The 72,089-nt window shown below is 35.6% G+C and overlaps 3 protein-coding genes across 3 annotated transcripts; all 3 read right to left on the bottom strand.

Annotated features, from left to right (window-relative positions):
• Positions 1 to 15,468: 15,468 nt before the first annotated feature.
• Positions 15,469 to 19,671, bottom strand: LOC136846096 (innexin inx2-like). Its single transcript, XM_067116816.1, has 5 exons — positions 19,150 to 19,671; positions 17,618 to 17,859; positions 17,115 to 17,336; positions 16,586 to 16,764; positions 15,469 to 16,075 (listed from the first exon to the last, which is right to left on the bottom strand). The coding sequence occupies exons 1-5, from the start codon at positions 19,519 to 19,521 to the stop codon at positions 15,996 to 15,998; spliced, it is 1,095 nt and encodes a 364-aa protein (XP_066972917.1). The 5' UTR covers positions 19,522 to 19,671; the 3' UTR covers positions 15,469 to 15,995.
• A 5,385-nt stretch (positions 19,672 to 25,056) lies between these two features.
• On the bottom strand, positions 25,057 to 33,915 carry LOC136846095 (innexin inx2-like). The gene is made up of 6 exons (XM_067116814.1): positions 32,911 to 33,915; positions 31,633 to 32,114; positions 27,227 to 27,468; positions 26,824 to 27,045; positions 26,471 to 26,646; positions 25,057 to 26,336 (listed from the first exon to the last, which is right to left on the bottom strand). The coding sequence occupies exons 2-6, from the start codon at positions 31,999 to 32,001 to the stop codon at positions 26,257 to 26,259; spliced, it is 1,089 nt and encodes a 362-aa protein (XP_066972915.1). The 5' UTR covers positions 32,002 to 32,114; positions 32,911 to 33,915; the 3' UTR covers positions 25,057 to 26,256.
• Positions 33,916 to 41,292: 7,377 nt separating this feature from the next.
• Positions 41,293 to 68,658, bottom strand: AP-2mu (adaptor protein complex 2, mu subunit). The gene is made up of 12 exons (XM_067116813.1): positions 68,335 to 68,658; positions 65,198 to 65,384; positions 64,334 to 64,417; positions 64,058 to 64,136; positions 63,587 to 63,702; positions 58,529 to 58,631; positions 57,906 to 58,019; positions 56,165 to 56,309; positions 51,620 to 51,755; positions 51,375 to 51,472; positions 50,679 to 50,790; positions 41,293 to 43,752 (listed from the first exon to the last, which is right to left on the bottom strand). Exons 2-12 carry the CDS (start codon positions 65,372 to 65,374, stop codon positions 43,618 to 43,620), a joined length of 1,299 nt encoding a protein of 432 aa, XP_066972914.1. The 5' UTR covers positions 65,375 to 65,384; positions 68,335 to 68,658; the 3' UTR covers positions 41,293 to 43,617.
• Between the last annotated feature and the right edge of the window lie 3,431 nt (positions 68,659 to 72,089).

The following is a 72,089-nucleotide window of genomic DNA, read 5'->3' as shown; positions in this document are numbered from 1 at the left end:
TAGAGCAGAGGTAATTGTTTATTAAAGAAACTTAATTGAGAAAGTAATTGCTAATCATAATTATTACCAAACTGCAAGTTTGTGTGTCCTTTTCCCCAACAAATTAATTGAGATTTAGACCATCGTTATAGGAGTTTCTGTTTGACCGTCTTCCCTGGGTTTTATAACAGTCAGACAAAAAGTACCTTAACAGTCAATCCTACAAAACAGTATCTCTGGAGTTAGTGGCCGCGACTCGTTTTGAACAACATCAGCATCCGCAAACAGCTGACAAATAAAAAAAAAGAGAAAAATCCTTGACAAACAATACAGGGAAAGGAATCATGACAACCGCTTTTGATAAACAAACAAGGTCTTCGGGCGCATCAGTTCCGCAACGGTGACAGGCACTATTTTGGGCGCAGCTGCCTGAAACGTACCCTTTTTCCTTCGATCCGTTGCTCAGACGCTGAATTTTCCCATGAGCGAAGTTGGTTTTGAAAATCAGCATTGTATGATTACTTTATAATGAGGTGGATGAGAATATGACCCCAAAATTGGAGTCTAGAATTCTGAAGGAAAGCGCCACTACTGTTACTGACAAATAAGTAATGTTATTTTTTTTTTCCTTTCAGTCGTTTTTCGAAACAAGGTTTATTTTAATCATTTATTTGGTAGATGTAGATTTTTGCAAAAAGAAAGCAGTTTTAGCTTGTTTTTGTATTGCTAAAGTTTCTAAAAGTTTTCACTCATACACACATTTTATATATAAAATGCATACATTTATACATATGTATATATATATATATATATATATATATATATATATATATATATATATATATATATATATATATATATATATATATATATATATTTCCACATCTCCTGGTTTCAGTTTAACCTTGTAGCTTTAGTCTTACCTCACACTTGCTCTCAACATACGTAACTCTTCTTTTAAGTACTTTCAATTCCTTTTACCTATATCTGCAATTTCTTTTAGCTTTCTCCCCTCAATATACTCTTCATGCAAGTACCTTTAAACCATTTAACTAGTTTATCCAGTTTCTATTCACCATCCCCATTCAGGACTGCATCACCTGTATACATGAGTCAGTGGGAACACTAATCACAATTCAGTTTATTATCCTTCAGTTGTTCACCACGTTTGGTTTCTTTTCTCTGACAATCACATCATTCCATCCGTAGATAGACAGCCATCCAGACATGACACAGCCTAGTGTCATCCCTAACCAGTCACTCTTCCATGTACATATTTTAGCACCCTCTTCTCTTCCACCATAATAACTTTTGACCACTCTCGTCAACTTGACTTTTATACCTTATATCCTTAATAATCTCTGTATTGCCTCTAACATTCCTGGCATAAGTCTTTCTAGGTCCATGTACTCAACATAGTTTACTCCCTTTACCATCAATTTTCCACATAACTCTTGCATAATAAATTCTTATCCTTTCTCAATGAAAATCTGAGCATATGCTGTACATTCCCTGATATAATAGGCAATGCTATATCCTTGGTCCTAAATTTTTTACCAAGGTCCTGTCCGCTGGAATCGTTCTTTGGCTTCATTTTGGTGATTATATATATATATATATATATATATATATATATATATATATATATATATATATATATATGTGTATATATATATATATGTATATAAACACATTTCCCGAGGTACAGTTCCTCCGTATACTATTCTATCATTAGCCATCTTTTGGTCGATGTTTTCCATTATCTGACCCATACAATCCCGATCCTGACTTTACGAATCCAGAAAAATCCAGTACAATCCGGTTATTTCGTAAAGTTCCCATACATTTGCTGTGTCCTTTTCTCCCACAAAGAAGTAAAGGACGGAAGCTCCCCGGTTATTACTTAACAATAGATACTGTATTATATTCCCATAGAATGCGGAATTATCCGGTGACTTGGCTTGCTTTTGCTGACTTGGGACGTTGTCATTATGAGTTATTTTCTCTTGCAACAGCTCGCTTGGCTTATTTACTTAACTTTCCTTTGTTATCCGGGACTGGAACCAGCGTGCGTGTACGAATCCTCGTAGCTGAGTTTTTTTGGTTGGTAGAGGAAGACTCAGATTGCCTGTTAATGCCAAAGGCTCTTGCATTTGAAAGCAGGGTTCTGATGTGATTTTTATGTACTAAAATGTCACTAGACCGTTATAAATGTAGCTGCGAGTAGCTATAGGTCTCGTCATTATTGATGATATTTTTGCATTACCAAGTTTGAGATATTTTTGCGTTACCAAGTTAGAGATGAATCTGGCATTTCTTGAGAAGGAGCTGTTGTTGGTTAAAGGGCGTACCTGTATGTATACCATGTGGACAAAGGAGGCCTAGGAGACTCAGTAATGGCTTGATGGCTGCACTTCCAGGGAAGAAGGGTACCATGGAAAGGTGTTAATGAGCTCGAGTTTAAAAGTAGTCTATTTTTCTGTTGCTTGAGAAGAAAAGTTATACATTAGTGCCCTGTTTATCTCATATTATCACTTCTTGCCTTTTAATTTCAAGGGCATTGCCATTCATTAGTGTTTTTCATGTGAGTCTTTTTTTTCTTCCACTCCATTGTTTTGCTTCTTTCATTCACGGTTGATGTTGCAGCAGTAGTCTCGAATGTTATATTTAGAGTTGGAGTCTTAGCTGTTATTAAATAGTATAACAATTGCTACCAAACAGTATAACAACTGGTCTTTGTTGTACATGCTGGGGTCAGGTTTATAAGTTTTGTTATGTCTATTTTCAAAAGCAATAGGTAGAAGCTGTTTGTACAGTGAGACTGTTTGTGTGAGGAAACTAAGGCACCCTAAGCTATTCAAGCCAGTTACCACTTTCTACATTTATTTCGAGGAGATAGGCAAAATTCCCTTTACTGCCAAGCTGAGGAATCTGTTTTATATCTCTTCTCTTTTCCCCTTTTCTTTTAGCTCTTGGGTTAATAAAGTTGTTAGAGTGAATATTTATTTCGTATGACTTAACATGACAACTGTCAAACCTTTGTTTCAAATCAACACTCTGCACTCCTTGTAAAAGGTGTTTCGCTTCTGGTGAAGTATTGAGAGAGTATGGTTTGCCCACGCCCAGGTTCTGCCCTTATATAATTAATTCACTTGGTCTGGAAGGATTCGCGTATTCCCTCTGAACATAATTTATAAGCCACAGTTGTTGGGTCTCTCCATCTGCAGGAGAGAATGCTAATCTCCGTCACCTTGCAAGGCGTCAACTCAGGTCGTCAGGAGTTTCTCAGATCGAAGCTTCACTTTCTCTTTAAGTCAGTGCTTTATGTTACCTTACGGTGTTGCAAGTCAGTTGGACATTAGTTCTTTCATCTTCCAACATCTGACATCAGATAATACACGTTGATGTTTAAGACTTACCAAATTCTGCCTTGTTCCCTAATTCAGTCCTCTTCCCTGCTGTCCATATCACTGGTTATTTATCCCAGCGAATAAATATTCTTTTCACGTAGGTGGTCATGGACAAGTGCCTCTTTGAATTCACAATTTTCTGCTCTGGCATTCAACCGTCTGTAGACGTCTGCGGTTACCAGTATTCCGTTCTATGAACTTGGTTCTCACATTGCACAAGAGCATTATGGAAATGGGCATAGTTCTTCAATTCCTTTTTTTTTTTTTTTTACATACCCCTGTTATTGAGCCTCCGGGTTTTTCCTTTAGTGAGAGTCCCTTATAGCAGAAATTTTGCAAAAAATTCAAGATTTGTTCGGAAATACTAGTTTTACCACGCTCAATTTCCGTAAATAAATCATTTTCGTTCATGCAGTCATAACGGTAGATGCAGCAGCATTTGGTTATTTTCAGTGTAATGTCATTGGTTATTTTCACTGTATTGTCATCGGCGATGCAGTAACTTAATGAGAAATAAAGTCCATTAGTTAAAGAATGCTATCAACCAAAAGGTCCATCCATTTTACCCCATACCAACTTGAGCAAAGACCAAAAATAAGGATTATTAATGAACACAAGTTTTAAACATAAACAAATCAGTCAGGTTTAAGATTTTACGCAGAGATCCATCTCAAGTTTGCTTTTTGTTCTGAAGACTTTACATTCATTCGTCATTATTACCACCTTATGAGAGGTTTTATCACCAGTATAATTTTTCCGAAATTTGGTGGCATCTGTACAGAAAAGTGGCTGGAATGATGTGCTCTGGTTTTCGATTTAATTACATTATCTTTGCTGAACATAATTGATAAATTCAGCCAGAAATCGTTTATAATGTGTGTGTGTATATATATATATATATATATATATATATATATATATATATATATATATATATATATATATATATATATATATATATATATATTATGTATGTATATATGTGTGTGTGTATGTATGTATGTATGTATGTATGTATGTATGTATGTATGTATATATATATATATATATATATATATATATATATATATATATATATATATATATATATATATATATATAATAAAAGAGTGAAGGAAGAACGTTCATGGGATGACGATTGCAAGTCAGATAGCAGTCAGGCTGGTGTGCTCCTTACAAGGAGAGAGAGAGAGAGAGAGAGAGAGCTGCTCATGAATGGGTCACTGTTCAATTTTTCCTCTTTGCTCATTCCTCTGAAAGGGTCAGCTGGAGAAAGGCGAGGGAAATCCTCAAGGCTTTTCCAATGTGCATGTTGTAATATGTCATTTTTACGATTTTGCTTTACATTCATGGTTTTTTTTTTATCATGAAGACCACTGTCATCGTTTCCAATCCATGCAGTGCAAAATGCCTCTGTAAAAGTCCGCCCCCTCATTTTTTCATGTGTTTTCACTTCCACAAATCTCCACTCATCTCCACCCTCCCATCTCATAGTTCTCATCCAAGTAGGTCTAGGTTTTCCCACTCTTCTGGTGCACCCGGCAGCCCAGCATCGCTCGTAATCAGGCACATTACACATAATCACGTAATGGAACTTCTGTGATTTCCTACAGTATATGGTAGCATTTCTTAATCTGCCCTACCACTTGACTCCTAATATTTGTAAATCTTTATAGTCAAATAGACAAAACCCTTTGTATAGTTTCACAGTTATCCCGCAATTCACATCCGACTTGTATTACAGAAACTAGCCAAACTATACCACATTTTAGTTATAGCCCAAATAAAACTTATAGCAAACTGAATATTATTAAACTTGATGCCAGAAAACGACACGCTATTTGCAGTAGCATCCTACTTATAGTTTTCGCTATTATAATGATAATAACAGTCAGCACTGACGTCAAAGGGTTCCCAGTAAGCCTATTGTAATCGTGAGAATTAAATTTTGGAAAGTCAAATAGTCATGGTAGTCAAAATATCGATACTAAATGGTAGGGTACTGACGTCATTGGCGCCTCAATTATGGTCTTTGATAAGCCTACCATAATCACGGGATTTTTCAGTTGGACACTAATATATATATGTATATATATATATATATATATATATATATATATATATATATATATATATATATATATATATAAATCTATATATGTATATATATATATATATATATATATATATATATATATATATATATATATATAAATAAATAAATCTATATATGTATATATATATATATATACATATATAGATTTATATATATATTTTTTTTTTTTTCTTTACACTTCCATCAGTGTGGCCTAGATCTTGAGTGTGACCTTTTTCACCATTTTAATGACTCACGTGATGAGGAGATTTTCATAAACATTATTATTATAAGCACTGAAATGAACGATAATAGTGATAGTGTTAATAACAGTAATGTTAATAATGATAACAGATAATTAACTAATAATAGTGAGGTTTTCGTTGTATATGTATATTTATATATTTAATATATATTTACACTTACGTCAGTGTGGATTTTATCCACCATTTTATTACTCACGTGATTATGAGATTTTTATAAATATTATTATTACAAGCACTGAAATGAACATAAAATGCACAGCATTTGTGTTATTATAATGACAATGTTAATGATAGTGATGTTAATAACAGTGACTCTTATAATTAAGGGATTTTCATAAATAATGTTATCATTATAAACACGGAAATGAACAATAAAATACACAGTAATTATGTTATTATAATGACAATGTTAATGACATTAATGTTAATAACAGCGACTCTTGTGATCATGATATTTTTCTAAATATTGCTATCATTGTAAGCACTGAAATGAACAATGAAACGCACAGTAATTATGTTATTATAATGACAATTTAATAACAGTAACGTTAACAACAACAACAGACACTCGACACTGACGTCACTCACTTCTCTATAACCCTACTCTAATCATGGGAATTTTCTCGTAGCCAGCGACGTGATTCCGTAATTACGATAATTGTCCGGCTTGGAATTCCTTGCAAAGCATTACAGTAACGGAATTCGGTCTGGAATCAACTGGATAAAGATGGACTGCAGCAGTTTGTTTGTTTATGGACTTTTATTGACATGACTGTTCCACCTGTTCCACAGTTCTTTATTATTATTATTATTATTATTATTATTATACGAGAAATTTAGAAGACTCAGTTTCATCTAGAATGATCTAGCCATCCTATTTAACAGGGCATATTATTATTATTATTATTATTATTATTATTATTATTATTATTATTATTATTATTATTATTATTATTATTATTATTCGAGAAATTTAGAAGACTCAATATCATTTAGAATGATCCAACCTTCCTATTTAACAGGACATATTATTATTATTATTATTATTATTATTATTATTATTATTATTATTATTATTATTATTATTATTATACGAGAAATTTAGAAGACTCAGTTTCATCTAGAATGATCTAGCCATCCTATTTAACAGGGCATATTATTATTATTATTATTATTATTATTATTATTATTATTATTATTATTATTATTATTATACGAGAAATTGAGAAGACTCAGTTTCATCTAGAATGATCCAGCCATCCTATTTAACAGGACGTATTATTATTATTATGATTATTATTATTATTATTATTATTATTATTATTATTATTATTATTATTATTATTATTATACGAGAAATTTAGAAGACTCAATTTTATCTAGCATGATCCAGCCTTCCTATTTAACAGGACATATTATTATTATTATTATTATTATTATTATTATTATTATTATTATTGATAGTAGCAGTAACAGGAGAAGTAATTACTATGTATCAATTACCTCTTTCTATGAGGGCTGAGAGGACCTCTGTGGAGAAGCCCAAGTCTGATTTCCGCCTGGTTGATAATGAGAGTTACTAGACAGTAGAGTTCCTTTGCAGTTAACTAATTTAGTATATATATATATATATATATATATATATATGTGTGTGTGTGTGTGTGTGTGTGTGTTGTGTGTATGTATATATATATATATATATATATATATATATATATATATATATATATATATATATATATATATATATATATATATATTTTTCTCTTCCTTATGACCTGATGTAACTCAAACCAAACTGTGACATTTTAACTAACAGTTTCAAAGTTTCAGTAATATTTGGCTTTGAACGAGACGGGACACTAACCCTGCGGTCAGCTCATTTTTTTTTTTTTTTTATCTAGGTTTGGACCTACTTGAGTGTTTGTTACGTATATGAGTCGATCGATAATGATAAAATGTATCATGATTTTCCTTTCCAGGGAGAATTTCATTTTTATTCGCTTCATATTTTTTATTACCAAAATATATCTTCCTCGTCTGACTGCGGCTTCCTTTTATCTTATTTATTTACTTGTCAGTTCTTGACATATTTCTCTCTGTTACTTAAATTTTTGTCGTCTTTCTCATACGCCTTGCAATCAGCGTCACTACGCTGTCTGATTAGTGTTCAGTTGATCTTTTCTGACAGCAATCAACTCAGCAGTCAGTGAGAGTCCTCACGCCATCAATTTGAAGTTCAGTTTTGATGGCTTGCCATGTTCTGTAATTTGTATCCGTTCCGGTATTTGCTTGTTGAATTGAAATGAATATAGAATTTAGGCCAAAGGCCAAGCACTTGGGCCAATGAGGTCATTCAGCGCTGAAACGGAAATTGACAGCAAGAGGTTTGAAAGGTGTAACAGGAGGAAAACCTCGCAGTTGCACTATGAATCAGCTGTTAGGAGAGGGTGGAAAGTAAGATGGAAGAAAGAGAATGTGAAGACAGGTACAGTGAAAGGAACGAAAGGGGTTGCAGCTAGGGGCCGAAGGCACGCTGCAGAACCTTAAGTAATGCCTACAGTGCACCGCACGAGGTGCACTGAAGGCACTACCCTCCTACGGGGGCTATTTGCTTGTTACCCTGTTTCTTTCCATTACCTTGTTGTAAGAAGAACGTCTCCTCTCTGGAATTTTGTGACATCTCCAACAGTCCATCAATCCCCCTTCTTTTTTGCTCCAAATTCTTACTTCTACCTCATGCGGTTATTTACCTCAGTTTCTCCTCTTTTATCAGTCATCAGCCACGTCTTTCCATTGGATTATCATCCCTCTTTACCTTCGTCATTTTGCAATTAAATCTTCTTGCTAACTCTCCGTGTGGAGGCTATCAACTGTTTTCAATTGAAACCGAGCAAACTCCTTGCAGAGAATACATTTTTGTATTCTTCTCGCAAACTTTCGTTCTTTCACCCTCATGGAAGAAGCTTTTTTACTTTCATTTTGCTCTTAAGCCAATAAATACATCGTGATCTTTACTTTCTCTTAAGTTACTTTAAATTTCAAGGCAAAAAAAAAAAAAAAACAAAAAATCACACTACCCATGTATCTCCTTCTTTTCAATATACTTCGCTATTACATCAGATGCATTAATTCTCTGTCATTCCTGCTTTGCTCTGATATACGTTTTATTTGCGTTATTCAACAGTATGGCTCCTCCCTCTTCTGTTTATTTATAAACCTTATCATCATCGTTTTCGCTGATGCTTATCAACGTCGTAATACCTGTCTTGCCAAAAATAAATTGTCATGTACTGCATGTTGCGCGCCTTGTAGAGCTGCATTACATCGTAGATGTGACGTATTGCTGTCCTCTTGTATTGCGTCATTTGTTATGAGGCGAGAGGGCTAGTGTTATAATCGACAAGAGAAGTTTTGTATTACCCTTACCACCAGGTGCAAGAAATGATGACTGACCAAACAACGGAATGGCCAGATCACTTCGTGTGTACGTTCTCGTCTTAGATGTGTGATTGAGTAAGGAATCCACATTATTAAAACGTTTTTGAGAATGTACTTACTCAAGGAAAGATCCCAGGCGGGAGACCCCACGATACGATGACTAATATACAAGCAACTAATGAAGGCAGGAAAAAACCGGATACCCGCAACTGATTTCCTTCTCAGCGAGAGAAGAAATGACGTCATCAAGAGATTCCGGACGTTCGGAAAGATTCCCCAAAAAATGATGATCAAGGAACTTGACGCGTTGAACGTTGTAGACACTGAAGGGGTAGCGTCTCTTTGGGAATCAAAGGCATAATGGCATTCAATGGTGCTGAATCAGCATCCGCTCGTCTTCTCCCAGAAGTCGAAAATAGATCCTTTCGCTTCGCAAGCGAAAATTACACCAGTCAGACTACCAGGATGCAAAGTATATGTATGTGTATATATTACCGTACAGAGTAATTCTACCAATCGAGTCACCAGGATCTATATGTGTATAAATTATTGTTCTTTTTTTGTCACTATGGAGAGGGCCTCTAGGAGGGTAGAGCACCCTGATTTTTCGGCAAGATTTTAGGGATGTGGTGCTCATTTATAGATCGGTGGTCTTGTAGACCCTACAGTAGGCTGGGAGAGAACTACCTTCTTGGTAAACGTGAATTGAGGGCTATATTACTAAGTCACAGCTCCCATTGTGTATATATATATATATATATATATATATATATATATATATATATATATATATACACTAAGTCACAGCATATATTGTATATATATATATATATATATATATATATATATATATATATATATATATATATATATATATATATATATATATACATACATATATATATATATATATATATATATATATATATATATATATATATATATATATATATATATATATATATATATAGGTGTGTGGTTAGCAACCACATCCCAAAATACTTGCTTGAAACCAGATATGTGTGTGTATGTGTGTGTGTGTGGCTGGACGTTCACAAATAACGCTTATTACGTATTTCTTCATGTGCATTTTCAGTATATACATACTAAAAGATAAGAGTAACAAATTTCGCAAACAACGCTACTCAGTTCTTCAATTCGATGAATTTTCATTATTTGCTATTTTTACATTTTTTTATATTTGCTGCGCATTCAACGTACATGCTGATGAACAGATTAGAAAGTGTTCATTCTCAATCAAATATCTGCCATGAACCTGTATGAATTCACGCAAACACTTTCAAAAAAAGAAAGTTTGGACGAAAAGGCAGTGGATAAAAGAAAGGAAATTCGGGAAATGCTTTCGTCGTGGCTTCCCAATATGGAACCGTTACCCCCGTGACGTCAGCGAGCGTAATTTTGACGGAAATTACATCGTAAGCAATTGTTACCGGCTGTGACTATTTCATTTTCCAGTTTGTACCGGTTTTTCTCTCTGTGCGATACGTCATCGTCTCATTGCCCCGTTTCGTAGGTGAGCTTTTCAAGTTGAATTGTGGTGCCTGTGATGTTATATTTTTTTTAGCTAAAATATCCTCATTATCGTTATAATTCATGGCCAAGTTAATATCCCAATGATATTATTAGCTAGAATAACATTATTATCGTTACGATATGCAGCCAAGTTAATATCCTAATAATATTATTAACTAGAATTTCTCCTTTATCGGTACAATGTATAGCCAAGTTAATATCCTAATAATATTATTAGCTAGAATATCTCCATTATCGATGCATTATGTAGCCAAGTTAATATCCTATTACTTTAGACTTATATATTTTTTTCTTTGATCAGCAACCATGACAGTCTTCAAAAATTGCTTACAGCAAATGACCATGCAATATTTGCCGAAAGTTTCGACCACCTAAATATGCAACGCACCTTTGGCTAATAGGCCCCTTGAAACCAATTTGTCCCTTCTGAAGCCATTCTCTTGAAAGGGGTAATATGAATTTCTCAATGTCGTTGAGTAAGGAACGTTTTTCTTTTTATTTTGGCATTGGTTTCGAATAACCCGTAAGGGTGGGTGGTGTTAGTGCCGCCTGTGTAGGCATTACTTAAGGTTCTTTGCAGCGTGCCTTCGGCCCCTAGCTGCAACCCCTTTCGTTCCTTTTACTGTGCCTCCTTTCATATTCTCTTCCTTCTGTCTTACTTTCCACCCTCACCTAACAATTGATTCATAGTGCAATTGCTTTGAGGTTTTCCTCCTGTTACACCATTCAAAGCTTTTACTGTCAATTTCCGTTTCAGCACTGAATGACCTCATAGGTCCCAGTACTTTACCCTTGGCTTAAATTCCATATTCAGTTCAGTTGATTTCGAATAATAGAAATAAAGATAATATTAAAGCTGTAACCAAGAGTAAAGTTTCTTTATACGTATTCGGAGATGAGAAAACTGAATTCGCCCACAGTATCTTGGTGATAATGAATGAAAAACTTTCAAGTCACGCTATCGGGTCGAATATTGATTTTCATCGTGTACAAGTTTCTCACTTAACCATGGTTTTTTTTTTTTTTTTTTTTTTTTTTTTTTTTTTTTTAATCATGGATGTGTGGCCCAATTTTTACACGGGCGGAATTCAGCGTCATTTCCCCTTTTATGTATTTTGTTGTTTAAGTCGACATTAAAAACCCTCACCTGCCTATTTAAAGTGTTTTATCATATATTCCTTTCTAAAAGTAAGTACCAAGAAGAAGTAGTAACAGCATTAATAACGGTAATAGACTTAATCCGTCCAGCCATCTTGAGCACATAAAAAAAAATTATTTCTCCCCGAAAATTAGCGAGCAATGTTTTACTCAGAACTGATAAAGTTGTTTTTCATTTCAATTCCGGTAATAACTTTTATTTATTAATAACCTTCTACGGTATTCCTTCCACGAGTGAAAAAAAAAGCAATAACATCGATGCGAAGCGGCGTAAAAAAAAAAAAAAAAATTCGCCTAGCGTTTAACTTCCACCTGTTACGATAACGGTGACGCCAGCTATAAATATACTCATTACTCGGGGAATTCGATACTAGAAATATCCAGTTTCACTCATCCTTCATTAATGTATGGAAGAAAGTACTTCGTGGCAATGAATTAAACGGTCTTACGGAATGGTTCATATCAATTCATAAATCCAGTGATGTGAACATAAGAAGTCAGCTGCAAAGTTTTTTTTTTTTTTTTTTTTTTTTAATGTTGGGTCTCAAACTAAAGGTAATATCTTCAGCCAAAGAGATTACGTGTGTAGAGCTGCACACATTGGAAATGCTCGTTCTAGAAAGTATAGAAGCAAGAAATGAACTTTACCGGATGTAGAGAGAGAGAGAGAACATTTGAACAATTATCTCCACACTGAAGAGGAAGAATGACGCTCTGAAATTTTATGATGTGCTTCTGAACATATTTGTTTTAAAAAATGTGGTTTTTTCAACATTTGAATGAGCTGAATGTAATAGAAATTTGAAAAGGTAAACTGCAAGCGTTTGTTTATTATAGTGAATTTCACTGAATAAAGATAAAGAATGATATTGAAATTTATGATGTGCTTCTGAACATATTTGTTCTACAATATGTGGTTTTTTCAACATTTGAATAAGCTGAATGTAATAGGAATTTGGAAAGGTAAACTGCAAGCGTTAATATATTGTGAATTTCACTAAATAAAGATAAAGAATGATATTGAAATTTATGATGTGCTTCTGAACATATTTGTTCTACAATATGAACATTTGAATAAGAATAATAGAATTTGAAAAGGTAAACTGCAAGCGTTTGTTTATTATAGTGAATTTCACTGAATAAAGATAAAGAATGACACTGTAATGCTGTAAGACATCAGTTTATCGACAGTTTACACTGAGGTTGATGATACTGTACAGTCAAGCCAACGCCCTTATCAAGTGAATACAAAAGTCTCTAATAAAAGCAACGCAGCTATTAACATTTTTCGAAACGATGACGCGAACACTGGATATTTGCAGAATTGATATTTGTCAATAAATGATTGCTGTACACGAATTTGGGGATTTTATGAAACTCTTATTTATTTGTCCGTTTGTTATTTTTAATATATGTAAACAGCAAAAAATGGCGTGTGATAATCCTTATCCCTGTTCTTTATAATGAGTCTTTTCGATTTTTACATATGGACCTTCTATTCTGTGGGTGCTTTATAGGCAAGTGTGTGGCCTTTCTGCGTGGCCTGTAATAATAATAATAACCGGCTTGCTCAATTTTCCCTTTGTCTTTTAAAGATATTCAATGGATTCTTGACCCCGTTTTCTATATGTTTATGGTCAAGGCATTTTAGCGCTAAAAAAAAAATTATGTATAAATGGAAAAATAAATGAACATTGAAAATGTGTACCGCCTACGGATTTTAGTTACACGTTATTTTTTCAGTCAGCTTCCTTTTAATCTCATTGTTTTATTTTGTTGTTTATTACGGTTTCCATTAGTATTTTCCTCTTTAGGGAAACGAACTTCTCTTTTTTTTTTCTCTCTCTCTCCTGTCAGAACTTAGAATGTGAGAGTCGCCCCTTCTTTGTTGGTGTATACAAAGAATGCCATGGCTTCCGTTTTATTATTCAGTGGTGAGGAAGCCATGAATATTCAGTCTTTTTTTCACCACTGCATTTACAGTAGTGGATCTTAGTGCGCCGCCGCTGGTATTAATTCCATACCTGTTCTCTTCAAAACATTGCAGGGTGAATGCCTCATAATTTTTAACGCAGTTTTGAATACTTATATTATTTAACATTGGAGAAACAAATCCATATTATGTATTGGTGCAAATATATTTAAAAATAAATCTAAAGGGAGAGCTTTCGGGAATCTCAGATTGAAAAGGGGAACCGAAACAGATTCCCGAAAGCTCTCCGTCTAGACATATTTTTTAAATAGATTGAAAAGGGGAATCGAACAGATTCCCGAAAGCTCTCTGTTTAGATTTATTTTTAAATAGAGTGAAAACGGGAAATCGAACAGCTTCCAAGGGGGAATCGAATAGATTACCGAAAGCTCTCTGTTTAGACTTATTTCTAAATAGATTGAAAAGGGGAACCGAACAGATTCCCGAAAGCTCTCCGTCTAGACTTAATTTTTAAATAGATTGAAAAGGGGAACCGAACAGATTCCCGAAAGCTCTCCGTCTAGACTTAATTTTTAAATAGATTGAAAAGGGGACTCGAACAGATTCCCGAAAGCTCTCCGTCTAGACTTAATTTTTAAATAGATTGAAAAGGGGAATCGAACAGATTCCCGACAGCTCTCTGTCTAGATTTACTTCTAAATAGAATGAAAAGTGGGATTGAACGGATTCCAAGAGGAAGTCGAATAGAATACCGAAAGCTCTCTGTCTAGACTTACTTTTTAAATAGATTGAAAGGGTATCGAACAGATTCCCGAAAGCTCTCTGTTTAGAACTATTTTTGAAAAATTTGCGACCACGCATAACTGTGGATTTGTTTCTCCATTTCAAGACCCGTGCTACTACGAGCATTTTTCAGTTTTTCGTCTTATTGTGTCACCTCAAATCTCTTCGCTGTGACCCCGATTTCCTCTGTCTTATCTGAAACTCAGTTAATCAGAGATAGAACAGAGACCCAGACCGACTGGTACACAGCGTATGCCTCTTTGTGCTTGGCGGTATCTGTCCATTTTATGAAGAACACCCATCGTTGTTCCGATAATCCCTGTAGGCCTAGTATAGAGCTAGGCCGTTCTTATCTAATGTACCCACACATCCGCTGGCTTCATTAGGCCTACCATAAGCCTAAATAAATTCTCGTAGACTTGGCCAAGATCGGAAACGAATGTGGATCAAATCGGACAAGAACTGTCATGTTATGCAAACTCCCGTAGGGGGTAGTTCCTTCAGTGCAACTCATGCGGTGCACTGTAGGCATTACTTAAGTTCTTTGCAGAGTTCCTTCGGCCCCAAGCTGCAACCCCTTTCATTCTTTTTACTGTACCTACGTTCTTCCATCTGATTTTCCACCCTTTCCTAATAGTTCAACTGCAAGGTTTTCCTTTGTCACACCTTTCAAACCTTTTTACTGTCAGTTACCGTTTCAGCGCTGAATGACCTCCTAGGTCCCAGCGCTTGGTCTTTGGCATAAATTCTATATTCTATTCTGTTACGACAGCTTAGTACGCTTAAATAACACCAGGCATAAATTTGTTATGATTTCCAGTTGGAATGGAATCAAATAAAATATTAAGATAATGATAATTTTAATGTTTATTTACTTATAGATACATCTTTGGCGGAGATACCATAATCTGAAGTCGCGGCAACATTTAATAAAAGCATATTCACAACATAGACATATCCTGGCACATGTGTATACATACATACATGTGAACCATATTCATACCACTTTCTTCTGTAGTGCGTATAGATGAGATCACTTTTGTCCTTATATTTTCATATCTCAGAAACTATGTATACTAGTACGTTATGTATGCACCTAAGTGATTTTTACATTTACTATATATATATATATATATGTACAGTATATATATATACTGTATATATATATGAGTGTGTTTATATATAACTGTGTGTATAAGTGTATATATAAATGTATGTTTTTATGTTTGCAAAAACAACCGTTTTTCATAACTAAGTGAAGTCCTCCTTGCATTACTTTACATAACGAGAACAGCGAAGTAGATATTAAGCTTTTGAATTTGATTTAAACTTATATAAATATCCCTGTTCTAACATAACTGAGCTGAAAGCAGCGTTTAGATTGGCCCGTTGCCTCGCCTCTTCATTGCCAAGTCGTGGATGAATTCTTTGTAGATTAGGGGGTCGATGTTCTTCGCTGCAAGAGACGGAAGGAATAAGTTAATTCGACAGATGATATATATACAATTAAAAGAAATGTCTAATTCCATGCGGTAGTGCTTTTCACTCTTTAAGGGGAAACATATATATATATATATATATATATATATATATATATATATATATATATATATATATATATATATATATATATATATCACATTATTACAGGTGAAAAATAACAGACAGGGTGTAGGTCCTGACCGGTTTCGACTTTATTTCCAAGCCAGTCCTTCGTCAGTGGCTTGAAATAAAGTCGAAACCGGTCAGACCTACACCCTGTCTCTTTTTTTCACCTGTGGTAATGTGTGATAAATGAATCACGCACAAAAGTGATAATAATTATATCATATATATATATATATATATATATATATATATATATATATATATATATATATATAAACAGAAATAAAAGGGACGTATAAATGAATGTGCATGTAGATAGCACATAATTATGCAAACACAAATAAATAGAAACCCTTACATAGTTGGTAAAGAAGGAACCATTCCCCAAATTGGCTCCTATGGGCCACGTCTTGGATGTCCGTCGGGTCAGTGAGCTTTGAGCGTACCCGCAGGAGCATTGTCCGAAGTCCTGGGAGTGCGATCGTTGCCACACGGTACAGAATGGCAACTGCCGTCATGACGGCGACGATGATGAACCTGGGGTGAAATTAGTCCGTCAGTGAAACAGAACTGGTGAACTGAATTGCCAAGTACTGTATCTCGAGGCTGAGGATTCTTTATATGTTAAAATGCCGTTGACGACTTTTAGAAGTATAAAATTGGAGGTTTGTCGAAGAACGCTTCATTCCAACACGCAGGTTTACAGAAATATATATACGTTTATTTACTAAGATAAAAACCACGGATGAGTTCTGAGAGGAATTGATGCAGTTTCCCCATTAGCATTTGTTACTTAGTTTTCTGGAAAAATCATAGGTGAAAGTTCCCGGACTCGGGGAATTCAAGATTCTTTACGCAGTGACGCTGTACATACAGAAATTGCTCACCAGAACCACAAGAGAATGTAGATCTTTTCGTTGAGGATGTTGATAGGCAGGACGCAAAGACCGTCGTGCTTATTCAGACTCCCAGAAGCTCCGTAAAGCTCGAAGTTGCACTTCGCCACCTTGGGGAACACCTTGTCCATCGCATCTATGCGTGAGCCCAGTTCGCTCTCGCTGATTCTCACAACGTCAGTGCCGTAGGTCAGGAATTCGCCGCCAAGGAATCTAGGATTGTAAATAGATTGATAAGTAATGAGTGCGTCAATTAGTAGTTAGGTTTTATAGATTGTAAAGGGAAAGTAATCGGAGCAACATTCAAAATGAGGTTTGGTAATGATGTATTTTTAGGAATTAAGCACATTACCTAGGAGGGATCTCTGATTGAATAAGATTCGGTTGAAATCAGGATTTACTGAATTTACAAAAGAATTAAAAAAAAAAAAAAAAAAGGAAGACCTTCCAAACTTGGAATCACTTGCTTAAACTTCCACACATATCAAACTTACTTGTCAGTGAAAAACAGCTGGCCAATAACGTTGGCGAAGTTCAGGACTTCACACGTGAAGAATTTGTAGGCGTAGGAATTTTGTGCGTTCACGTTGTTGCTGAAATACTTGACCAGCATGTCCCTGCGGTCTTTCTTCATGCCATCGTCGACGATGGGGGAATTCAGATCAGCTGCCAGCATCTTTATCTTTCCTCCTTCGAAGACCGTCCAGATATACTTCGGGATGTAGAACATGAGGGCCTGCAGTGCAACCAAGGAAAATATCAAGTTATTGATTTGGTTTCGATATCAACCGGTTTTATTTCAATTTTGGAACCCAAATCTCTTGCCGGGAGATTACTCATTTTCCTTCAGCCTTTCGATAACTTTTGAGGATACGAAACAAATCGTTATTAATAAATATCACGTGGTTCATATCGGAAAGGGAAATGTCGCTGATATCAGCCGCGCTTCATTTGTCATCCGATCGTGTTCTTCCACACTTGCGTCCCTGAGTTGCTGGTGAAACTTCCCCAGAAATATTGTTCTTTTATAGCAGCGTTGAAAAACCAAATCTCACAGTTTCGTGCTTTATCTCATTAGTATTTCTCTCAGTCTTTCGCTGACCTAACTCCTGAAAATCCGCATAACAAGACGAGATGGTTTTATCGCGGAATTTTTGTGCGTGTCAGACAGTTACCGAATGCAGCAATAATGATTAATAAATTATAATTTCTTCTTCTATATCATAGAAATATGATGGAATGTACACTAAATTCCTGTCAGATCTGTCAAATGAATCTCTCTCTCTCTCTCTCTCTCTCTCTCTCTCTCTCTCTCTCTCTCTCTCTCTCTCTCTCTCTCTCTCTGAGAAGTGGGAATCTACCTGACAAGGCCATTCAGACATACACCGAAGACCTGTCGAGGCTCATAAAAACACTCAATATTTTATACGTGTGTACTTAGATCTGCCCATTTTTTCTACCGTCTTCTGTACTTCATTTTTAAAAGATTCTATAATTTTTTTGCCCAGTCTTCCCTTAACCTCTGCCATAAACTTTTGCCAATGAAATAAACTCATATTATCGGAAATCGAGCAAAGTAAAATTAGTTCTCATCCTAATTTTCATTTTTTCTCGTCTATGTTGTGTAATTGTACGGACTTCTTTATATAATCAAAAGATAATGAAATTTGTAGTAATTTTAAGATGGATATTTTGATGAAAATATTTAACTGATCTTTTGAATAGAAGACAACATTTTCTTTCTTGATTATATTTTCAGAACAACCACAAAACGTGGAAGATTGCACATTCTTCGCTGCTCTGTGGTTAGTGTATTATTATTCAAAAGGTGCTTTTAAAACGTTAGATCAAAGCTGGTATAGACTTTCCTATTCAAGTAAAGGAAAAGGTACAGCTACATAAGTTCAATAAAACATCTACTTCTGGGGATTTTGCTTTTGGCCTTGATCACATAAACTCCTGGGACCCTGTTCTAGCCAACACTTAGTTTTTCTCAGACGGAATGTGCAAGGCGACAGCGACTCACCTGGAGGAACAGGACGATCACGACCCACTGGTAGTACTTGTGATGCCTCGTCTCGTGGCGTTCACCCGAATGGATATCGTAGTCAGAAGCCACCCCTGGATGGGGCAGGTCCTTGCCCACCTTCCCAGCAAGGTAAGGCATGGTGTACGTCGAATGTATCCAGCAGTAGGTATCCATGATGCCCTGGTCGACGCCAGTGACGTCGCAGTCGATGGGGTCGCCGAAGTACTGCCTCTGGGTCACCAGAAGGCTGCAGGCGACCAGCAAGATCATGGTCGCTTTGTAGTGCAGGCGAAAGACCGTATTGTCGGTGTTCACCGTCGGCACCTTCAGGATGTTCTTCAAGTCTGCGAACACGTCGTACATCGACATTTTTGCGACGAGAGACTTGGAGTTCTAGAACGAAAACGAGAGGAGATGAATCCTCGGGCTCTAGGGCACTCTGAATGTCCTTCCCCTGCGAAGTCCGGCACCTCACTCGGCGACAGAGCTGAGTCAACTTGCGTGGTCGTATTAGACAGGAAACCCATATCCTCAGAAGTCTCCTTTTCGGGTAATTTCGGTGACGACGAAGGTAATTACACCGTAATTTTAAAGTGTATTTTGCACGTAATTAATCTGTCCTATAAGTTGAAGCTTCGGATAAAGAAGTCGGAGTTTTCGCTAATAAATCTATTTTAGATGACGTGAGCGCGACAAAAGGCTAGAGTACTGTAGGTGAATTATTTTATCAAAACGTTTTGGCTAGAATTTAGAAACCTCGCAAACAGCAAGACTTGATGATGCAAGAAACCTTACAGAGAATTTTGTAAAAACAGAAAGAACCTATTTTCCCCAAAACCAGTTATTAAATGCGAACATCCACCATAGTAGCGCTGTATAGCTGAAAGTGCCCCAGAGATTGGCTTTAAAGCAGATTTTTCAAAAGTCAAATTAAAATCGTTCAAAATACTTCTTTCTTTCTTTCTTTAACTCTTCAGCTGAAAACTTATGAACAGAGTCAACAGACCTAACCCTAAGAGGGTTCCTAAGGGAATTCGGCCTGTAGAGAGAGCCAAGTTATAGGAAAAGGTGATAGATAACTAAATACGAGGGAATAGGAAATGAAACCGATTCATCTGAATTCAGGAGACATTAGAGGAAAGCAGGAATGAATTTGGTCCTCACTTAGACATTTGAAAATAGGAAAACTTCACAACTGCACTTGGCAAACTATTCCACATTTCAGTTGCAGCCAAAACGCAACTCATAGAAAACTGAATAGTACTAAACTTGATACTAGAAAACACACTGTTTGCAACAGAGGCCTGCCTAGGGTTGCGAGGAAACGCAGCTAGGTCAGGTAAAGAAGAGTGCAGAGGATATTTGTCGTTGTACTACATTTTATGCAACTAACATAATGAACTCACTTTAAGTCTGTGCTACAAACCAACATTTAGAGTTGGCAAAATAAATTCGACTGGTGACTTACAAACTCCGTCCAAAAGAGTTTGAGATGAGAGTCAGCACCGAAAGACCGCACTAAAAAATAGTACTCCAAACAAGGGAGAAGAAAACCTTTCTGCAAGATACCAACTTTTTTATAAAAACAGAAGAAGCAGTACTACTTATGTGTGTCTCAAAAGTCAGTTTCTTATCACAAGTTACACCCAAAATCTTAAGAGTCACTGATATTTTAAACCGTGCCATTTAAATGTAAATCAGGATGCAAAGGCTAAAGTGCTCTGGGTCTATTATCATACTTTCAGTTTTCGAAGGGTTAAGCTTCATGCCCCAAAGCTTACTCCACTCATGAATACGCTCCAGACCTCTGTTCAATGATTCTGCAAACAGACCAAAGGCGCGGAGAAGGAACAACAGTTAGAAGAGTAGCATCATCGACGTATGCAATCAATTTGCTCTCCAGACCTTGTCACTAATGTATAGATAATAAATAGCAAAGGTCCAAGAACGCTACCTTGAGGAACACCTGCAATCTTGTTACTAAATATGCTGTATTGACCATCAACACAGACCCTTTGGGTTCTGCCTATTAAAAAATCATTTAAATTAGTAATAAAAGGTTCACCAGTTCATAATAATCTTAGCTTGCAGATAAGTGTTTTATAATTCTCTCTCTCTCTCTCTCTCTCTCTCTCTCTCTCTCTCTCTCTCTCTCTCTCTCTCTCTCTCTCTCTCTCTCTCTCTCTCTCTGTGGAACATTTTAAAAGACTTGCATAAATTTTGGTTCATGCTTTGTTCTTGTCTTTAGGTTTGATATAAATAGCCTTATTAACTACCTCTGATGTATTTTGTCAACCTGAATTTTTAGTCATTTAGTCATCATAAATGCCTGATATTTTAAACGATTTCTGACATCTCAGGCAACTTTATAAGATGTGTGCAATTGCTGACTAATTTTAATCTCTGTATGTGACAGTTTACGTTTTTGACATCCTATGGATGAGAAGTATAAAAACTGATGGACGCTCCAAGTAATCCTATTGGAGGGTTTTCATCCTGCTCTTTATATTTACCCGTCTGTAATTAAGGGCTTTTGCATGAAGTGCAGCTATTGTTAAGGAGGGAGAGACTAACTGTAATCCTAATGGCTATTTTGCACCTGGTCCAGTTTCTTCAAGGATGGTTGTGTTTCTGGGTATTCTGTCTGACTTCTGATACAAATCTAATAATATATATCTCAAAAGCACTCTGGCAATTATACACCATGAGGCACCTAAATACGATAAGGTTTGTTGCAGGTCTGTAGGAGTTGTCCACTGTTGTTGCAAAAATCGTAAGCATTCCAGCATCCAGTGAAACAGTTAGTTTCATAATAGTGGTGGTTACTGTCTCTCAGACTGAAGGGGTCCTTGGTGTAAGTCTACGTATTGCCTTATTTGAGGTGCCACAGAAGATGCAGCAAAGGGAAAGAGGTTTCTTCTGCTTGAACTGCTCCTTAGCACCCGAACCGCCGTCTCTGGGAGGTTGATTCCCCACAGGTATCACTCAGAGTATCCCCAAGGATACTGGCTGGAAGGTTTATGGTTTGAGTAACCCTCTGAGTAGGAGTCCATCCTGAAGTAGATGTCAGTATGAGCATGACTGTGAAGTGTAGTTTTTATTTGAGCCTGTTTGTAGTCCATGAACTTTTTAATTTTCTCTGCCTTTATACTTTTGTACAAGCAGGTTGGAATAGAGGTCATATGGGTAATATTTTGGCAGGGTGGACATGTGAGCCCTGTACAGTTAAAGATGGAGTTTAGCCAACATTTTTTAGGCTACTTCTTTATTCCCTCTGATATACAGACTTACTTTCATTTAGTCTGGTCAACATGTGCACTTCTTTTGTGTTTGCCAGTGTTCTTAGGGACGTAATGGTTTCCTGTGCATAGGAAGAGGTTTTTTCTTTGGAAAGCTGAGCACTGAAGCACCTTGTACTTTTATGCTTTTGGCATTATCAACATGGCTAAGGTTTCCTCGCCATTATCTCGAATTTGAGAAATGAATTGAATTGAATATAGAATTTAGGCCAAAAGCCAAGCACTGGAACCTATGAGGTCATTCAGCTCTGAAACGGAAATTGACAGTAAGAAGGTTTGAAAGGCGTAACAGGAGGACAACCTCGCAGTTGCACTATGAATCAATTGTTAGAAGAAGGTGGAAAGTAAGATGGAAGAAAAAGAATGTGAAAGGAAGCACAGTAAAAGGAAGGAAAGGGGTTGCAGCTAGGGGCCGATGGCACGCTGCAAAGAACCTTTGAGCAATGACTCTAGTGCACGGCATGAGGTGCACTGACGGCACTACAGGGGAAAAAGGAAGGTTAAAATAACTACTTTGCTCAAAAGGGGTTAAATTCAAGAGTATCAAAGAGCACTTTCCATGACCTTTCAATTCCCAAATGCAGCGCACTACAGTATATCGTTCAATTTAGTTGTGCCGTTTTGTAATCTCTTTTTTTTGCATGATTTAGTTTCAGCTCGTGTTTTGATGATTACTTATATGAACAGTGACATGCATCGCTCTTTCAAGATGAGAGTTGCCGCCTTTTCAGTATTCATTCCATCTTTCAGTAAATATCTCTAAATATCTCTCAAGTTAAGCGTTTGTTTTTTTTTTTCTCAAATTTACAATTAAATTTTTAGAACTCACCCAGTTTGATTTTTTTTTTTTTTTGTAACTGAACTTTACCTTTTAAAGGATTCTTCAAAAACTTTCATTCGAAACTCCCTTTTTTTAAAGCCTGATGTAGCCTACCACATTTTGGGCTTATGCTCTTGACAGTACTTTCATGCCACTTCCTTTTGCGGACTATTTTTGCTTTAGCTTGTGTTCATTTCATTAACTTTTTGAGACGGTGCATATTGTACATTTTTTTAGTACTGGCCAGTTTGTATCATGCCGGTGATAAATTGCCTTCATTGTGTTTGAAGTATTCACGAAACTTTCACTAATTATAACTGTATTTTTTTTTTTTTTATCTTTTGGTAGGGGGTGGGGGAGGAGCGTCAAGTTCAGCGGGTACCAGTTCCATATCTCTCGATTCCCGTCACTCCTAAACATATGGCCTAGCTTTCAGTAATATCAGTAATAATAATAAAACATTCAGTTTTTGCCAGTCATGAACATTTGGTTTATTATTAACGGCGCTTTTGTCATACTTGGTTCAATTTGTACTAAATATAAAGATTTTTCTTTTTGATTGATTGATTGTGAAATTTAGGTCTTTTATCGCACCTTTCTTGCAGCATGTTTCACCTCGTAATCGTAACGGAGCATTTTAATGCCCTTGATTTCCTTTTCGATTTGTTCAAACCTTAAACGATACTGACGAGAAAACACGAGTTATAAAATATAAGAAGCACCTTATTTTGAAAACGTACAAGGGCCCGCCAGAGAGAGAATTATCCCTGTGGAGGGCTGTAAATAAAACTAAAGTGAACAAGTAGCCTCGCTTTTATTTCAGAGGCGCTTGATTTTAACTTTTTACTTCGCTTACTTTTCCTCTCACGTGTTTTATTTTCGTTGGGTGTCCCGTATGGCGTTTAAGGCCCGATATGCAAGCGCCACAGCCAACTATTCGGCGGTGTTGTACTAAAACGTTCAGCTTTTACAAAATTGTCTTTGCATATTTCTCGCCTTTAAATTTTTAATGCTTAGATAGTCGACTTTTCTTGTCAACGCGTTATACAGTAATCAAGGTGGCCGTGGTTGATTGATTGATTTATAGATTTTATGCATACATGCCAAGCACTGGGCAACTAATGCCATTCAGCGCTGGAACGGAAATCGAGTGAAAAGGTTTGTGGGAGGAAAACCTCAGTTGCAATATGATCATTTGTTAGAAGGGTGAAGTAAGATGGAACGGAGGTAGAGTAAAAGGAATGAAAGAGGTTGCAGCCAAGGGCCGAAGGAACGTTGCAAAGAACCTTATGTAATGCCCACATTTCACGCCATGAGGTGCACTGACGGCACTAACGCCCCCCTACGGGGATTACATAATTATTATCTCTTTCTTAACGGTAAAAAATTGAGATTACCTATTTCTTCGTCATTTTAACACTTGGCAACATTTTCTTTTCAAATATTGGCATTTAAAGCCAGACAAATTAACACTTGGTCCCTTAAAGTGCTATATGAATTTAGTCGATGTCCATAACGCATATAATAATATTGGAGCCTCTCGTACAACAAGGGGATAGTAATGAAAGCAGCGAAGTCATTTTTTTTCTTTATTCTGATATGATACATAAATCCAGGATTATCTGTACTTCTGTTTTAACAAACATTCTACATTACATTCATTCAACAAGTCCTTGCGACTAGCTGTACATTATTCTGTTGAGTGTCCTGTTTGTAGTTTAATGAATTTATACTAAAAATATAAATTACATGCATCCAACAAAGACTTTTTTTTGTAAAACAAAAAAAAAATAATGAAAACATTATGAAAACAGTTATAGAAAATAAGACTAGCCTCCACATAGTCTAGTCCTTTTAGCAGTCTTATCACAACTATATATCTTAGCACTGTAAGTAGCAAAAATAAGTGAATCCTTAAAAATAGACTTTTCTACAGTACGTAATGATAATTGGTCCCTTAAACCAGCGTTTCAGGGGTAAAATACAAAATCACGCTCTATTGTAACAACAGGAACTCTTTTGAGACGAGTTGCCGAAAACACACAGGATTGGCCTTGAACTTGCATTCGTAATGGGACAAAATCATCCGTCATGGGTACTGCCCAACTGAGTGAGCCAAAATCAAAATTACGCATATACTATACTTGCAACTAGGTCATACAAATACACTTTCAACCTTATGACAAATTCAAAAGAGGTGCTGACGGGTTCATTTAGTGTGAAAGTAGGTTCGATTCTCTAATCACAAGCTGGTAGCATCTCTAATCTTGAAATTTGCCAAACAGAACTTGAACATGAAATTCCAAATGCAGAGGTCGTTAGCCAACCCAGTTGAAAACGAACTGTACAAATGTTTTTTTTGTTCACAATGTTTATACCACTAACATTTCAAACCTTTCTTCAACTGTCGTTACACACACTTACATGAAGTTGAGCTCATCATTGTGACAAAGTTATTGAAAACAAGTTATATAATAAATAATGCAAAGCATAGGTAACATTATCATACAAAAAATGTCATACAAATATCCCCATTTTATGTCAACACAATTCCCTTTTTAAAAATCTGTAAATACCGATGTCAATAAATACCTTTTGATAATTTCATAATTTCCTTTTAAAAACTGAAAATACTGATATCAAACAAAACAATGTCGCGAATTTCATTGGCACACTTGACAAAAATGTCGTCACATCAACAGTACTAAATAAATACATTAGCAAAGTGATTCCCGTTACAAAAAACGACCAATATTTGCATTCAAAAAGACCACATTACCACTTAATCTCTTCCCAAAAAAAAAGCAGCCTTTAATATAGCTACGCCTAGCATGCCAAAATGAACCCATTAAAAAAAAATTATTGCCTTTACAGCCATATCTCTCCAGGAGTATTCTGCTGATATATTCACATAGCTGGTGGGTCTTTTCTTAGCACTTAGCTGTCTACTTGCATTGTACATTAACAAAACAAGAGGAACTCCATTTACAAGGGACCTTTGCCCTGCAGTTTGTTAGCCAGATCAGTGATGAATTCCTTGTAGATCAGGGGGTCCATGTTCTTAGCTGCAAGAGAAACAGCAAAAACAAATTATTTTAACAGTTTAGGTCTCTTTTCATAGAAATGTTATAGTTCATAATGTTTTCACGTCCGAGTACCGATATAATTAATAAAATTAAAGCTGAAAAATACTACTTACCGAGCTGATAAAGAACAAACCAGTCCCCGATCTGACACTTGCGGGAAATGGCTTCGACGTTCTCAGGAGAAGCCAGGCGGGAACGCGTCCTCAGGAGAATTTGGCGGAAGGCGGGAGTGAAGGTTGCCAATCGGTACAACAATCCAACGCCGGACACAACGGCCACGATGATGAACCTAATCAGTTGAAGGTGCAAAACCGAAATGTACAAAACCAATGCAAGTGAATGAAAACAGTTAGACAATATATGTGGTCAAAAAATTCACGTAAAATAACCTAGCCCTTTGATTGCACGGGACTTTGAATAATGAAATGCCTCTGTAACCTAACATCAGGATGTACAACCAACTCACCAGAACCAGAGGAAGATGTAGATCTTCTCATTAAAGATGTTGAGGGGCAGCACGCACAGACCGTCATGCCTCTCGATGGAACCGGAGGCACCATATTTGTGGAAGGTGCACTTGGCAACCTTGGGGAACACCTCATCCATGGGATCGTGTCTTGAGCCGAGTTCCTGCTCGCTGAACTGGATGACACGGGTGCCATAGGTGGTGAATTCATAGCCCAAGAACCTAAATGGAGAAGTAAATTAATTAGTGAAGTTGTTGGAGAGAGCGAAAGACAGAACCAAACCTCTTCAAAACCTTACCAACCTCATATGGGGTAACCAACTTTAAAAATGGCCAAATATCAATAAAACCTTTAGATATGCAATGCATTTCAGTCACTAGAAATTCAGCTACCTGAACCTACCTGTCCGTGAAATAGATCTGCCCGATGACGTTGGCAAAATTGAGAACTTCGCAAACGAAGAACCTGAAGGCGTAGAAGTTGTGGTTGTGGAGGTTCTGGCTGAAATAGTTGACCAACATGTTCTTGCGCTCTCTTTTGGCGTCGTCCTCCACAATGGGAGAGTTCAACTCCATGACCAAGTTCTTCACCTTGCCACCTTCCCAGATCTTCCACAAATACCGTGGGATATAGAACATAATGGCCTGAAACGAAAGAGTTAAAAATCGCTTTAAAACTCCCGTTCATCTGAAACCCTGACGCTAGATTGTGGGTTTTAGCGTTATTAAAATTACGTATCCTAACATCACCCCTCTGTTTATCTTGAAACAACAAAGGCGCGGCCATAAATTCACAGGTAAACTAAAAGCTAACATGCATGTGTTGAGTAAATAAAGGGGAAAAAATATACATTTACGCCAGCTCTTAAACACACTTTACGCTATAATCAAGTACAACACCAACCTCAACATTTTAAGGAGGGTCGTGTAAATATATATCACTAAGTCCACATCGTAAGGTGAGTGAAAACCGGGACTTTGAACAAGTACTTTCGTAGTTTATTCTACACTTTCAAGTTCACACTGAATACAAAAGAAGTTGACAGATTTATTTACAAAAACAGAAGGTGGGGGCAGGGTTACAGTTTGTTTTTGTATACAAATCTGTCAACTTCTTTTGTATTCAGTGTGAACTTGAAAATGTAGAATAAACTACTAAAGTACTTGTTCAAAGTCCCAATTTTCACTCACCTTTCGACGTGGACTTAGTGACATTCTCAAGCACGCGTTCCTTCGTGCTGTACTGGATATGTATGTGTATATGCATATAACACCCAGTCCGATATTTATCACATTCAGTACGAAAGGAAGGCCTTTATCTCCAACTCCTGAACTGGCGCAGATTAGATAAGAACAGATAAAAGGAGAAACTACCTCAAATACCCACAAAACAACATCAACTTTCATTACACGTTGCAATAACTGGCATTAACTCTAATGGGTATTCTATACTTAAAGATTCCAACTGATGGAACCAGGTTCAAACAGCACTGTGTGAAGACTGCCATAATTCCTTTGGCGTTAAAGCCAGATTACTATGCACGAACATAACATCTTACCGCAAGTGTGACAAATTCTACTTATCACTCCAGCATTCTTCAAAGCATGTGAAAACACTCAACATAACACCACCTGCGCCAAACGCTACTTCTGATTGAATTTCCCCAGATTTTCCAATTTTTATTATCATGCCAATAGGACCAGCACAAACAGCAATTTTCACAGTAATAACACTTCCTTAGAGAGAGAGAGAGAGAGAGAGAGAGAGAGAGAGAGAGAGAGAGAGAGAGAGAGAGAGAGAGAGAGAGAGAGAGAGAGAGAGACCTGACGACTTGCGGACGCAACAATCAAAATCCAATTGAAACTGGTTAACACACCTGGGAATAGCATCACTAGCCCAGGATACAATTGGTGTCATTACTCTTACTGCTACATGCAACTTGTAGCTTGCTCTTGTTACGATATATTCCTCAGTAGTAGCCCAGTAGAACTAAAGTAATTCTACGTCACCACAATTAAATAGAATGTACAATAAACTCCAGTAAACCACTCGCATCTGGTTCTGAATACATCCGTGGGATATAACGTCATAGCTTAGTAGTGGCGTCATAGGAGACCGGTTAATAACAAGCCGTTTCCTATATGAAATTCCTGTAACAGTAGTTCCAAAACCTGCCATACCCGAGACCCGGGTTAACAAATTTCCTCGGTCGAAGTAGTCTTTAGTCCCCAATGCAAAAAATGCAAATGGAAGTGATGCCAAACGGAGAAGCAACGAAGATATTTCTCATACGAATTGTCCTACTTTGGCTCTTTGATAGCTGCATCATTGTTGTCTTCTTGCATGATGAGAGAGAGAGAGAGAGAGAGAGAGAGAGAGAGAGAGAGAGAGAGAGAGAGAGAGAGAGAGAGAGAGAGAAGTAATTCAGTATTCAACACCTGATCGAAAATACAGAAGCTCAAAAAGTGCCGAATATCTGGCAAGAAATCAAAACATGTTGGGCAAATTTCCCAACTCATACCATCAACACAAGAGGATGTGAAAGTAGCTTCCGACGTCCTGGCGCTGGACTGATTTTGGGCATTTTCATCACTGATCCCGGTTAGTTAGGGAAAGGGCAGCTTTATTAGCCTTACCTACATTATCAGTTTTGCACAGGTCTGTACACCAGATAACCATTCAATCACAAAGATCAGGAAGATCGGAACCCCTCAAAATATGAGTATTTGTGAAAATAAGTTAATATAGGCTACAATGTGGACGACAGCAGCCCATATGTTGACGGTTATCTAATCATTAATTAATTATACACTTGCCCTTCAAGCACATTGTAACCATTAATTAATTATACACTTGCCCTTCAAGCACATTGTAAGTCCAGAGAACACACTAACATTTTACACTGCAATAATCCAAACAGGTCAGAACGGAGGCTACCAGAACCATTTTTTTAACTTCGCAAATTAACGCCGGCAAAGGAATCCTACTATTCACCAAATCAATTTAGCTCCTTTTAGTGGAATCAGCAAAAAGGAGATAGTCATACATATAATCTTGCAACAAATGAGCACCGACCCCAAGTAATTCTATAATTACCAAATCAGTTTATACCTCCCGTCGAGGCATTTAAACCCCGTAAATTCTCAAACCTATAGGAGAGCATATATAGATGAAATAATATTTTACTTGAATTTAACAAAATACGAGAACCGCTCAATGCCAAAGAAAACTGTTAAAGCGCACTCACACGCGCACAGCTGGGAGTTAGGCACTATATCGATCGATGAGCAACGATCAATGAGAAAATAAAATCATGAATGAACATGGTGCAGAATGGCGGGAAAACAGAACATATAGGCTATGCTGCTATTAGTATTCTCTCCAGTACGAAAACTACGACACTAATTTTTATATATTCCATCATACTGCTAGGGTATTTTAGGCCACACATCTGGATGCGTAATTCCAACAAACTAAGCATATATCAAGTTAGTGACAACTGTATACAAATATAAAGTAAAAATGTTAACGAATATTTTCAACACAAGAAAACTTAAAAAAAAAATAACGCTTAAACCATAAATACACTTTAGAGTTTCTTATAAAGCAATAAAAAAAATGCACAAAATTTTTGTATCAAGCAGTATGACATCAAGACCTAACAAAATATGCAACGTAAAAAAAACTATAAAAAGTGAAGGAAACGATTATGCATGGAAAACATCAACAGCAAAGAAACTAGAAAAAGCAAAGGAAATGTGCTAGTAAATAATTAGCAGGGTGACAAAAACTGACAAAGAATACCTGGCTTTTTTCCTAGGGCTTCCAAAGCCCATCAGAAGGTGCATCCAGTCCTGTGAAGGAAGGACAGGTCAGATTGGAGAGGAAAGAATACATTAGAAAATAGAAAACGTGACACTTGATGCGTCCATCGTGACAAGTTCGTGTTAAATACTCCAAGTTAACTTTTGCGGCCCAGGCAAGCTATCAACACTTAATAAGCAAGGGCTAAAATGGACCTATTATATAAAAATGGCACTCCCCGTACCCCCGTGTCTTCCTCTGTGAGATGTGAACGACCGACCGTTGTTGACTTGCCTAGCCTAATATATGCTGTTTCGATACAAGAATACGATGCAACAATACAAACTTGTTGGGTCGTTCCTCCGATTTCAAGGCAATATTTAAATGAACACGGTACTAGGCCTAACGTACCTACACCGCTAAACTCAATAATTTATATCGGACAACGGTCAAAACTGCCTTCATCAAACAACACTAAACTTATTCTAAACGGTGTGCGTTACAATTTGCAAATCTGGATTCATGTTTGAAGGGATTTTAACCACATTATTCTGAGGGCCAAGACCCACACTCATTTTAATAAATGAAATCTATGGGGGCTAGATATTTGTAAATGGGAAAAAGTAACTTGGTTCAAGATGACCTGGCACTCAAACAGGTTCATTCAATGACTACTTTGCCTATACTACAGTAATTAGGCTTCTCACTGATTTTGACCTACATTTGGTATCCCTTGACGTATAATTTACCTTACTTTAGGCCTATGAACTATGCTTAATTTACCATTTTTGGCCCAGCCTACAACCATTTCTAAGGCATTTAGTAAAACCTACCGTAGCCTTTATACCCACGATATCAATAACTGCAATTATGTTGCGAAAAACCGTGTTTTTACAATACTAACATGATAGTACCTAACTCCGGAGGTCAAATAACCTAAATGAAATATACAAAAACCGACACGAACTGTTCTCAAGGCTCTTTCACCCAAACGTTTTACTGACCTGCAAATAGAGGAACAGGGTAACCCACTGGTAGTACTTGTGATGCTTGGTCTCATGCTGATCATCCGACCCGTGTTGTTCAGGATTTGCCACACCAGGATGGGGCACTTCTTGTCCTACAACGGCCCCTGTGAGCGCAGGAATCGTGAAAGTGGAATGGATCCAGCAATAGGTATCCATGATGCCCGCATCGACACCTTCCACGATGCAGTCGATGGGATCACCGAAATACTGCTTCTGTGTCACCAATAAACTGAACGCCACCAAAATGAACATGGTGGCTTTGTAATGTAGTCTGAAAATGTTGTTGTCGATGCTCACGGAGTCTATTTTCAATAGACCCCGGATGCTTCCGAAAACGTCATACATGATGACGGTTTACTTTAAGTTCCAGCACCACTAACAAAACCTACAGAGAGGGATACACACTCCCTCTTCCTTCAACAGTCAACGATTCACTAAGACGACCTGGTCAAATCCACCTAGGGTTGCAAATGTATAGTCAAAACCGCGGTACAAAGCCTTAAAACCGCCAATAGCCTGAAAAGTAGCCCAGTTTTTTATCCGACATGAAACAGTGATTGCATAGTGTATTTTTACTACAATTATAGCTTTTTCCACATTCGTTTATTACCTCCCCAATGTGATCAACAGAATTTATTGAGGTATGGCAAGCAATGCACACGGAAAAGTTTCAAATCCGTAGCTTTTGGGTTGATGTCAGTCTGCTTGGTTTGCTGAAGTACCAAAAACCTCCATCCACATATGATTTATGGGTCCCAGTATTAGCATGTTTTATTAAATCTGTGGTGAGCTCTTATGACAGCATTGCAAAACGACATCCACAAACTATTAACCCAATATTTCAAGAGTTCCTCACTCTCCCAATTAGGATTATAATGTTTCTTATAAACACTAAAATTGCACTTTTTGGCATCTTAACGCAGTCAACCTTCTCACTGAATGGGAAAAGGAATCTGACCAGTAACTCATATTTCGAAACGAATTACCCTTAACGCCTCAATTCCTGTTTAGTGGCTGACGGCGACAGTCTGATCAACCAACTGCGAAAATAACTAAGCTTGGAACAGTAGCCTATTTATTAAAATCCAAAATAGAGGTAGATTCAGTATACGTCTTTCCCGTTACAATAAATATGTATTAACTTACCGCGGTTTTGTGTCACCAAAGTAGCCCAATCATCTTTCAGGCCGCGGCAAGCAGTTCAAAAGTAGCCCAATTGGGCGGGTAAACCGCGGGTTTGGCAACACTGTCCACCTAGCCTCGCACAAGGCTCCTCCCCTAAAAGTCTGTCTCTCTCTCTCTCCCTCGCCCCTCCATCCATCCACCCTCAGCTGTTAAGTTCCTCCCCCCAAACATCCACAAATTCCCCCGCCTGGGTCCGGATAATGAGGATCTGGCAACTCAACCCGTGTCTGGTAACACTGCAAATAAGCTCTTTCCTGAAAGACTGTTTAACTTACTGCACATCATCTTTTCTGAAGTATAACTCGCTCGTTATGGTATATATTTCATGCCCTTTGATGAAAATATAAGGACTAACTTTTGTTTGTAAAACACAAGGAACTTTGCCCTTGGGGTACGTGGTCAGTCGGGACGAAGGGCAGGGACCCTGTTATTGGAAGCCGGCTTTATCATTCGTTCCATTTATGCACATAATGATGCAGCAACCATAGACATATAAATAAAGCAATTAGTAAACAGTTATGTTCGGGGGAATTGTTTCTATCCTCATGAAATCGAGATATGAATCATAATCAGAAAAAAGAAAATGTTTAGTGGTTGTGATATGGCAACATCTTGGGCAGAACCCCGGTTACGTATTGCCTTTAACGTGTAGAAGGAATGAATCTACACATTTACCAAGAATCCCCGATGGTAATCTTTAGTTAATAACTTGAATGCTTCTTAGGAATGTATCTTAAGAAACATTTTCTTATGCGTTCACGAGCGGGAAAAGTTTCTAATTTGCGAAATGGCCTATTCCGCAATCGATGGCATACATATGAGTAAATTTTACAGGTGAATTATATAGACACTATAGTTTCGAAAGCGCCGAGAAACACGAACTTGTAGGAAAGTACTTTTGAAAACGAAACAGCGGCTTTATTATCTGATCGCTCCTCGACATTCCACACCTCCCTCCCACAACCACACGCACTCACAGCTCTTCATGGAACTTGATACTTCCACGTTTCCACTTCATATTGCCATCACCGTTCTGTTCACTATAAGTAACAGACAAGGAAGTCGCTGTACGACGGGGCTCTTTGACGTTAATTTACGAGTTTTCAGTGATGAATTCAATCAAACGATAGGATTATCAAATAAACGCTCATAAGCTCCATCCCCTCCCCCGCTTATCTCTCTCTCTCTCTTTCTCTCTCTCTCGGTGTGAGGCGTGAACAGATTTCCCAGTTTCACGAGTAACAGGTAACAGGATGGAAAACTCAAACTAAAGAACATGAATAAGATTAAGCTACAGTTTACTGTACCTTATTCACTTTTACCCCTGAGAGAGACTGCTGTTCAGTATATGATGTGCATTTTGTGAGTTTCACCAGTTACCATATCATCCTTATTTTGTTTTGCCTTCATTTTCAAGAAAAAACCGTCGTTTAGTTTGGAATGGACGCACCATTTGCCGACCTAAAACCCTATTCCGCGGGGAAATTGTAAATTTATCAGCGTCCTTTGTTTCATAATATTGAATTTGTGTTGCTCACGCGACAGGACTCTCAGTGAGCCTGTGAGGTCCAAAGTTTATTTTTTAACTAATATCAGAGCTGGCAAAACCTTTCGTTACTATTAACTAACTCCTAGTATCACGCGTCGATGAAGCAAATCTCACCGTTGCATCCTCTGTGCCATTTAATACTGCAAATGTGACAGTTTGCAGTACGCATTATTAGTACTATAAATTTCACGTAGGGAAATAGTTCAGCTTCCAGGCATTCGATGCTGAACGTTATAAAGCAACAAATTTAGACTGGATATTGCTACCATATAGTCTTTCTGCTTTGTCACTTTAATCGTACTTCATTACAGTAGTGTTTTTCCAATTCCTTATGGCTTAGATATCAGTCTTTTAGTGGTATAGGGTCATTATTTTTATTATACTACATTTCAACAAGACCACTCTGTGGAACATCCGACCGAATAATTCCATGGGAGAGAGAAGTAATATATTAATTTTTAAAAAAAGCAGGTAAATAAGAAAGTATAAGATATATGTATATTTTATGTGTGCAAGGTAGAATCAAGACAATGCACGCGGCCATTTAACTAGTACGACAGCCTCTCTTTTAAACGTATTGTTCCACAGTTTTCCAGCATAGTGAACAAAAGACTGATTGCTGTGCCAAGTAGGATGTCGACAGCTCCCCAAAATATGAAAATGAGTAACACACGCGAATTTCAGAGCCACAGAGACTGACGGTGTTAGCAGTAGTTATCTTGAAAAATAACTTACGTGATCAATGGTCAAACGGGATATCTCACAGTTATGGGGAAACTCATGATTTTCTGACAATGTTAGTTTGTTTAATTAATTGGTGCTGAAAAACCAAGGTTAAGGGGCAAGGGAACAACTAAGTTTTGTCAAATATTCTTGATCTTTGCACATTTAGTTACCTAGTATACAATGCAGAATGAATCGTGGAGTGGGAGCATGTTACAAGATCAACTAATCCGCTGACACTGGCTTTTAACAACCACTTCTGTTTTACTTGTGGGGAGAGTGAATTACGTCATACTTGTCCTACCTTATTTCCTAGGCCTACAACCATATCATTAGTAAGGAATGAAATATATAACTGATTGAATGATTCAGATTAAGCTTGCCTTTCCACAAGGTCAACCCAGAAAAGGAATTGAGGGCCACTTGTAGACCTATGAACTGTTACATTAACCTAATTCTTTCCCGCAAGCATTTCAGCTGTTAGGGAGTGTCTGGTACGAAAAAAAAACCTAGGTCGCCATTTTTTTCTATTCCACTATTCCTCTTTTCCGAAATTTGCATTGCATTCCCCTTGTAAGTGACGAATTACAATGGCTTCCAGTTAGATACAGATGATCTCCTGTCCTTTTCGATGCACATTATGCCAGTTGCTATCAGGATTAAAAGATTGGTTGGTATAGTGTGCATCGCAAAAGTCTCACACGTCACGTCAACCAATTTTATGTTTATCCAAAAATAGCAGGTGATATGCATTTACAATTCAATATACATAAATACTAGACAGTATTTGCGCTCTTCTCCAACTTCTCTTCTGCTGAAAGGCATAATTAACTAAGAAGAAATTGACCATTCTTGTTCTGAATACGGCCTTTCGGCAGTCCTTAATTTTCACACCGTTGAATCATCTTGTCAAGTGATGCTTCAGCTGGCCTAGAGTACCTGGGTACAGTGACTGGTTTTTTAATCGAACGGTGTGGTGAGCAGCTGCATAAATAGGTCGTGTTTATGTCCCAGCTAGAAATTCTATTTTTATGTCCACATCGCAGTCTGGAACCGTGGTCCACATCTACAACTTTTCCTTGCTTTTGATACTGTCTTAAAATGGCATAGTTATTTATTTTTCATATACCCGATTCTCATACTTGCACGAATTCCAGAGAGTATGACCTTAATTTTTTCTTTGCCTCTAAGAGTCGTTTTTCCAGACTTACTTGCCTTCTGCTAGAACCAGTCAAGATAAAACCATCTTTTCTGGTTTAATTACTTATCTTCCAAGAAAAATCCAAATGTAATTTTGCCCAGTTATATTGTCCATTTAAATTTCCTCGTCAGTGTTGGATTACTTCCGGAAGGATGTTGCACCCTTCTCAACAACAGTGTGGGCATCACTTAAACTCATTTCTTGGAAGATTTTCCTCTCTTGGATACAAATGTTTAAACAGAAAATCATGGACTCTTCTGGGACTTCCTCTAGTAAGGTGTTTTGTGCCTGTGCAGCACATTGAAACTGGTACTGAAGGTTCTATACAGCATCCCTTTTGCCCTAGGCTGCATTGTTGTCTGCTTTTTCACTCTTCATATGTGCCCCTCATAATTAGCTGTGAAACTTCTTTATCTTGTTCCAGTTTCAAACTTGTATGTCAGAATTACAGCATCATAGAAAAATTTATATGCTGTACAGAGCTAGTTCATCAGTCTCGTGTAATACTGACTGAAGAATGCTGCATCAGTGACAAGTTCAGGTCAGTCTGGATGCAAAGACTAAAAAAAAGGAAGCGGGAACGAAGGTAAAGTAAAAGGCTGAAAAGTGGGTGCAGCTAGGGGCCGAAGGGTCTCAGCCATCCATTAGCAAAGTCAAGTACCACTGCAGTGGCAATTGGGGAAACTACGTTCTTACCTGTTACTCCAGCACCATCCAACATCAAGCAAGACAGCTGCCACTAGGTTAAAATCTCGTTTCCCAGTCAGCTACCTCCGTATGTGTAACCAGTGAAATAGCTGCTCAAAACTCGTAACGAAGCCCCACTACCATTGAGAAAGCTTAAAAATTCCATTCTTCACTTCCCATTAGTGCACATTACTGCAATGTTCTTACAATGAATGTTTTTCAGGCACCATCAAGTTAAAAATCCATTACCCTAAAAAATAACTTGCAAAGGAGTAAAGGCAACGCTAAAATTCAATTATATTTTTCTAGACAAAAGCAACTAATCTTGTGGACACAGCAAAGCACATACAATAAATAAGGATTGTTGACTGCTCTGATAAAGCCCTCTCCGCCTAATCTCTTTCTGCGGTTATATATCCATTGCAGTAGTAGCCAAAGGGCATAGTCTTTGCAATGATCAGTTTTCACATAGAGTTTCGTTCCAACAAGGCCCATTTTAAGAGATTATAATTTGTGTTCTCCAAGACATAGATTACTTTTTGCCTATTATCTTGTTATCTGAGCAATTAAATTGTTACGGAGTAAGAAAAAATATATAACAAACATTTAAAGAAAACATATTTGCTTCATGTATCACATCAAAGTATAAAGTAATGAAATGCAAACTTACTCATGTAGAGAAAAATACATGCAATACTAACTATTTGAGAATGAAACGAAAAAATAAATTTAGTCGGACACAGACCTCAGAGCAATGTGTTTTTACTAACAATTAAAGCAAGACCCTTTGTTATTTGCTCAGGTTGAACTATTTAATAACAAACTACAGTACTTGATAATTTTATCTGTCGCCTTTACATCACCTAGCAAACATATGACAAGGCATAGCAGATGTAATTGCCATCAAATGAATACTATCAGCAATGTATTCCCTACCTTAACTACAGTTGAGCAGTTCTCACACAATATATGTGTATTTTGCAGATAAAGGATTTTTATCATAAGAATTCATGGCTTGCCAAAAAATCAAAATTTTCATGATTCATTGTTTACCTCTTGGATACACCTCGCACTGAAGAAGTTAAAGTTTAAAGTACATGGAGGTGTCTGCAACTCGGAAACCTTTTCAGTTTAGAAAGGAGTTGGTCATATAGCACCCTAGTAGCAAAAATAATTTGGTCATTTTAAGATGCTTTCAAGCTATTACTGCATCAAAAAAGTTCATTAAATCGTCTGTAAACAGTTGTATTCCTGAAACTTGTCTGTAAGAAAAACACAATACCAATTGCCTACAAATGACTAACTGGGTGACAGCTGTAAAATCACCAGGTTCTCCAAAGATCTCCAATGCTCTTCTCAATGTAAACCAAGTTTCTCTGCTGTTTCCCTTACTTACCTCTTTGGAATGGGTACATAGCTGATATATGTGAATAAAACATTTTAGTACATAAAATAATTAACAGCTAGAGATATATTTAAAAATTCTGCATCATAGAATTACAATCTACAATTTATGGCTCTTGGAAGCAGTTAAATTAACATACATTCAGTGATCTTCCAGTTAATTCTTGCCCTTACTGTGAGAAACTTGCAGCAGTTGAGAACTACAGTAATTTATGAAAAATACCAACTTGCTGATGCTGCTGGTTGTAATTAAAAGGAAAATTATCATTCCAAGGCTGTTTATGGAAAGAACAACAATTACCATTTGATCTCCCTGAGGAGACCAAGTTGTAGAACATCATCAAGAGTGATGTTCAATGGAGAAATTTACTACAATCACTGTACTATAAAGTAGTTTGAGACCACAGCCACATTTATAGTCTTACATGACTCCTCAAAAAGGATTTGCTCTTGCACAAGGTAAAAATTAGAGCAAGGTAAAGTCAGAGGATAAAGTTGAAAAAACTAATGTGAGTTAATACAAGGTAAAATAAAAGGCATAAAGCAGTTCAACTGGGGTCAAAAAGGACACCAAAAACCCCTTAGTATTATCTAAGGGCACATCATCAGAAACAGCTCTTCAGTGGTTGAGTGTTTACACTCCTTGATTTCTATTTACTGTACTTTTAATTTTGACTCTTCTCTAAAGTATTGCACTATTATTATTGACTCGGACTGAATTACTGCATCATTATCAAAAGCAAGATTGCCCATACATACCTTTCAAAAAAAAAAAAAAAAAAAAAGAATGAAATGTAATAAAATTTAATTGACCAAACTCAGACACTACTTCTGTCAGACAGTAGAGTATGCCTACATTTTTCATAAATCTATCTGTTCAGATGGAATTTTAAACCTTTTACTTAGCATTTCCCTTTCAAAACCACGTTTGAGAACAAGTAATTAAACCTTTAACTTATGGCTTAATTACAGTCAAGTTCAATATTTTATTGCTGAACGTACAATAGTATCCTTTACAGTCGTAAGGAAATTAATTAAATCATACCTGTTGGAAACTGCATTTTAACACTAAAGCAACATGATGATGCCTGCGGTACTGGCAAAATTTCTGCACAACTGATCAAAATGCAACACATTACCATAGAAAACATTTCTGAAACAACCATAGTTCTGAGGATGAACAGGGAATTAAAAAAATTAAGTGTGCTTCATGAGAAGCTCAGTATTTTGTATTTTGCATGGTCCTGCCAAACCTTCACTTTCCAATCCCCGAGTGATTACAGTATTCAGTTTTCTTTCCTGAAAAATAATGCAACTAGAATATCTAGTTTATCCATTTATTCTCTAATTTTATATATAAAAAAACGCAAAATCAAAGATATACTGTACAACATTGACAAAAGCAAAGAAACAGATGATCTAGTTTTGTGAATCACAAAGTACCTACTTGGTCAAATCTTCCTGGGTTAGGCAGGAATATCCAGCTGCCTTTGACTTTTGATGGCCCAGTTGCAAAGTTCATCAGCAATTATTCTTCCTAGTTGGGCATAAACTTTCATATTCCAGCTGATAGTAAGCTTCATGCACCATTAATGGTGATACTTCCCTTGCATATTGCTGTATGTCCTAGAGAATCTCTTAAACCAAGTGGATCTAAACCAGACTAACAATGTCGACCCTAAAAACACTGTACATCTACAAAATATAGAAATATGCATGTACCTGTACAGAGAAAATAGCATGTTACTCAGTATGACAAATACTTATAATTGGTATACTTCCAACTGCCATTGATAAATTTGCTCAACCACTTAGTTGTATCCATACTCTACAACTTCATTTAAATTCATTACAGTTTGAAGGGAAAATCAATGTACAAGATTCTGACTTTCCTCTTTTATTCCCTCTTCTGAGCTATATAACTATGAATTTGCCAAAGTGTGACATTTTACTATGGGTAGGCTTGCAAAGTATGTTTTCTTGACAAGTGATAAACTAAAATGCCACCTGAATACCCACCACATTTGAATTGTGTGTACTGCATTAACTTACTTCTCTTCTTAAAAAGCTTGGGATACCCCTGTAGTGGGCTGTAAACACATCATTGTGTAAGCTAACTGTAATATTGCAAACAAACTTCCCAATTTTTTTATGAAACCTTTTAAAAAATCAACTTCCTTCTTCTGGTTTGAGTATCCTTGCCAAAAGAAGGTTGTCACTGTCCTTACAGCAACTATGAACTCCTGATTTATTTTAGCATATACTTCATGGTACGGGAGACCTCAACTAAATCTGACTTGTATATGAATATCAAACTTTACTGACCACCACATGAGCTACCCATAGATGTAAACAATAAATTCTACATCCTGGGAACTCTGACCACGTGACATAGTTTCACATCTGTGTATTTTGTCAAAAGTAAACTCAAAGGGCAAGAAGTGTATTTATGTGAAGTACATAGAGGCATATGCAAGCAAAAATTCTGTTCAATCATATTGCAAAGCCATGAAAAACAAAACAAAAGCTTATGTGAATCAGAACTGTTGTAAACCATATTACTGTAGTGCAATGTTGAAAAAACTGGCATTGTTTGGTGTTGAACATGACATGTAGTTGCAATACATTAATTAAGAGTAATTTGGTGACTGAACCTTTAAGAGTGCAATGTGTAAAAATTGATTAAATCTATTAATTTACACTGTATATTTATATGAATGCATGGTAACACCAGGTGAACGAGCAGAGGAAGATGAAAAGTTAACATTATTGGTAACCCCACATGTGGTTTTAACAAATACACAAATAGGAGGAAATAATCTAGAGGTAAATGTAAAGGCAGCTTCAAAAGACATAAGACAAGAGAGGATCATAATAAAAGACCGAGAACATTTATGAGTACATTATTTTGTTCATCTATGGTCAAACAAACACAGCAGCAGCAACCAGAGATGGACGGTCACACATCTTTGCATTAGTCAGAGCAGGTTGTGTAAACCCACAATGAGGTACTGGGACATTGGGGTAATACTGTACTGCAATCGCAAAACTCATCATCATCATCCAGTAAGTGACCACGACGTCATCAAATTGGTGCACAACATCGGCCGATCGAAACTCAACCGCAAAATTCATGCTCACCAGGCAAGAACCATGCAACTCAAAATGTTTATTTAAGACAAGGCTCTTTCAACTATATCCACTGAGAGAAAGAATTCATTGGTAGGCCGTATCTTTTTAGTATTTCTACAACTAAAGAGCTAATTGAGATAGTTTCCCAATACTGTACTCCCAACTATAACACCAGATGCTGTTCCTTTATGAGATATATGGTTGCAGTAGATTCTTGTAGTCATGTTCACACGATAAATTTAAAGTATGCAAAATGATCACTGCAGCAAATCACAAAAGAATTGAAAAATGTATTTTTTGCACAACTGCAACTTCACCAAACAAATGAACAAGCACCAGCATATTTATTATATATATAAAGACCATATGTTAAGCTAAACTAAACCCAAACAGTACCGTATTAATATGAAAGAATATTAAAAAGAAATACTGTATACCCCAAAAGAAAATGCCTGGCCACAAATGGGAAGAGGTTAATTGTATGGGAAATAGGGAGAGGGTCATGAATATACAAGTATATATTCAATTCAAACCTCATGGTAGGGTTATGTCAAAGCTGTCTCAAAATCATGCCAAAGCCAATTGTCCATCAAGAACGAGCTTATTCAAGGTGCACAAAATCAAGATGTATTTAACATCTGATGGTAAGAACACAGCAATAACCAAAGTTATTCTGAATATATAAATGTTTACTATAAAAAGTCTTAGCAATTTCTAGCCTTAAAGGTCACAACACACAATATAGCTAACCTCATTTTACTAATAAATTATTTTTAAGTATTTCTCATATAAGTCAAATAAAGGGCATTTATAAATGAATTACTGTAAAGGCAAATTTCTGGTAAAAATGATAATCTTACGTTAACTTAAGCCACATACTACTATTTCCAAGGAACTAATAAATGCAATACTGTAACTGTAGTACAATACACGTAATAGAAAATAAAGTCTTTGCCATGTTCAATACCACCTTCAGTCTATGATGAATGAATATATATATATATATATATATAGTAATTAAAAAAAAAAAGGAAGTGGGAGCAGCAGTCATCTGAAATGAGTTAGAAAGCTGAAGTCATGCAGTTCAACAGTTATAATACACCTTATGACTGACCAAATACTGTATGATGTTGCTGCTGACATTGTAAGCAGACGCTGCTGCTGACAATGTAAGCAAATGTGGCTGCTGACACTGTTAGCAGAATATGAAGCAAAAGCTTACAATTTTTTTTCTATTTCTTTTCTTCTGTTTATAACAAGATCTACTACATTAAATCCACTTTTAGCTTGCGAAAACGTTCTCTTTAATCTAGATTTTTTTTTGTTTTTTTTTGTCCGGTTGGAATACCTACTCTTCATCAAAAATGCCCACAGACATATTATCCCTTGAATTACAAATACCCACACTTCCTACAAACAAAGACAACAGCAGGCAAGTAACTGTATCCTTTACCATAATTTATTGTAGTCTTCTTTCTTTTCCCTCTTCAAAAGCTAAAAAGGCAATGGAGACAACACACAACACTTATGAACAAGGAATGTCAGCCTATGTAAAAGTCACGTGTCTGTGGTCATGATAGAAAAAAAATGGACCTGGATTCCTTAAAGTAAATGACTAAACAAACCTCAAAAATATAAATATAAGGGTATATACAAGCCAAGGAAAAATCAACAACAAATATTTCTAAATAAAATAATCTCATCCACTGAACACATCTGAACTATCATTAACTATTTGCTACATAACTGGGGCAAAATATCGGAAGCCAAGTCTAAGTGAGATAAAAGGTCACTTTTGTATGGGGAATGTTACAATAGTTTACCTAGCAAGTGAGAGTTCTAGTTCGAGAAAAAAAATCCATCTTATACCCTCTCCAAACAAATATATTCCTTCATTATTTCTTATAATTAACTTGCCTATATCTGATAATAATAATGTACATCTAACATCTTCACAGTACTGTACTCCAATAAACTGTAACAACATTTGTAGGCTACCTGAAATTATTACCCAAACTGTGATACTCCTGTTGGGCCTACAGAGCCATACGTCATTTGAATTTTTTTAAGAGTTTCAGGGTTAACATCTGGTCTCGTAGAGTCCCGAACGGCCGATGTAGCGAACCCATTTGATTACGTCATGGTCAGAATAGTTGAGCTTCGACTCAAACACCTTCAAGTAGCGGACCTTGAAGCCAGATGGGGCAAATGGTACCTTTAGAAGAGAAAAAACAATAAAATTTGTTAATTAACATATCATGGTAAAGTTTCACAGTTTCTTGTCTACACATCACTGACAGCATGCATCATTTCCTTCTTTGTGCCTGCTCTTCTCCCAAAACACTGTAAATAACACTACCAAATTTACCATCTATGTTAACTAAAGAGGGATTACAATAGCTAACTAAAACGTTAACACCTTGGATTCATACAAAACTAAGGTTATAGATACCAAGATTCTATAACAAAACTTTGCTACTTACTCCATCAGGAAAAAAACAAATAAATGCAGGGGAATAATTTATTCCATGCTACACTCACCAAAACTTTGTACTTAAAATCTTTAAAGTACTGTACCTCCTTAATATTGCACAAGGAAAAATTGTACTATCATTGTAACAGGCACTCAGTTTGTTAAATTAGCTTTCTGTGAATATTTATCAAGAAAGTTTGCATGATTCAGAAAATAAAAATCAGCATAACATTTTGAAAAAGAATTTATGCTGTATGCATCAATTGACTAGGATTTTGTTTCAATTTCAAAAGTGATCTGAATATTTTTGAAAATTTTTCTTCATAAGATCAAACTTTTTCTTTAAAGAAAACTATTGTATTTCCTGGCATCAGAGACATTCCAACCATGACAAAGAACCCAAATTTTGCTTGCAAATGGATGGGACTACAGTTGAAGTATTTTAAGATTCTGATAGTAGTGGATGTAGGCTGTTGCAGCAATATTTTTAATCTCAAGCAAAGAAGCACTAAATGCCAAAATAAGAAATAGAATTACAGTATGATACAGTATATTTTATCGCAGTGACCCTTTGTAAAAGCACCACGTAAGATAACATACCACAATCTTACTTTTGTCAGACAATAATGTTCCCTAAAAAATACTGGTAATATTATGTACAACATTAAAGTTACTTGTCCAACATGATAATGAATATGTATTAATGAGTACAGTTGTTTCATTTCTTTTTATTATGATAATATTGTTTGCTTACTATTTCAACAAGGTTTAATTTAAACACTTCATTTAAAAGTCATATACAATTCTGACTACTGTCCAGCAAAAATAACCTTCAACTGGGTTAGGGTAGGCCTATTAAAACATAACCTTTGACCTCTATAAATAAATTTCAGGCTCACTTCAGGAAAAAAAATAGCCATCTCTGATGCCTGGAAATACAATTATTAATGAATGAATATCAAAATCTTTTACATCCCTTTAATGATACAGGACATTATAGTGTGCCTGTAATACTAGAATACTAGTGCTAATATTTTTCCCATGCATGTTACAACAATCAAATCTTAAATTTATACAACTTCCTCACACAAAATGTTACTGGAGTAAATGTCCTTCAGTTATCAGTTTTATCCATTCTTAGAGAAACCTCCCAATGAAGTCTGCTGATAATTCAGAAGCTTTCTGCAAGTTTGTGCTTCACTCTCAAGTTGACATATCTTTACATTACACAAGGAGGAGGAACCAAAATGTAAGGCAATTGTCTGTATGATACATAACTGTTTTTTTTTTCAAATATAGTTATCTTTTTCTCACATTACTGTTCTGCTACAGCCAAATGTTTATTCACACAGGGGAAGTGAACTTAGGATTTGATACGACACCACCATATAAACAAAGTATTAAACTGACAGTTAATCACATTATCAGTTCAACATGCTACTGTACAATCACTCAGAGAGTCCATTCTGTATGCTAACTAATTATAGCTCTGGACCAACCCCAGTGCAGCTGTAAAATATATGAATCAACTGCCTCTTGCAAGTGGAGTAGACAGGCTAAAACAGTACTGTACATCTGAGAGGGAAAGAATGAGTTTCCCGATTACCCGGCAAGCCACCAAATAAGAACAGATCACAAAAGAATCTTGGTGCTTTGAGTGATATAATGATATTCCTTAAGCATTAAAGAGCCAAGTTGGATTGACACTTTTAACTGGATGATTTCAAAAACTTGTGTCTGAATGAGGCTAACATGGCAAGGCTACCGCTTGTACACTCTAAGTGAAATTGAAAGTCCTCTTCTTGAGCTGAAGCTCATCTTATGAGATTTTTAAAGCTATAAGGCTCTTATATTCTTTTAAGATTTTGGTGATAAAAACTTGAACAATTAAGTCTTGCTAATTTAATGATACAAATGTATGTCTTCAAAGAGAATTTTTCTGTCATCTTATCAGTATGACAAGAGAGAAAATACTAATGAGTAGTTTAACACCTTCAAGTCACATTGCTGGACTTTCCCAGTAAAAGACCTGAAAATTTCATTTTTTTTTTTTTGGATGTATAACCTTAACTAATATCCAATGTGATTTGCAGATGTGCCTAGTATACAAGAACTCTAGGGTTATTTTATTGAAAAATTCCTAAAGTTGACTTATGGGAAAATTAGGCCACAAAGAATCTTGGAAGGTTTATATTGGAGAAATTACAACCGGAATTGGTACTTGTTCTGTCAAGTTTCTGAAAATGGCTGTCATCTCTCCAAAAATCATGTCTGCTCCACACTAAGGAAGGCAGAGAATGAGAATTTATGTTCTTCCTGAGGCTAATGAATTCTAATAAGCTTGGCAAGGAAATAGTTCTTCATGTCCTTGCCAAGCTTATTTGAATTCAGGAAAAACAAAAATTCTCAATTTCTTCATTCTTTAGTGTGAAACAGATCTAAAAACCTTTTGAAGAGATGACAGCCCTTTTTCTGAAATTTGACAGAACATGTACCAATCCAGGTTGTATTTTCTTCAATACAAACCTTTCAGGATTCTTTGTGGCCTAATTTTGCCACTAAGCTAGTCAACTTTAGGAATTTTTCATTAAAATAACCTTAAAGTTCTTTTCTGCCAGGCACATCTGCAAATTACACTAATCTAAGAATACTAGTGTAATCTAGAGGTAGACAACTAAAAGGGTGGCAGTGACATTTGACAGCCCTAGATGAAAACAGCTCTCCATCAAAGGGACCAGACAGCCTCCACAAGTGGAGAGATGTCCCCACACTTATGTCCAAGCATTATACAAGACAGACCAAAGTATAAGCTCCCTTGAAAAAATCTGTTAGCAGGAGGTGGCGATCTACCCGCCAATTCTGGAACAACTAAGAGTTAACAAGTATAATCCAACATTCTGACTGATGATACAGATGACATAATTTAGCACCTATATCAACTCATGATTTAAAAAATGAAAATTTTTCATTGTAAAATCTCACTTCACCATCCAGCTCATTCCCAAGATGTTTTATAACTAAATTGTATCTGAAAATTTCACCTGAGAAAGAATGCTTGTTAAATACAACTTTCACAACACTAAAAGCAACACTTGTACTAAATAAAGAACTTCTAATACAAAAATTACAAATTCTCAATGGCAAAACATCTAAACATCATTTTAGTTAACAGGCAAAACAAATTCAAAACACCTTTTCATGTACTCACACATTTTACATCTGTGAAACTACCCTGAACTAAAAGGATGTTACATAAAACAATGGAAACGCTTAGTTCTTCCTAACAGACATGGAACAAGATAAATAATGTGTCATTTACTTGTATATTTTAACAATGGTTCAGTTACGACAAACTGGTGCATCATCCAAAATACAATGCCCTGATGCATCATTTGATGCAAAATATAAAATTAAATAAAAAATTCACCATAAATGTGACAAGCATCAAAATGGCAACATCTAAAATTAAACATGAGATCTTCCAGTGGTGCTCAAGAAGTGGTGTGTGGGTCACTTGGAAGAAAAATATCATTGATTAATTATCGTTCCTTTAAAGAAAATGTCAATGGTTGCCTATCATCCTGCTTAGTCCCAAAAACGGCATCTGTGCCTTCATGTTTCAACCCATGGAAAATGCAATAAGCATCAAATCTATTTCAACAGGGAGGAAATTTATTGTGGTTTCTCAAGGAAGAAGTAAATTTAACTTATCTATATTATTAAGATTTAAATTCTTTTTCCTCTGCAGATATGCACAGATTTATTTTTCATGGCTAACTTAATTTGCAATTCTGATTTAACTTATTCTTGCATGTAACTACTGAGCTTCAAGATGACGCCAGTATGAGTATTCTAACTTGAATAGTAACTTCACAGTAACCACTAAAAGAAAGTCTCACACCACAGTTATAGTCCATAGGGGACAGGTGTGTCTGGCACATACATTAATTGCACTGACCAGCTTGACCCAAAAGCTACATAATTTTTTTATGCAGTTATGTTATACAAGAGCATAAAAAATACCAGATATTAAAAGTAATTTGTGTTTTTCATGGGTATACAAACCATAGCTTTTCATAAATAGAGTATCCAGTGCCCACTACATGCCTCCGTTGTGTACTGACCAACAAACAAAAGAATAACGTATGAAGGACTGGGTATGCTGCCCTGACCTTTCATGGCCTACCCATGCCACTGTAGGTCCTCTTTTGCATTAATAAAAAAAAAAAAGAGGGCCGAACACAGACATGTCGTGAGATGCGCATGAGGCCTATGAGTTTAAAGATAATTTTCATTTATCTTTTGTTGCATATTTTTTTATGGTAGAACTGAGATATTAAAGTCACAATGAAGTCTATTTACTGTACTTCATTGTAGGACTGAAAATGTTTAAACCAAATACAGTACAGTAAAGTGGTCAGTAGACATAGGGAAGTTGGCAAAGAAGTTATTCCTTTACTTTTCATAAAATATTTCCTTTAATATAATCATGAACATTTTCAATTCATTTTTCACCATCAGAAAGTACAATCTTCCATCCAATAACTTATACTTTAGTGTTATTTATGTTAAATTTTGCATATAAATAACTTTAGAAAAACTATAGAAAATGGCAAAAAAATTTTATATTTTTGACTGGATTAATAATAACCTTTAAACATGTAGGGAGATATGATAATTATCTTTAAACCAAGCATTCCTGCAGAGGAGATAGAGCCAAAACATCCCCCTACATTCTCCTGATGCTACCCATCAGAATGTTTTTGGTTAACTTTTTTTATACGACATAATTTGATGTAATCAGAATCTCAAAGGGTTGAATATCGTAAATTTCAGTTAGGTTCTTTGGTGTACAAACTACCTTCATTGTTATCAACAAAATATTACTGCTACCTTCATTGTTATCAACGAAATATTACTAAGTCCAGAGTAGTAAAAAATGCCATTAACAAAATACAGTAATGTAAAATGTAATCCTCAGGGTAATGATCCATAATTACAACAAATCCTTAGAAACTTATAGCTAACATTTAATTTTAGCTATATATACAGCTTATATTATTGATTAATTTCTATTTCTAACTCAACCAGGCATCTTAAAATATGAAGCAAAATAAGCATGAGAAACAAAAACCTATATTTTTTGTGTGCAAAGAATGCAGAACCTAAGTACACAAAAATTATCTAATACTGTATAACAACTCAATTACAAATCTATATCTGCTCTTTATGATACTGAACAGAAAACATACATCTAGTGCAACTGGGAACTATGGGCAGTCCTAAAACAATAAAAATAGGCTTTGGATAAAACAGCTCATCAACATACTTCACTACAGTTTAGCACATACCATTTCCAGAAGAATCCAATATCAACTGTTGAACTCAATCTCAAAGTGAGAAATTTATTTGAGATGGAATATATTGTTTTTCATGGTGTGGAGATTATCTAAAAGCCAATAGCATTAGTTACACTTCAAACATTTTTTTTTGTAGATTGCATACCTAATCCCAATAAGATTTGAATATCGGAATTGATGAAAAGCTTCAAGACTGCAAACAGGAAAAATAACAGGCAGGAGGGTTGCCAAATGCATAAGCAAATCCTCTACCTAATCAAGTGACAATACTAACCCTACATTTTTACACAATGGACTGTCCATCAGTCAAATGCGCGCGCACACACACACACACACTAACACACACACACACTCGCTGAAAGAGCATCAATCCAAGCTTGTTTGGCTCCAACATCACATTTCATTTCCCAGTTGGCAAGAGACTTTACTGCTAATAAGTACTGCTTTGACTGCTTGGTCGTAACTGCCAATAAAGGTACGTAATATTTAAGCAATAAAAACGGCAACTGTTTGCTTTGAGAAAGTTTCAATAAGTCCAAAAATTTGAATACAATCATGAAGGTAATGAGACAAAAAAAAAAAAAGCTCACTAGTAAAAATTCACAGGACTAAAATGCCACAAGGAAAGAACACCATGGCATAGTAACAAAAGATAACAGAAGCCAAAAAGTTAATGAAATCAAATTTATTAGTGAATACTACAGACAGCTTATGCCACGAACACAAAACACTAATGAAATGTAATTCTGATTCCTCTGTTCTTGAACTCCATCTCAACTAGTAGCAGCAATAAAGGCACATACAAAACTGATGGCTAATATTTAAAACTTTTCAGTTCTATAAATTACTGCATACAAGAAATACAAAATTAAAGTTCACAAAGTAACAAGACAACCCCACTGCATACATCTAGATACATAGGAGCATTTATAGCCTTTTGCAAGGTAATATGTCTTGCGATGTCTATCACACTCAGAAAACAATGAAATTCCATTCACACTAACCATCTCAAAATAACTAGATAAAACCTGAGCTTTTATGTTAACCTCTCATTAAGTACAACACATTTATAAAAAAAAATAGTCATCACAAAAACATCTGTAACTGAGCTTTGCAATCTACCAGTAACTAGCTCCAAAGAGAGAGAGAGAGAGAGAGAGAGAGAGAGAGAGAGAGAGAAAACGCAACAATACAAGAATACCTACAATAAATCTTAGGTACGTGTTAACACAAGACCATACAAGCTACTGTATGTAAAATCCATCAGTACTGAAAATGAAAATATCCTCATTACGTAATCTCCCTTACCTCAAAGTTCATGGAAATTGGAGGCCGAGTCCATTTCTTCTTGGTATCTGTTTGCAAGAGTTCTATTTCAGCCGAAATCTGAGATTCCTTCATGCCTCCCATACGCTTAATCCTGTCAATCAACAATATAGCATGAAATGCTTGCTAAACAACATGAAATATATAATTCTCCACAAAATGTGAATGTCAAATAATAACACTTTTAATTCTACATAACAAACTCAGACAATCACGTGCAAGAATAATCCCAGAGAAAATAATCTGCTATTTCTATTTGTTACATAATCGTCAACAGCACAAACTAATTCTGACAATCTAGTTATTCATAAAATTCTACAATTTATTTTACTTAAATTTTATTGCAGAATTTCACTGTAAGCAAAATTATAATACAATATTGCTACAAAATAAGCACCACATTTTAGCTAACAATAAAGTGTTCATTTCCCAAAATGCTGTAAATACAAACTAACTTTAATAACGCTGTAAATACTAAAAACGTTGTAAATACAAACTAACTTTAAGAATGTTGTAAATACAAACTAACTTTAAGAACCTTAAACATATCTACAAACTTTAGGGCCTGTGACAATTGACTCTGAATAAATTATCTAATACCACAAAAACTTGAACTAATATAATTTAAAAGGTAACTAAAATGTTCAAAAACTATACAACATACAAGAACCAACTTACTTCCAAACAATAGCATTTTCTGAAGCCTTGTACTTGGCCTTCCCCTTCATACAGATAAGTTGGACTCCAGAGGTGTTCAGTGGTGTGGGAATTCGCACCTAAGTGAAAAATTAAACAATTTGATTTAGGCAACCATCACCACCAAAATAATAATTTAAACAAAACTGCATTACTATACACTTTTTCATATATTCCTCCAATAATTTACATCACATGCAAAACAATGACTGATCTCCCCCAAGTACCTCAATTTTCTGAGCAAGAAGTGAAGGCTTGAAGTTGCTCTTAATGACAACTTTTACTTCCATTTTAGTACGACCAACTTCCCGGACCAAGGGAATCACACGGAATGGCAGAGAGATGTCCTTCGTTGTACGGTACCTGTTGGCACATGGAGGATTTCGTACTACTCTATAGTGCTCTTCAAGCAAGGCATAAAGTATTGTGCTATGACAGCAGTACAAAAATTTATACCTAGTTTCACACTTCAGTGTGCCTAGATACAGAACTTTACTACATTCATTCTACGTATTACTTACCATGCCAAAGGAAAACACCTATCCTGCATGCATGTGTAAATTTTCATTTCACTACAGTACCAACTTTCCATGAATCTTCAATGATTACTGTATCACATTCAGTTCTCTCTCCATTCTACTGACCAAAATTGAAGTGGTTCATACCAGATTCTATCCACTCGTACACTTGCCAAAATTATATGAAGATATTAATCATACAACATTAAATAATACTATCTACCACTTCTTTTGTACCTCTTTAATAAACTTTCTCTCTATATTCATATATAGCTCACCTTCATCAGAAAAATATACCGAACCATTTATTTTTTCAAATCCTTCAAAATACAAGTGCTATGATCTGCACAACATTTCTTCTATTTGCAGAACAGAATCCTCAATGTTCATACTTTTATACTTCTGATATACAATGTCTATACAGGGCTGGCATAAATTCAGTTCCTCTTGAGAGCACTATTTCTACTGCAAACTTGCCAGATACTGTACACTGATTTTGATGAAACAGCAAACATTTAACTCTTCATAAAAAGCACTGTTCTCACTAAAAAGAACATTTTTTTTTTATTTAGATACCAATATTAAGAAAAATATCAGCTATGCAAACAATACAAATCTTGTACTCCAATATAAAACCATTATAAGAACATGCACAAAGCAACACAAATGTGAATTTTACTTCAGTCCCAGAGAAATATATAATTTTTGCATGCAAGAAAAGGCTAAGCTGTTTTAGAGAGAGAGAGAGAGAGAGAGAGAGAGAGAGAGATCAACTTTTAACAAAGTGGTAAAAGGAGCCTTATTACAGAATGTTACTGAGAGGAGAGAGAGAGAGAAGAGAGAGAGAGAGAGAGAGAGAGAGAGAGAGAGAGAGAGAGAGAGAGAGAGAGAGAGAGGAGGGGTTTATTACAATGCACAGCAACATCTCAAATGAAGTTTATAGTACCCAAGACAATCACAAGCAGCTTTTGGTTTATATCCACCACCACCACCACCTGAACCACTGATACTTACTTGGGGGCTACGGAGCAATGATGTGCATGCACAAAGTATTTTTCCAACAATGAAGGAATACAGGTAAAATTGCTGAGGAACTTTCAGAGCTATAAAAGTGAAGAATATGAAATGATACATCACACCTTTACTTTAAACTCAATTTGAAGTTTAGTACCTTAAACTTTTTTAGAAACTCCTTTGAAAAAAGTTTAGCACCTTAAACTTCTTTAGAAATTCCTTTGAAAAAGATAAGTTACTCAAAACACTAGAAACTAAAAAAAAAAAAACCACCAGAGAAATATGAAAAAAATTACTAAAGGAATAATAGAAAAGAAATGCGCACATAAATCTATGTAAATGAAGCATATCTTGAAAATAAACACCATTAACAGAAAAACAAAGCCGTTAAGTTCTTACACTACACATATTAGTTACCATAAAAAAAAAAAAACTACAAATATATGCTATCAAAACTATAATGAGTAGTAATGACCCTTTACATTAATAAAAGCCTTACATCTTAATTAAACTTACTTCTATATATGGTAATAATCCCAGGTCTTGATATCAATTATCAAGGGAGGATATAGAATTTGAAAAATACTTATTTTAGGGATAAACCGCACTGGTGTCACAAAACCGAAGGTCAGCAGCAAAAATTATGTGCGATTTGTTGTTCCAAGTCACCTTATTAAGTGGTATAAATGTCAGAGTCATGTCATTAAAAAACAGCATTGGCTGGCCCTCCTTAATGCCAGAACATCATAGTATTATACAATAAAAAACAAAAAGGTTAAACAATGCTATACACACAGATTGGTTCAACTCTCCCATGGGTGTGTGATTTGCTGCAACATCTCCAGTTAGAGAAACTCAATCTTTCACCCAACAGAAACCTTCAATTTTCTTTACCGAAAAATTATAACTGATGTTCTCAAGCCACAATTATCCTCAGTTTTTAACTTCTGCTAAGATTATTGAAAATATTCCTTTACATAAGATTTGTACTTTCAGCAATTTGATAAGCTCTATATAATAGCTTAAAAACTACTATAAAAACAGTTCACTATTCAAGAATATTAAATACTCCTTACATAAATTACCATAAGGTATGAGTCTGGAAAGGCAAGGGTTCATGGTGAGAGAAAAAAAAAAAGTGATGAATGTAAAGTAAAGCTGGAAGAAAACAAATAAAAATCAGCCACAAACTCAATCACTAGCTAAATCAGGAAAATAGTTTCACTTATCTATTGCAAAAAAAAAAAAAAAAAATACGAGGCTAAACAGAAACAAGCCATTAAAAGGACACACTGCCGATAGAACTTCAAAGTTCTCTGCAGAATTCATTCTTCCTTCAACAACTTTGCTCTGTGCCTTTTATTTTTCATCCACATCTTATAGTCTTTTCCTACCTTGCTGCCCAACTTCTTATCTCTCAACTTGTTCCAATTTTCACCTTTTGCTCAAGAGAAACTATTCAGTTAAGCCCTATGACAATAAGAGATATCACTCACTGGTCTCAAACTTTCTTGTAATTATCAATGTACAGAATTGGTTACTTTACAGATGAATCCTGAACTCATAACTCCCTGAGCATATTTCACTTTTTGTTCCAATGTCTACAATCTCTACTGCCTTCTCTGCCTCACACTACACCAACAGGATTCCTATTACAGTACTTGAATACCTAAATAGGTTAAAAGGACTTTTCAACCATCCTTAGCTATTCATTAACCATCTTCAGGCCTCAAATAATTATTACAGCTTCCACCAAGCATGCAATTTGACACTTCATCACTCTGGCTTCCTAATAACTTGACTCTTGTAAACACTCTTTCAATTTTCTCCTCTTTTAATACCTAATTTGATAATAATCTTCATATTGCTCTTTACTATCGCCAGTCAACACTATTACCCAATATCAATTACAGTGTATTCTATTCAAACCTCTCCTCATTCCACAAACCTATACCCATTTCCTCTCCTTTTCTTACTTATACGACAGACATCACTCACCCTTGAAGAAACTCTAATGAGAGAGAGAGAGAGAGAGAGAAACTCATTCATTCTCTAATTTACACATTTTCAACTATCTTCACTTTCATTCAAAACACTTGTCATCTTTTATTACCTTCTGAACAACACAGCCTCAACACCTAAAAAAAATAACTCTTCCCCAACAAGAATAACAAAAAGTATGTAAGAACTGTACCAATATTCATATTTAGAACAAGACTGAACAAGCAATTTGCAACACCATGCACATGAATTTGAGGGGAAATAGTTACTAGCCAGAAAGACTTACACAGTTACTGTTAAAAGTTAATCTAAAAACCATAGAAATTCATTCTTAAATTCCCATACATCTTCCCAAATGGATGTTTTTAAATGATATGAGGAGAAATTTGGAACACAGAAGTTAGAAGTCGAAGATGGTGAACAACTATCTAGAAAAAGACCAAAGGGAACATTAAAAATAGAGAAAAAGTTGCACAACATAGCTGGGCTGAACAGATACTACCAAAAACTTTAGTAATGTCTATAGTGAACTGTGCAAAACACACAGCAAGCAGTTAACATAAAATGAGAATGAATAGTAATGTCTATAGTGAACTGTGCAAAACACACAGCAAGCAGTTAACATAAAATGAGAATGAAGAAGTGATGAAGTTCAGCAATAAGTGATGAGCTATTGAAATAGCAAATATCTTTCTCACAGACCACTCAAAATAATTCCTGTCCTAAGACAACATTTATTACTCCACTGTAATTCTCCCAACAAAACATCTTTGGCATATGGTTCATACCTATGCAAAAGCAATCAAAAGTATCCTGAAGAAATGCTTGTAAAGGAATTTTAGAAAAGGCCATTTATATACTGAAGAAAAGTCAATGGACTGATACAGTATTCAATGGCAACAAAGCTTTTTATATTTACATGCCATTCTGAAATGGTAAGAAATACACTACTGTTCCACGCAAATTTCATATTTCAATGTGAATGACTGCAACAATGCTTCCCTTGGTATCTATCAAAGGTGTTCGATGGTGTATCTGCCAAAGGAAGCACTTCTGTCTAGACAACATAGATAGCCTTAAAATAAAAGTAAAAAATGTCTGAAGCCCACTGCAAAGCTCAAAATAGGCTTTTAGCATGCAAAACTGAGTCCAAAAACTTTGTATCTCAAGCAGAAGTTCAATCTAAATTCCAAACCACAAAAGAAATCTACTTTTCAACTTACCAACAAACTAACTTACCTCATGAGTTCAAATTCACCATCAGGTGGAATGAATGAAATAGAGTGTTCAGTTTCAAACTTTGAAAGCTTGACACACTGGTGGAACTGGCAGTCATCGATGGCAATGCTTGTCTTTGCTGACCGTTGACTTTCATCAGCAGAGCCTTAAACAAAAAAAGACAGAAAACTCCTTAACTTAGAACACTGATAAAAACATCATTAGAATTTTTCCAGCTCTCAATTTTCAAAAGTTTTTTCAAGGGGTGTCACTTATTAGAATATAACCTATCAAAATTTTTTAATTAATATATTCTTTGGGTCATCGCTATGTGAGTTGAAAATTTCACTTAGCAATCTGGTTAAACAGTATCCATATCATCAATATACTAGTCAAAGCACGTGGTATTTAAATTTTTTAGACTTCGAAGTAATCCCTAAAGTCAACAAGATTCAGACATTAACAATAACCTCCTCCTTATGAATTTGAAATATCGACATGTGAAACATCAAACCAACATTTTTTCTACTCAGCCACAATGTACTGTATTGTCATGTGATATTAACCTGTTTATGAAGATGCAAATACTTGACTCCAAAAAGAATATAAAGTGGATGCACAATGACAGAATAATTTTAGGCTTTTCTAAACCAAAGCAACTAGGAATAATTGGTGAAGTATCAGAACGTGAAGATAAGCCACTTGAGGGTTTGCTCAACATAATGATACTAATTTAGTAATAGTAGAAGCTTTTTCATTAGGTACTTGAAGTTTACTTCATATATTCATTGTTAAGCAAAGAAAAATTACTGTTTTGTTGGGTGATATGTTTATATCTTGTATGTTTTACTGCGTGTTGTTTATGATGTTCTGGAGTATATGATTAGTTTTTAGGTATACAGTACAAGCTTTTACAAGTTCATACCTTATGCATTAACCAAGGAGAAGGTAGTTCTATTATTTGGGGAAATTTCACATTTATATTTGCTGACTTGAAGTCTATTAGCTCTATTCTTGTTGGTGACACATTCGTTGTTATTTTTCCTACACTACACATTACCAAATCACAACGAAGAGTTTGAGGTAGTTCACCACTTTCAACTTGGGACTGAAGAGTTTGGGGAACATTTAAATACTCCAGTGCTATTCTGAGTGCCTTATTATGAAGTGGTTTTTACTTTTCAAAGCTGTGTCAGAAGCTGACCTGTATGTCTGACATCCACAGTCAAGAATAGACATAACAGTTGCTTTATACAGTAATGTCCAGTTTTGTCTGTCAGCTCTCCAATTAGTGTGAGAATTTTTCACAAAATTTTATGCATATTTGCATACTGCTTTTATGCAGGCTATAAGGCTTTTCAGCCAAGGTACATGTCAAAGATTAAGATGAATTTTGCCGTTTGACTTCTTTGTATATTACGATCTCTCATCTGTAAGTCAATATTTTCATTCATTTTTCTCCACTTCAACCTTTTATAAAACATAATTTCTGCAGTCTTTATAAGAACAACTGGAAACCTTCTGATATGACCATGTATCTACTTTTATTATAAGATTACTGATGAAATAGAAACCTTCATTGGAATATTTTACTATATGGACTGGAGAACTTTATACTGAACTGGGCAAATGAGAAAAGTACAGAAGCACAAGAGAAACAACAAAAGATTACACAAAATCTAAAATGAATACCCCTCAGAGAACTGAAGAATGAAAATACATGAGAACTTGAAACTTCAGTCAATAATAATTTATATATTACCTCTCTTGGCATCCATCACAATCTTATCGTTGATTCCAAACTTGCACTCTGGCATCCCCGAAAGATAACTCTTCATCACAACCTTACCAGCTACATGGGCTGATAATACTTGGCCTGTTGGAGAAAGAAAATTTATTGTGGATATCTTTTAAAATTCAATAATAATAAAGATCATTTATGATAATTTCTTCATTTGCTCTTCATTTACAGATACTGTAAATGAACAACTTAACAAATTCTTCTACAAATATCTTAGCTTTTCCAGCAATCTGTGTGTTCCCAAAATCATAATATAAATATCACATAGGGGTGACAGATCATTACCAATAAGTCATAATTAGTAAGGAATACAAGCAAAAATGCTACAGCAGTTAAGAAAAAAATTTTAAGAGTATTCATGAAACTTGTATATTAATAATGTTCCTTGATAAATACAAAAAACCCTCAGGAAAATAATCTGCATAATACTACCAACTTTAATAAAACAATTAATGTTCCTTGATAAATACATAAAAAAAATTTCAGGAAAATAATCTGCATAATGCTACCAACTTTAATAAAACAATCTGAAATTTCATATAATTTCCAAAAAATTCCAAAAGTGATAACAACACATTGTCTACCTTGAGGAGACATAAGAAGGTTCACATATTCAATAACATCAAGGAAGAGCTCATTACGGCGATACTTGATGCCTTCTCGACGCCAACCAATCTGCCCAGTAACCTAAAGAACAAAAAAAATCAGTTGTCTAGTTGAACTGATATATGAAAAAAAACTACCTTAAAACACAAAATGCTTAAAATGGACACATAGGTATTTTAAATATTATAAACTAGCATCAAAATTACTTCTGTTTTTGTAGTCATGGGACTAGCTCAACTTTCACAGCAAGTAACCAAAGCCAATCCAAGGACTTTACAATAATTATTTAAATATCCTGTAAATACAGACCTGCTACTGGTTATTATTCTTCAAAAGAAATCAGTTGATTACACTGCAATGAATACTGACATTACAGATTATATAATAAATATGGAGAAAATATTACATTACCATTCAGAAAATAGCTATCATTCACGAAATACAGCTTTCAATTACAAGCATCTAAATTTCGGTAATATTGGGGGAGTAACTGATTAATGAACCTCTTGCCTACTGATTTTACTAATTAGGAGAGAGCATTGCAAACATTGTGGATGTATAAAATACATTTACAGTCAGCCCTTGACTTATGTGGAATTCACCTCTACAAATCTAAAAACGCATGGCTTGAAAAATTTTCAGAGTACTAAAATATAAAACTTTAACTGACTTCATACTCAGCATGCTATGAGTATATACTGTATAAACAAAAAATTCAGCTTCTTATATAAAACCATGTGTCACTTTCATCAAAACAAATACACACTGTTATATAATCACAGCCTCAAACAGCAACTACTATATAACCTGCCCGTTACCAAAGATATTGAGAGCTATATAATCACAGCCTCAAACAGCAACTACTACATAACCTGCCCGTTACCAAAGATATTGTGAGACATACTTATGAACAAACATAGGCCAAGACATATTGCAACTAATAAAAATCCTGTTAAATTTACATTTACATAAATGAATCTCCACAAACATGGAGAGAGAGAGAGAGAGAATTTTAGTTCACTAACTGGTATTCTGTACTGCATTTTATTGACTGTTTCCAGTTTCTTTTTAGGTTTTTAAACAAAACTAATCTGAACATCTTGAATCATAGAGAAGAATATCTCTTTGCAATGTTTAAAAAAGTCACACACATGCAACCTTAAAGTCACATTCCTTCCATTTACTTTTCTTACATTTATGTAATGAGATTTAATGGCGTTTATAGAATAAAACCTAATTCTGGCAGCGAGGTATCATGTTAAATCGAATGCAAATATTCAACACAAATCATCACTATCAATCCAACGTGGCATTCCTCAAACTTCAAAAACAAAAACCACACTGAAATTTCAGATCTTTGCCAGAGCAACTGACAAATCAACACATTAACCCTTAAATGCCTACTGGATTAACCGACTAAAATTGTCTGTTGGGTGCTAAGTGGACGTACTGTACATCGACTACAAAAATTTCAACCTTCGGTCAACTTTTGACTTCGACTGGTCGAAAAAACGCAATTAAAACTCTTACATTCTAGTAATATTCAATCATGTACCTTCATTTTGCAACAAATTGGAAGTCTCTAGCACAATATTTCGATTTATGGTGAATTTTGAAAAAACTTTTTCCTTACGCCCACGTAACTCTGCGAAAAATTTCAGAAATTCTTTCGTCATTTTGTCGTAATTTTTGCATAACATAAAGTTTTATATATGAAAATGTGTGCAATTTCATGTAAATACAGCAAAATACAACCCATGGTTGTAGCTTTTATCAGTTTGGAAATATTTTCATATAAAACCACGATAACTGCCAAAATTTCAACCTTCGGTCAACTTTTTGACTCGACAAAATGGTAACAAAATGCAATTGTAAGCTAAAACTCTTACATTCTAGTAATATTCAATCATTTACCTTCATTTTGCAACAAATTGGAAGTCTCTAGCACAATATTTCGATTTATGGTGAATTTTTGAAAAAACTTTTTACTTACATCCGCGCCAGAAATTCTTTAAATCACGTTGTCGTAATGTTTGCACCATTTTATATTAGTCGTTACATAAAGTTTTATATATGGAAATGTGCGCAATTTCATGTAGAATACAACAGAAAATAACTCATGGTTGTAGCTTTTATCAGTTTTGAAATATTTTCATTAATTGCCAAAATTTCAACCTTTCAACTTTAACTCGACCGAAATGGTAAAAACAATTATAAGCTAAAACTCTTACATTCTAGTAATATTCAATCATGTACCTTCATTTTGCAACAAATTGGAAGTCTCTAGCACAATATTTCGATTTATGGTGAATTTTTGAAAAAAACTTTTTCACGCCCAGCTGCGGTAACTCTGCGAAAATTTCAGAAATTCTTTCGTCATTTTGTCGTAATTTTTGCACTGTTTTATATTAGCCGTTACATAAAGTTTTATATATGAAAATGTGCACAATTTCATGTAAAATACAGCAAAAATACAACCCATGGTTGTAGCTTTTATCAGTTTGGAAATATTTTCATATAAACCACGATAACTGCCAAAATTTCAACCTTCGGTCAACTTTGACTCGACCAAAATGGTAACAAAAATGCAATTGTAAGCTAAAACTCTTACATTCTAGTAATATTCAATCATTTACCTTCATTTTGCAACAAATTGGAAGTCTCTAGCACAATATTTCGATTTATGGTGAATTTTTGAAAAAACTTTTCCTTACATCCGCCAGAAATTCTTTCACACGTTGTCGTAATGTTTGCACCATTTTATATTAGTCGTTACATAAAGTTTTATATATGGAAATGTGCGCAATTTCATGTAGAATACAACAGAAAATAACTCATGGTTGTAGCTTTTATCAGTTTTGAAATATTTTCATATAATCACGATAACTGCCAAAATTTCAACCTTCGGTCAACTTTAACTCGACGGAAATGGTAAAAAAACGCAATTATAAGCTAATACTCTTACATTCTAGTAATATTCAATCATGTACCTTCATTTTGCAACAAATTGGAAGTCTCTAGCACAATATTTCGATTTATGGTGAATTTTTGAAAAAAAACTTTTTCCTTACGCTCATGTAACTCTGCCGAAAATTTCAGAAATTCTTTCATTTTGTCGTAATTTTTGCACTGTTTTATATTAGCCGTTACATAAAGTTTTATATATGAAAATGTGTGCAATTTCATGTAAAATACAGCAAAATACAACCCATGGTTGTAGCTTTTATCAGTTTGGAAATATTTTCATATAAACCACGATAACTGCCAAAATTTCAACCTTCGGTCAACTTTGACTCGACCAAAATGGTAACAAAATGCAATTGTAAGCTAAAACTCTTACATTCTAGTAATATTCAATCATTTACCTTCATTTTGCAACAAATTGGAAGTCTCTAGCACAATATTTCGATTTATGGTGAATTTTTGAAAAAACTTTTCCTTACATCCGCGCCAGAAATTCTTTCAATGTTTGCACCATTTTATATTAGTCGTTACATAAAGTTTTATATATGGAAATGTGCATGTAGAATACAACAGAAAATAACTCATGGTTGTAGCTTTTATCAGTTTTGAAATATTTTCATATAATCACGATAACTGCCAAAATTTCAACCTTCAAACTCGACCAAATGGTAAAAAACGCAATTATAAGCTAAAACTCTTACATTCTAGTAATATTCAATCATGTACCTTCATTTTGCAACAAACTGGAAGTCTCTAGCACAATATTTCGATTTATGGTGAATTTCTGAAAAAAAACTTTTTCCTTACGCTCTGCGCCGCTAAACTCGGCCGAACATCTCAGAAATTCTTTTGTCACGTTGTCGTAATGTTTGCATCGTTTACATTAGTCGTTACATAAAGTTTTATATATGAAAATGTGCGCAATTTCATGTAGAATACAACAGAAAATAGCTCATGGTTGTAGCTTTTATCAGTTTTGAAATATTTTCACATAAATCACGATAACTGCCAAAATTTCAACCTTCGGTCAACTTTAACTCGACCGAAATGGTCGAAAAACACAATTGTAAGCTAAAACTCTTACATTCTAGTAATATTCAATCATTTACCTTCATTTTGCAATAAATTGGAAGTCTCTAGCACAATATTTCGATTTATGGTGAATTTTTGAAAAAACATTTTCCTTACGTCCGCCAGCGGTATTAACTCGGCGAACATCTCAGAAATTCTTTCACACGTTGTCATAATGTTTGCACCGTTTTATATTAGTCGTTACATAAACTTTTATATATGAAAATGTGTGCAATTTCATGTACAATATAACAGAAAATAACTTATGGTTGTAGCTTTTATCAGTTTTGAAATATTTTCATATAAATCACGATAAATAGAAAAATTCGACTTTTCGGTCAACTTTAACTCGACGAAATGGTCGAAAACTGCAATTGTAAGCTAAAACACTTACAGTCTAGTAATATTCAATCAATTAGCTTCATTTTTCAACAAACGGAAGTCTCTAGCACAATATTTTGATTTGTGGTGAATTTTTGAAAAAACATTTTTTTACATCCGTGCGTTACAATTCATGCATCATTTTGTGATAATATTTTCTCTGTGTTGCTTTCATCGTTTTATAATTTGTTATATACCAAAATCATCGCAATTTAGTGTACAATAAAAAGAAAAAATAACCCGTTAGCTTTAACCGTTTTGCTCACAGCGCGATTTGTATAAAATTATATATGAAAATTTTGTTTTGCGCTGTCATATATTTCAATATTTATATATGATAATGATATTTTTTCATTTCTGATGGTTGCATACTAAACTTCAGGCAATGACAAAAAAGGAGCAAAAATGAACTCTTAATCTTAAAAACTAAGCGTGCTGTGATTTCTTGAAAAAAAACTTTTTTTCCGCTTCGGCGCTAACTCCCGAATGCCGCCGGCATACGGGAGACGTTTTTGTAAATAGAGGCTCGGCGTTTAAGGGTTAATTACAATAAGTCATTTGATCAAAGCTCCATTACATCAAGAAAAATTGATGGCTAAACACTAATAAATAAGACATACCTGAGATGTAATTTGGGACTGCTCTTCTTTGGTAGCAGTCTTAATACCCTGCTGAGTTATAAATGTCTTAAGGACACCTGTGTCTGTGTTTTGGGGATAACCAAAATCAAGAATCTCTGAAAAGTTAAGAGAATATAACTGAATTAGTCACAAATCAATTATTAATCACTAATTATTAGAATACCAATGTAAAGTTATTCCCCAGATTAATGTGTTATATCAATATGAATGGTTAAAATACTTTAGAACAGAATAACAATACTTTATGAAGTCCAAGATATTTATGAAATCTACTGAAAATTACTGCATAGTATCAGAACACTGTAAATTCCTGATACTGAAATTTTGCTTCATACAGCCAATGCACCGTATATTTTAAATAACAATTAACGTGATTATAAACTACAAACAAACCACTAAGGCTAAACATTTCAGCAAGCAATTTTATACCAAAAGTCTTTGTTCCCTTACCATCAAGTAATTCATAAATGAGAACAAAATTGTTCTTGACATTTTCTTCAGAAATTTTTCCAAAGTAGCTGCTCATCACCTGCAATGACAATAGTAAAATCAAACAATCAAATCAAATACCTTAAAAAAAAAATCACTATAACATGTCATTTTGTGTACAGAATGTGTCAGAATCAAGCCATGCAATCCAAGCATCAAGGCAACTTCATTTACTAAATAAAATATAGTATTAAATCTCAAGTAAACTCATAATGCAACTGACTATTCATTTCTTACCTCCAGCATCTTGATGAGGAACTCAAACACCTGTGAAGCATTGACATTTTGCTTGGTGACAGCTGCAACCCAGATGTTAGCTCGCTGTTGAAATAAAACCAGTTATAATTCCTGAAGTTCTCACATACATTACTGTATACAATACAAAATGTATGTCAGGTATATTGAACTATTTATCTGTAAATGTTTTAATTGCTCTCCAAAAAGAAAAGTGAACCTGCTGCTCAGCCTACAAGTTCCATAAGAGATCAATTCTATTTCAAACACATTTTAAAAAAATCCTCATGAAAGCAACATGGTGACAAGAGGTAAAATTACGAATATTGTATACATCTAACTCTGTATACCTGTACAGTACAGTTCTCTGTGAACAAGGTACTAAGCAAAACCATAAAAAAATACATGACGCTTATCTGATATATCTTCACTGAGGAATTCCGAACTCTACCAAGACATTTTCTGGATATAACTTGAAAGTCAACTCTACTTCATTTACAATACACTTTTTCAGCCAAAAGAATGAGGACCAGTAAGACAGAAATACAAGACCTTACTCAAGTGGATATAAAAAACTTCCTATTTCCAATTATAACAATTTTTAGATGACAATATTGTCAAGTGAAATTATATAACCAGTATCTCATTTATTTTGTTCAATGGTATGAAAGAATGCTATTACCTCGTCAACAAATTTTTTTAAAGGCAGGTTACTACTCGCAGTGAATTCTTTAAAATAGAAACTCTTCAGGCAGTTCATTTTTTAATTTCACAATCAAATAACAAAGATTTTAATTATTTTTTAAAAACTATTACATTTTCTTCACTTGTGGTCAGTCACAGTAAAAGCTGAAACAAGGACTCTACCTTAATGTGGAAAAAACTTGTACGAGCAATGTTGGTGACCGGTGAGCGGACTTGCTGACGAGCATGGATCACATTCACACGGAATGCATCCACTGCATTTCGTCCAATGTCATCCCGATAGACACGGGATATGAGCACCTCACCTTTATGGTTGTATATGAATAGACCACCTAACATCCTGGAGGTCCTGTAAAGAAAAAATTATGTATCAGTTTTTGCGAAAAATACCTTATGAAATAAAAATAGCAAAATGTTTCACAGACCACCAATAAACGGTCCCATTCTATCAACACCCACTTTTTTTTATCAAACAAATATTCATTATTTTCTTGATTAGACTAGGCCCTTCTATGTCATAACTGCTTTTAAACAGTTATGCCTTTAATTGTTTTAATATTCCCATTAAATGTCTAAAGCACCAAAAAGGTTTGTACATGTCAGAAAAGTACTTTAGTAGCCCTGGAGGCAGCAGTAGGCTATAAAGAACACTACTGACTGCACACATGACCCAATGTCCAAACCTAGTATACAAGTTTTGGTTACCTTTCCAGTTCCTTATAGGTTGGAAGTAGGCTCTTTCATAGGTTAGGACTATGTTAACACTCCTATTAGTAAAATTTTATGTGCATATATTTTTACTTTAATGTCAGCCCACTTACATGAATGCCATGTTTAGTACCAGCCCCACTGGCATTAACATTGAAACTCAGAGTTGGTAAATATCTCAGTAAGGGTAAATCTGTCATAGATGTTAACATGCTTGTCATGTTGCATATTACAACTTAAGAAAAAAAGCAAATGATCTTAAACATCACAAACTCGTTTTGGAGGGGTTCTGGGTTTCAGCAGTGGGTCCCCAGGCGGTAAAACTACAGGATTGCTCCTTGGAAATTGATTTTTCCTATACTTTTAGTCCTGCTGATGAAGTAGGTGGTGTTGTTCATTGTCAGGCAATTATTATTAACCTCATATCCACCCAACATGGTTGGGAACCCTTTGGGAACACAAGGTTTTGGAAATCGTTGGGAGATAGACCGACTGCCAAGTTGTTGTTATGGAATGGTTCCATGCATTCGCAAGTCATTAAGGACCCGTATGTTGCTCAAGAAGGGATTGGCTAAGAAAACCTGTTATAAAAGGAACTATACTAACCTAATGTACCCTAACCTAGCAGGCTGTGCAGGCTGTGTTACTTAGCCGGGGGGAGACCCCCCAGTGAAGTAAACTCCACTTTTGGTGGAACAAAGTAGTTGCTCCATGGCGGCGACTACCTTCTAACTTGACTTTTTCTACAGATTTTTGGTTGCTAATTATGAATTTACCTTCAATTTTTGTCTGATGAATGTAATTAATCTGTAATTAACCCTTGAAGTCCATCCAACAAGAGGCTTCCATACACGATGTTCACAAGACAGAGCACGGGTACGTCTGTTTCGAACGAAGTTCATATCCCGTCCGGCAAGTGCAATAACTTATCAACGTATGGGTAACCCCGTCCCCCCCGGCCAGTACTAAACACGGCGAAGGGATATTCCATTTGGCCGACAACAAACAAACCCACCGCCAGTATCAGAAATCCAAAAGTGTAGAAAAAACTAGGGTAATTCTATATATCAGCTCTGCACCTGTTTTACCTTTTCAACTGGTTTTTTCTACACTTTTAGGGGTTCTGATACTGGTGGTGCATCTGTTTGTTGTCGGCCAAATGGAATGTCCCTTTGTTTAGTACTGGCCCCGTGGGGACATTCCCATAGTTGACACATTATTGCACCCCACAGGGTATGAACCATTCGCAGACGTGCCGTCTTTCTGTCTTGTAAGATCGCGTATGGAAACCCCCTTGGATGGACTTCAGGGGTTAATTACAGACAGGATACACTCAACCCAAAAATTAAAGGTAAATTCAATTAGCAACCAAAAACCGTAGAAAAGTCATGTTAGAAGGCGTGCTCTGTCTTGTTCTACCAAAACTAGTTTGCAAGGTAAAACAGGCGCGGAGCTAATACTTAGAATTGATTTTGGATTCTACTTCAGACTATGGCAATTGATCGCTTTCCTATGTTATTTTTTTGCTTTACAAGAATTTAAAGTAATATTTTACTGTAACTCAAGCACTGTCATTGACCTTTGAAGACTACGCGGCTTGAATTGCCCTAACGCAGGGGTAAATCTAAAGCATTCATGACAAGTCCCCCACCCTCCAATTTGGCAAAATTGTAAAAACCCCTAAAAATACCAACATAACGTTAGAGGTGTTTACTGGTTACAATTTTTGCCGTATTATTAGCTATGGAGGTCAGGGGCGGGCGGCACGAATGCGGCTTAGACCTACCCTAGGTAATCAAGTCGTGTAGTCTTCAAAACTTTAGTTTGCAACAAAAAATATGACTTTAAAAAAAGCAGTAAAATAACATAGAAAACGCCAGCTCTAGCTCATATGGACAGCCGGGCTTAGAATTACCCCACTTTTTACCAAAAGCTCCCCTACAACACTGCACATGCGCGATAGCATTCCAAGATGGCCAGTGTACAAAAACCTATCAGTTCTCATGTTAATTACAGTCGACCGCCAAAAAATAACCTGTAATATGTTACTAAGCAACCAAAATACTATAAGAACAGCCAATTTCCAAGGTAATACCTGATGAGGAGCAACCTTAAAGTTCTGCCCCCCCACATTGCTACTAAGGACACCCTATGTTAGGCTAATTGACAAACCTAATGGGGCATAGGGTAGGGAGACACTAAATAAAGAGACTGAAATACAAAATAAGATGTCTTAAAATCATCAGTAACTACTCTCCTAGATCTTAACCCAACCGGGCAACCAAGATATCCTTGGATCCTACTATATCCTCTTGAGGAAATTCACTTACAGAATACTATTAAACCCAAGCAATCCTCACACTGGCTATGCCCCCCAATCAAACACCATTGGCCACGTAGGATATACCAAGAACTATTTCCTCCGAGTATGTCACAATCTCAGCTGGTCCAGGTCTGCCTTGGCTTACGGTATATGGCGGACTTTCCCTCAGCAAATACTGTAAAAAACAGCTTCGTCTGTGCTCTGTCGCAAACTACATCACATTACCTCCTAATTATACCATTTTTACAAAAATATAAGCAGTACAAACCCGTGAAAGCAATGTCACAAAAAATACGTCACGCCGACAACATTCTTCGTTCTCGAGGGGCGTTTCAGAGATCAATTGACGTCAGCGTCAGCCTAGGACCATAACATTCACACATGAATCCACCGAAACTTTCGTACGGTGTTAGTTTAGTAAATGTTGTCCAATTAAATTTTACCGCATTCGACTGTTTTGTCAAATTATTGCTTAGGATGAATTACGGAGCGATTTTTTTCTTGTATAGGCTATAAATAACTTTAAAAATCATTGCACGAAGGACTCGTCAGCAGCACTGCTAAGTGATCCTAAATGGCTCTTCCTGTAAACAGCAGATCAAGCAGCCTGTACTGTAGAAAGGAAAGTATCAGCATAGAGGCTTAATTTTTCGCAACTGCTTTAGAAAACTATACAGCTGGAAAGTGACATCCGGCTATTGCCTGTCAAAAGTCAACGCTATAAGGAGAGTAAACCTGCAGCCTCCACCAACTCCATCTGTATATTATGTGCAACACAACCCTTAAATCAGTTGTTTTAAATTGTTTGATAAAAATGTGTGATATAAGGAAACAGTATTTTAAAGTCCAGTAAACAAAATCAAGGTCACCGTGAAATAATGACAAAATGTCGCTATCTCAAGCACCAAGGCATATAATGAAAACATGACTCTCCTATCAGAACCACAAAATTCTTCTAATCAAATAGTCTAAAATCTGATGGTACTTCGATGCAACAATGAATGTCCTCTTAAAGTACAAAGATTTAGCCACTGACAGCATTTTGTATAAACTTATGAACATACTCTTTAATCTATTCATATCTCCCCCTTTTTTGGTAAATACGCATGCAGTAACAAGCTTTTGGGGATGCGATTGCAAACACCACACTCTTTTTCATCTTGGTTTGCATCCCACAACATTCGACTACTTATGTACCTACTTCTTGGAGCCGATGGCAACCACGTAGGTTAGGTCAGTCTTGATAATGTGGACTTTTAATACGATGGAAGTAAGTGGCACAAGTTTTATTCGTTTGTTTTTGCTGCCCCAGAAGTTCCAACTGTTTAAGGTACTGTTAAAATGTCCTAAGTACAAGATCGCCCTGTGAAATGTTGTTGATGCCTGGTGAGAGAAATTGTCCTTTAAATGGCAAATGAACTTTCTCACAATACGCCGAAGGCATCAGCCTTAACTCTTGCAGAATGCCGGGATAACGATAACGTTCTTACTGCAAAACGCAATTAGAAATAGCACACTGCATCCCGGGGTTTTGAATGTACACGGATTTGTTACGTACGATAGAATAAAGAAAAACCCGGGTGTCTTGGCCCTCAGCGAGACAGGGTTGAAAGGACAGTTTGTGAATGAATGAGGACGAAGAATGATTGTGTCTTGGTAATTGAAAGATTCCGAGTTAGGAAGATTTAGCAGTTGTATCAGTGAAACTCTAGGGATGGATGGAAAACTACAAAGCTATTAGTTTGCGGATGCATGAGTAAGATTTAGTGGGAAAAGATAAAGGTGAACTGGTGTGTATTTGTCTAGACTGGAAGGGAGTGTACAGTATTTCTGGGGATTCTGAACCTACGCCTTGCTGAGACCTGAGAGAGAATACAATTTTTCTACATGGAGACAAATGTATAGTACTAGATTTATAACCAAATGGACTATAGGAAAAAATTACGAATAGAGAAATGCTGTCTGACGAGTGCAGTCCTAGGTTGATGCAATGAATATTTTAAAGACTGGTTTTGAGTGTGGGAGAGAGAAGAAAAGCAGAGCAAATTAATGCAGAAATGGAAGTAGTTAGGGTTTATTTATGCAGGAGTTAAGGTTGATGCCATTGGTGTATCAACATTTTCACTAAACGATCTTTGGTTTTTATGATGAAAGTGGATTCGTAGATGGGAGAGTGACTGGTTTATAGTGTAAAAGTGGGTGTGAAATAAAGGCAGCTACTGAAGCAGTGTGAAAGTGTTTATATGGACGAAGGAACAGATATAATGGATAATGGTAGAATGAGAGAAGATATAGCAGGGTTTTTACGAGACTGAGAAGAGACTTGGAGTGTTTGTCTATAAGATCCAGGGTGAAATGTATGAAGGATCTGTTTAGCCAATTCTCATTTATGGAAGTGAAATGTATAGGTGAATGCTAAAGAAAGGACGATGTTGAGGGTGTTTAGATGAAATGTTTGCATATAATATGTGAAGTAATAAAGGAGAGAATTGTGGAGTTATGAAGAAAATGTGAAATGGTTGTTAAGGTGGGAGATGGATCAAATGTTTTGAGATGGCTTGCTCATGTTAAAAAAATGGAGCTAAATAGGCCGGTTAAAAGCTCAGAGAATGTTTTATATATATATATATATATATATATATATATATATATATATATATATATATATATATTAGATAAGTGTATATGAACTCATAACTTCTTGATTTCATCACGTTCTTTGGATAAGTGTGTCAAGACACCATGACGTTCTTAGAGTTAGAACTCACACACGACATGTAGAAAGAGGTTGCCCTAACAGGACCGAATTAAAAAAATTTTACTAAAGTGGCTGTTTGGCGCAAAGTTTGGTATCAACAAGTTTAATAGTTTCCAGAGAACGAGCTTATGTGTCACCCGTCTTAGCGAGCATGCGCGCCTTCAGTTTTTATAGGATAAGAAAAAAAATAAGTGTTGGCTGCTATGTGCGAAGTCTTATGTAGGCAAGGTGCTAAAAGATACCAAACTCCAATTCGAACTGTCTTATGAAATCGTGAAACCTTGACATTACTTATAGCCAAGATATCCTTGTTGCTGGCGGGAGAGAACTTGCCAGTTTCATAATAAAATCTTTTAGCATATATTTGTTATTATTTTGTTTTTTACCTAAGACCGTAAGTAGCCTACAGTCCTCCAGTAGCCGAAGTCATAAGTTTTTCTCTTTCTTCCCAAATGGATACTCTGCTCTGTGGAAGCTTGCTGAAGAAATTAATTAACTTTTTGGGTTCCTGAGTATTGATTACTGTAAATAAAGTCAGGGCAATATGCGCTCCATTCACAAGAAGAACATTCAAGTTAGACTAAAATTCTGGAAATTGTTGTAGACATATGAAACTTGGTTGTAGATTAAGTTGTTTTTGTGGCAGCTGGCGTTCTTCTTAATACAACACCTGTACTGTGGAAGGTCACTGACCATTTCTAATCCGATACCCCGATCCTCTTTCCTTATCCAAAAAGGACACGGGATTGTGTTGGACATACTGGAAACTCGATTTTTCACAGGGTAACTGAACGCGTAAAATATTAAAATGAGTTTTTTTTTTTTATCAAGGATTTTCCTTCATCTGAGAATTCGAGTCGTGAGATCAAAAGGAATTTAGCAAAAGGGTTAAGTAGATAATCCTTTTAAAAGCCTCACTTCAAAATAGGTAAATAAATAAGTAATCCAGGTAAAGCAACCTTAAGAATATCCTCCTAAAGCAATTAACATACAATCTCCTCACAAAGGGAACTGGTCGTTTATGACCGATTGAACCATACATACATTACACACACACACACACACACACACACACACACACACACACACACATATATATATATATATATATATATATATATATATATATATATATATATATAGATATATATGTATAAATAATTGTAATAGCCACAATGCCCTCTTAACTCGGATTCTTCACTACAAAGTCTTAGATCAAATACAAGCAACATGAAGTAATTCTGATGTGTGTGTGTGTGTGTGCG

This window comes from Macrobrachium rosenbergii, chromosome 14 (genome assembly GCF_040412425.1).
Source record: "Macrobrachium rosenbergii isolate ZJJX-2024 chromosome 14, ASM4041242v1, whole genome shotgun sequence".
Classification (NCBI taxonomy): domain Eukaryota; kingdom Metazoa; phylum Arthropoda; class Malacostraca; order Decapoda; family Palaemonidae; genus Macrobrachium; species Macrobrachium rosenbergii.
Note: the sequence above shows the minus strand (reverse complement) of the source record. Positions and strands in the feature narration are given on the sequence as shown.

Coding starts and splice junctions, on each gene's coding strand:
- LOC136846096 (XM_067116816.1), bottom strand. CDS start 19,521: ATGTCGATGTACGACGTGTTCGCAGACTTGAAGAACATCCTGAAGGTG. Junction 16,765..17,114: donor TACATTCTCTTGTGGTTCTG/GTGAGCAATTTC, acceptor ATTTCACCCCAG/GTTCATCATCGTCGCCGTCA. Junction 16,076..16,585: donor GTTCCTTCTTTACCAACTAT/GTAAGGGTTTCT, acceptor CGTCTCTTGCAG/CGAAGAACATCGACCCCCTA.
- LOC136846095 (XM_067116814.1), bottom strand. CDS start 32,001: ATGTATGACGTTTTCGGAAGCATCCGGGGTCTATTGAAAATAGACTCC. Junction 26,647..26,823: donor TACATCTTCCTCTGGTTCTG/GTGAGTTGGTTG, acceptor TCAACTGATTAG/GTTCATCATCGTGGCCGTTG. Junction 26,337..26,470: donor GTTTGTTCTTTATCAGCTCG/GTAAGTAGTATT, acceptor TTTCTCTTGCAG/CTAAGAACATGGACCCCCTG.
- AP-2mu (XM_067116813.1), bottom strand. CDS start 65,374: ATGTTAGGTGGTCTATTCATATACAACCATAAAGGTGAGGTGCTCATA. Junction 51,756..56,164: donor GGTGAATTTGAACTCATGAG/GTAAGTTAGTTT, acceptor ATGTGCCAACAG/GTACCGTACAACGAAGGACA. Junction 43,753..50,678: donor CAATTTCCATGAACTTTGAG/GTAAGGGAGATT, acceptor TCTCTTCTAAAG/GTACCATTTGCCCCATCTGG.